The sequence below is a fragment of the Camellia sinensis genome, chromosome 7 (genome assembly GCF_055761805.1).
Source record: "Camellia sinensis isolate YWXY chromosome 7, ASM5576180v1, whole genome shotgun sequence".
Taxonomy (NCBI): domain Eukaryota; kingdom Viridiplantae; phylum Streptophyta; class Magnoliopsida; order Ericales; family Theaceae; genus Camellia; species Camellia sinensis.
In genome coordinates, this window is record NC_138967.1 from 108096150 (window position 1) to 108168238 (window position 72089).

General features: G+C 37.0%; 3 protein-coding genes and 1 long non-coding RNA gene across 5 annotated transcripts; 2 read left to right on the forward strand and 2 right to left on the reverse strand.

Annotated features, from left to right (window-relative positions):
• The first annotated feature begins 25348 nt into the window (after positions 1-25348).
• Positions 25349-39008, forward strand: LOC145795244 (uncharacterized). 2 transcript variants are annotated; one of them, XR_014335840.1, is made up of 4 exons: positions 25349-27638; positions 36986-37190; positions 38312-38488; positions 38580-39008. It is a non-coding gene; the product is annotated as an uncharacterized LOC145795244 (long non-coding RNA). The 2 variants fall into 2 exon arrangements; XR_014335839.1 differs by having other exon boundaries at positions 38312-39008.
• On the reverse strand, positions 34117-37588 carry LOC114260346 (uncharacterized). The gene is made up of 8 exons (XM_028200435.2): positions 37136-37588; positions 36949-37038; positions 36744-36870; positions 35660-36653; positions 35364-35529; positions 34695-34859; positions 34449-34601; positions 34117-34362 (listed from the first exon to the last, which is right to left on the reverse strand). Exons 1-8 carry the CDS (start codon positions 37283-37285, stop codon positions 34159-34161), a joined length of 2049 nt encoding a protein of 682 aa, XP_028056236.2. The 5' UTR covers positions 37286-37588; the 3' UTR covers positions 34117-34158.
• A 1308-nt stretch (positions 39009-40316) lies between the features above and the next one.
• On the reverse strand, positions 40317-41562 carry LOC114260347 (NDR1/HIN1-like protein 6). Its single transcript, XM_028200436.2, has one exon. The coding sequence runs from the start codon at positions 41133-41135 to the stop codon at positions 40401-40403; it is 735 nt and encodes a 244-aa protein (XP_028056237.2). The 5' UTR covers positions 41136-41562; the 3' UTR covers positions 40317-40400.
• A 17499-nt stretch (positions 41563-59061) lies between these two features.
• On the forward strand, positions 59062-60452 carry LOC114309695 (uncharacterized). Its single transcript, XM_082877110.1, has one exon. The coding sequence runs from the start codon at positions 59347-59349 to the stop codon at positions 60238-60240; it is 894 nt and encodes a 297-aa protein (XP_082733236.1). The 5' UTR covers positions 59062-59346; the 3' UTR covers positions 60241-60452.
• Positions 60453-72089: the final 11637 nt, after the last annotated feature.

The following is a 72089-nucleotide window of genomic DNA, read 5'->3' on the forward strand; positions in this document are numbered from 1 at the left end:
ATCACTGTACTGTTTGATTCTCCTTTCACTTCTCGGTGTTAGGTGTGAGAGGTATATTAGGTAGTCTTGCTGAGGTACCCTTTTGACCATTTGGCCTAGTTGCATATCGAAAAGCCATAGAGACTGTTCCAAATTATGACAGGTTGCTCACCCGAATATAGGATTGCGTGAAACCGCTTTGTTTGAATAGTGAACCCTAGTTCTTGACGAAAATAGGATAGGGTAACCCTACCTCCTCATAGTGGTGTTTTGGATCTCACTTAACTGGTATGTGCTTTACAGTGAAACTGTACAGGAACGTGCGTATCAGTTGCAAGTTGGGTATCGGTTTTAGGGGCAGAATTCAGTGTTTGAGAGTAGTCCTACAACTTTGATTACATCTGTGGGTTGTTAACATTTGAGCTGAGGTGCTGTGCATTTTTCTAATTTCTCCTTTCTTTTTTCTTTATTTCTTTTTTCTAGGTAGCTTGTCACAATAGCTCCAGAAATTTCGGATATCGCCCGAGCACTCTGGACTCGTGTCAAGAGGCTTTACAGATCCGGAGATCTTGTTAGAGGATAACTTGTGTTTGCTTCGCTTCCACCGATTACTAGACAGAGAAAAGTTAGGCATAATTCACCAGTCCAACGATCACCTGCATCTAGTCAGGCTCAATCTTCTACATCCAATACAGTACGAGATTATTCACCCATTCCGATGGCACAGTACCCTTTAGTTAGTATGGAGGACTTGATCCGTTATTTCCAGCAAACAGTGGAAACCATGCAGCAAGATGCTGCTCGTCAGGCCGAAGTCATAGCCCCTCAAGCCGAAGTAATAAATAGGCTACAATAAAAACAACCACAGGCGACAGCGGCTTCTTCATCTCATGCACCTGCTACGGGTATTCTAGCACCCAGAGCCACACTCCATACTGCTAATGCCCAAATTGAGAATCATAGCAATCCGGTAGACCCCATCCCACCACAAGCCTCGAAGGCACCAGTGTACCAAACTGAGGCTCCGTTTGAATTTGAAGTTGACCCGACTATACTTGAGGTCAACAAGATGGAGAAGCTTTTCATGCGGGCACAGGGTGTTAACTCAATCCCCAACATCGAACATGGATATACTGACTCCGCAGTAACCTTGCCAAACCGGTTCGAAATGCCACACATTGATCGGTTCGACGGCTCTGGAGACGCCATGGTTCATCTTCGGCTATTTTTAGACATTCTGCGGCCGATGGGCCTTACTAGATTACAGAAGCTCTCACTCTTTGGCCGGACCTTGTTTGGTATAGCAGCTATCTGGTATGCAAAGCTGGAGGATTCTGTGAAGCAGAGTTAGAAGGAAATGGCTGAGGCCTTTATTGCACAGTACTCCTATAGCACCCAAATCGAGGTCACAACCTGTGATCTTGAAGCAATGCGCCAGGAACCAAAAGAGGGTTTCTCAGAATTCGTGACAAGGTAGAGGGCCAAGGCTTCAATGATGACCACACGACCTTTAGAGAAAGATCACATAAGGGTGGTAGTCTGTAATTTGCATGAAAAGTTACTGCAAAAAATGATTATCCTACCTTTGTTCACATTCACTGAGCTCCATGAGATGGATGTTCAGATTGAAGATACCATGAAACAGAGGTTGATAACTGATGAGAAAGAATTGGCCAAGAGGCCTTTTGCGCGCAGTTCCAATGCAACCACTAGTGGAAGTATAGCTGTACGGTCGTCGAATGTGAGTGTTGTCACTACCGCAACCAAGACCTCCAATCCGTTTGCCAATACAACTCCACAAACTTCAAACAACTTGGCCTTATCCCAGAGGACCATCACCCCACTCTACATGTCTTTATCCCAAGCCCTGAGGGTGTTCATCAAAAAAGGACACCTCAAGCTGTTAGAGCCTTGCCCTCTATCTGATCCCCTTCCACCAAAGCATAACCCGACCAAGTACTATGTGTTTCATCAACAGCACGGTCACGACACCGACCAATGCATCAGGCTGCGTCATGAGATTCAAGACCTCATCGACAACAAGGTGATCGCACCACCCCAAAAGCCAAATATGACTACCAACCCTCTCTCGGCCCACAATCAGGTTTCCCCACCTCACAACCTAAACCTAATCCATACACTGGCCCTCCCCTACGACCCCAGTGTATATATTACCCCTTCCCACCTACCCAGACCGACAATGTTTATTCCTAAAAGCACCGATTTGTGCATGATGAACGCGTCCACACTTCAGTCTAAACCTGTGGTGGTTGTAGTGGCAGAAAAAGGGAAGCTGGTCTTAGAGGAGAGTACCAGTCCACTGCCTGAATGCTCTAAGGACTTGCCAAAGGGGGTGTATGACCCATGCTGTTACATTGTGCCAGTTGATCAAGCCAAATCAGAAGTGGTATTGCCAACAGCAATGGAGGTCAATGTGGTTAGAGAGGATGGCCCAATCTAAGGTTTGGATGATCTGGCGAAGCTAGAGGAGGACTTAGACAATCTATAGTTCTATGACGAACAAGATCAAGGAGATGTGCAAATTGACTAGTTCGATTTGAATGGGTCGGCAAACAATTCTAGGTGGTTGAGTGATGAACCCGACAGGGAGGAGGGAACTGAAACAAAACCAGAGGAAAAGGAAGCAAGAATTGCTGCAGTGGCCGAAATGGCCGATGAAAAGGGAAAGTTGCTGGAGAGCACCAGCGTCGAAAATTTAGCTCAAGAATTGGGCACTGTGAGTACCATGGACACTAAACAAGAAGCTGTGTTGAAACAGTTTGCATAAGATAGGGATCAAGACAAACAGGAAGCTAGAATGGCCCAACACCCTGCGGGGGATACTCAAGATGTGAGAATGATTAGAACGGAACTGGACAATTGTTTGTCGGTTGCTGGAGGTGTATGGTGAAAGGATGACGATTTACTTCTGGCCCACACCGCCGAGAACTGGGGCGAGTCCCTTCTAGATAATACCTGGTACTCTGAAGTGGTAGATTACATAACGAGGAGTGAGTAGTATTTCAAGCCCCCACATTTAAACCAAGCTGAGGCCTCTGGGAAAGATAGGGAGGTTGAGAAACAGAAAAAAAAGTAGTTGGAGGAAGAGGCAGTGCTGAAGTAACTAAAAAAGATCCAAGCTGACATTTCGATCTAGGGTCTTCTTATGGCGTCCCGAGTGCATTGGCAGGCTGTGCTGTTAGCAATAGACAAAGCCAAACTGTCCATTGATACCACCCCTGCACAGCTTGTGGGATTAGTTTTCCCAGGTGGTGCCAGTCTAACTCTAACCTTTTCTGAGAAAGAACTCTCGCCGGAAGGCTTGGCACACAACAAGCCTTTGTACATATCCGTTGAGTGTAGAGAAAAATGGGCGCCAGTGGTGTTGGTCGATATTAGGTCGGCTATCAATGTCTGTCCGTCTCGTACAACTTGTGCCATCGGTCTGAAACCAACAGATTTCGTGCCCACAACCCAAGTGATTCGGGCATATGATAACACCAGCAAAGAGGTGATAGGCACAGTACAAATCTGAGTTCAGGTGGGCCTAACGCAACAGGATGTCAAGTTCCAAGTCCTAGATGTGTCGGCCATTTTCAACTTACCTCTAGGGAGGCCTTCGCCGCACCTTGTGAAAGCAGTCTTTTCTACTCTCCATCAAATGCTGAAATACGCTTATGGGAAGGGAGTGGCTATTGTGTTCGGGAATTCATCCATACATCCTCTGCCAAAGGTAACTACACTAGTACCAGAGATCGTTCATGGCGAGGAGGATGTATTCCTTTCAGGGTTTAATTTGGCTAAGGCCTGGGTGGTGCCGAACATCTTGGCAGCTGATGAGGGCATGTATGTCAGCGCCCAATTAGTCTATTTCATGAACAAACTCCAATACGTGCCAGGAATGGGACTGGGAAGAACTGGCCGGAAAGGCATCATAGCATTGGCCGATGTGCCACATAATCCGCATGCCTTTGGTCTTGGCTATATGCCCACCAAAGATGATTGGGCCAGGAAAAGAGAAGAGATGGCAGGCAGAGCCGGAGCCAAGCGGGCTGGAAAATACTATGAGCTTGTTCATAGGTCGATCCGGGGAGCGCTGAATGGTCACTTTGTTCGGGAGGGAGAATACTTCCCATTTTGTGGCTTTCCCGAGCCCTGGTTGAATTCTGCAAAGCAGCATGTTCCCGGCTCCAAAATCTTCTTCGACCTCCAGTTGCAAGAAAGTGATGCCGAGGAGAAGGCTGAACCAAGCGCTGAAGCGGAGCAGAGCATAGAAAGTGACTCGGACAATAGCAAACTTGGAGTAGGAGCAGCACTGGCATGTCTCTTTTCAGATCCTCCGGCCGACTCAGAGAGCTTGGTGAATAACCTAACCATCTCTATGATCGGGGACCAACCAGGTGTGAACCCATCTAGCAGCATTTTGGATGCATCTGAAGCGCCATCTCTTGTCTGGCAACTGGAGGAAGGTTACCTGTCTAGTAGTTCTGAGTCGGGTAGTGAGCCAGAATCTGATTCCACAGAGTCTGTGGAGTCGGAATCAAATTTCGGTTCTTCTAAGCTTGAGTCCAGTATTCCTGGGGTTGATAACTCAGATGCCAAGGTCTTGTCCAGGTCCTCTTTTTCTTTTGCTTTTGAGTCGGTTGTAACCGAAGATCTAGATAAGCTAGACTTTATGAATGAGAATGCCGCTGCTGATTCTGAGTATTTCTCTGTGCCGCTTGTTTATTGCATTGACCAAGATTTTCAAAATTTTAATGAAAACAAAGAGGAAGGAATTCCTTTGGTTTTGAAAAACTTGACTAATTGAGAGGATGAGAGGTTTGCAAAACCCCTTGCTGATGAAATCATTGCTTTTAATGTGGGTACTGAGAAGGATTTGCGTCTGGTCCAGATCGGGTCCACATTGTCTTCGGAGGAACGCGAGCGCTTAGTTGCTTTATTAAAAGATTTCAAAGATGTTTTTGCGTGGTCCTACAAAGACATGCCTGGAATCGATCCTGAGATTGTACAGCATCGAATCCCTCTTGACCCTGAGGCCCGACCCGTCAAGCAGAAGTTATGAAGAATATGTCTGGATTGGGCTTTGAAGATTAAGGAAAAAGTTACCAAACAGATTGAGACAAGGTTCTTACTTGTGTCTGAGTATCCAACGTGGTTGGCCAACATTGTTCTGGTCCCAAAGAAGGATGGCAGAATCAAAGTCTGTGTTGACTTCAGGGATCTGAATAAGGCTAGTTCGACGGACGACTTTCCCCTACTGCATATTGATGAGTTAGTGGACTTTACCGCGGGCCATGCATTGCTCTCCTTCATGGATGGATTTTCTAGGTATAACCAGATTCTGATGGCACCCGAGAACAGAGAGAAAACTACATTTACTACGTTGTGGGGTACCTACTGCCATCGGGTGATGCCGTTTGGGCTGTAGAATGACAAGGCTACTTATCAACGGGTTGAAACCACTATTCCGCATGATATCATCCACAAAGAAGTCGAGGTGTACGTGGATGACGAGATTGTCAAGTCCAAAGAAAGAGAGGGCCACTACACCGCCTTGAAGAAATTCTTTCAACGGATAAGAGAATACAAACTAAGGTTGAATCCGTATATGTGTACTTTCGCTGTAACAACGGGAAAAATGCTGGGTTTCTTGATCACACAGAGGGGCATCGAGGTAGATCTTTCCAAAATCAAGGCCATCCTAGAAATGCCACCAAGGACTGAAAAGGAGGTGCGAGGCTTTCTGGCTAAAGTGTAATTCATAAGACGGTTTATTTCTAAATTAACCTTGACTTGTGAACCACTTTTTGGTCTCCTGAAGAAAGGAAAGAAATTCCGATGGGATGATCGATGTCAATTCGCTTTTGAGCAGATTAAGCAGTACCTTCAAAATCCGCTCGTGTTGTCGTCGCTAGAGTCATAGAAGCCTTTGATTCTGTATCTGTCAGTAACGGACACCACAATGGGATGCATGCATGCTTAGGAATCTAAGGATAAGGCGGAGAAAGCCCTCTACTATTTGAACAAGAAAATGTTGGATTATGAGACCCGCTACACTCCGTTGGAGAAAGCTTGCTTAGCCTTGGTATGGGCTACCAGGAAGTTGAGGTACTACTTGTTAGCTCATTCCGTAATTTTGGTTTCGAGATTAGATCCCATCAAATATCTCTTTAAGAAACCAACGCTTATGGGTAGGCTAGCCCGTTGGTTGCTTCTCCTCTCCGAATTTGATCTCAAGTATGTTACCCCAAGTTGGTCAAGGGAAGAGTTGTAGCGAAGTTCTTGGCAGATCACCTAGTAGAAAGGGATGAAGCGGTAGAATAATTGTTCCCAGATGAAGCCATTCTGCAAGTCGAGTTGGAGACTTGGACAATGTACTTTCACGGAGTGTCCAATCAATATGGTTATGGGATAGGTGTGTTGCTAATAGCACCCGACGACTCCCACATACCTTTAGCCTTCAAACTTCAGTTCAAGGTGTCCAATAATGAAGCAGAGTATGAAGAGTGTATCGCTGGTTTAGAAGCCGCCCTAGAACTAGGGGCAAAAAGGTTGGATGTCATCAGGGACTCGAACCTAGTTGTTTCTCAAGCAAATGAAGACTGGAAATTCAAAGAAGAAAAGATGAAGATTTACCACCAGACCCTAGACGTTCTGATTCCTAGGTTTGAAAAGCTGACTTTCACGCATCTACTGAGAGAGAACAACAGGTTTGCTAACGCCTTATCAACTCTATCTTCTATAATAGACATCACACTTGAAGTCCAGATGCGTCCGATCATCATTGAGCATAGATACACGCCGACCTACAAGACTATCGCTGCAATAGATGAAGTGCAAGACAAGAACCCTTAGTACTACGATATTTGGAACTTATTGGAAAATGAGGTTTATCCACCAGGGGCAAATGCCAAGGACAAACGGGCAATACGGCGGATGGCCGTTCAATTTATCATTTGCGAAGGAAAACTGTACAATAGATGTCATCTGGGAATGCACAAGTTATGTGTCGAAGAGGAGGAATCAGAGCGCCTGATGGAGGCCATCCATGGGGGAGAGTGCGGAGCGCACATAAACGCAGTGATGCTGGCCCGGAAGATTCTCAGGAAAGGTTATTACTAGTCTACCATGGATGAGGATTGTATTGGTTTTGTTCGGTGATGCCACAAATTCCAAATTCACACTAATCGCATGAATATCCCGCTGTTAGAGCTATACAACATGACTTCACCATGGCCTTTCTCAGTTTGGCGAATTGATGTCATTGGGGCAGGCACACCAAAAGGGTCGAATGGGCATGAATACATTCTGGTGGCAATTGATTACTTCACAAAATGAGTGGAAGCTCAGTCCTACGCAATGTTGAAAGCAGCGCATGTGGCTAAGTTCATTCGAAACAACATCATTTGCTGATATGGAGTCCCAAACGAGATCATTTCAAATAATGGCTCCCATTTCAAGAAAGAAGTGATAGACTTGTTGGAGAAATACAATATGGCTTTCCATAAGTCATCTGCATACCAGCCGCAAACCAACGGAGCTGTTGAGGCCACCAACAAGAACATCAAGCATATTCTATAGAAGATGGTTGAGACCTATAGGGGCTGGCCCGATAAATTGCCATTTGCACTCTAGGGCTACAAAACTTCAATCCGAACATCTACAAGGGCAACTCCTTATTCTCTTGTCTATGGGGTGGAAGCTGTTATGCCAATCGAAATAGAAGTCCCGTCATTGTGGGTTATGGCTGAGTGTCAAATAGTAGAGGCGGACTGGCAGCAGAATAGGTTTGAAGAACTGATGCTGTTTGATGAGAGAAGGCTGAAGGCCTTGTACCATGTTCAAGGCTATCAACGCAGAATGGCTAGGGCTTTTAACAAGAAGGTTAAGTCCCAGAATCTCAAAGAGGGAGATTTGGTGCTGAAAGACAACTGAGCTCCCATCCACGACACTAGGGGCAAGTTCAGACCCAATTGGGCTAGCCCTTACATTATCAAAACTATCTGGTCTGGTGGAGCTGTTATTCTCATAGACTTGGATGGCCTAGAATTTTTCCAACCGATCAACATGACAAGTTGAAGAAATACTATCCTTGAGAGGCTTGCTAAGCCGAAAACCCGGAAGGGCGACCTAGACAAAAGTTAGAGCATGAAAAATCAGAAATAAAAAAAAAATTTGAGTTCGCAAGGTTGAAAACCTTAAAGGGCGGTCTTGGTAAAAGTTAGACTACAAAAGGAGAGAGTTAATACTCGAGTGAACCTTAACCGAACTATGTAAGGCCTGATTCCCATCTTCGGGATACATAGGCAACTTCATCTTGAAGTCCGGCCGTAAACACCTCCAACTCAACTGTCCTGTCCATGTGTCTGATCAGGTCATCTTTGTCTGTTCTTTGCCTGAGGGTTCGATTGTGATCTTTACTCTGAGAGAAGAGTTGGTTATAATCTTTAGCAGTGCTGTTCAATCAAGGGGCAATTTTTGACCTTTGAATTCGGGGTTGTACATCTCGAGGATTAATTCCGTGCATGTCAAGTGGTGATCCTTTTTGAAAACGGTTTTGGGAAGTTTTAATGAAAGTTGATTTTGCTCAAAATTTACCTTTTACAACTTAGACCATTTTTGGACCAAAAGGAAATTTTTCAGTGCTCGCAACTTTAATTTCATTGATTTCAACATGAAGTTCTCCAAATCTTTGATACAAATCAAAGTTTCTTTTATTACATTGAAAAACTTGAAAAGAAAGGTCAAAGCAATGAACTAGGGGCATAGATGAGTTAGGTGCTCCTGCGTCCCCCGCTCGTGCTTGTGAACGCTTTTGATGCCAAAGTGGGCCCGGTTTGTGCCTCATCCTTGAGCCAAGCCAGGCATTCGCCAGAAAGGGCACAACTAAAACTAGGGGCAGGGGCTAGAAACTCCTTCATCCTCCAAGTAGTAAGGTACCTAGCCAAATGTGAACCTCAGACTGTTAATGAAACTGGGTACTCTATCCCCTCCTCTGGGCGGATTTGATCATGCCCAAACTAACGTATGAACCGAAAAGGGAAGTAGAATACACAGTGTGTGAGGCCAATCAGTTGTATGCCAGGTTGCCGAGTCATGTTGTAGCACATCTCGATCAGATTAAACCAGGGGCAACGCCAAGCTATGTCAGCAGCAGACCTGTTGTACATCCAGTCGCACCACCATCCCTCATTCAGGAAATCTACTAGTCTGAGTACTCAGGGCAAGAGTCAACTACCTTCAGCTTATCCATAGGCCATATCCCAGAAGGAATGAAAGAAAAGAGAGATTAAAGAATAGAGAGATGTATGTTAAGGGAAAAATGCGAACAGGGCTTTGAGAGAAAAGTAGAGTATGATGCCGAGCGATGTGAGAAGCACATATGAGAAAGGGTGGGAAACATTACCTGCAGAAGTAGTAGACTCCCCGCGAATTTGGTAGTTTCCCATCGATGAAAAGCGTCTAAGTCCATCAACGTCTCAGCCAACACCAAGCCAATGCAACTCTTGCCTTCTTTCAAACCTTGGGCCACTTCAATTAACTGGATGCGGGACTCACCCTAACTCGGGGCAAAAAGAAAATGAGCTAGCATACAAAAGCAGAGGGCATGTTGCCGAAAGCCTCGCCAGAGAAGGTTGCCTCGGTCACCAACGTCAGAAAATTGATGAATTAGGCTGGGAATATCTAGCTCTCCGTTGTGAACCAAAGATCGAGCCTCATGTAGAGTGAGTCCACACATCTGTCCCAAAGCTTGGACGTGGCCGAAACGGGGCTGAGGTATGATTTCCTCATTGCGCTAGGATTCCATTAGTGCCTGAAATTCTTCAATAGTCGGGCATATTTCTTGTCCCCCGAAGCTAAATACATGTGAGATTGGGTTCCAACATCGAACCACGACATGGAGGAATGGAAAGCAAAGAGAAATACAGCTCAAAGGAAAAAGGGGATTTAGGCTGAAGTCGCAGAAATTCACCTTTTCCGAGCCATCCAAAGTGGCTATCCAGTCTCGAAGCCTGCTGACAAATAACATCTCCATCTTGAGAGCAAAATATCAAAGACTTGTGAGTTTGCCAAAAAAACAACAACATGGGAGCACTATTTATAGAGTTTGAGATGAAGCTTTGCATGACAGCTGGACAACACTTACCGACATCACACTGATGGCTGGCCGTGCATCAGTGAAGCTTGGCCGGGTCTTGGTGCTGGTCCAGTACAAATAAGTTGCAGCAAAAGTTGGCCTTTGTTCGGGTGGGCTTCAACTGTACTTTTGAGTCTTGTTTTGTTTGTACAAAGTGTTTTTTAGTATTTTTGAGTTGTTTTGTTTTTGTTTTTCCATTATCAAGTTGTATTTTACATTTGAACCGGTTGTAAGTCATTATCCGATTCATGAATCAATTCAAGAGCAAAGTATTCACAGTTCTAAAGGTTACAAATGCAAAGGTTACGCCATTCATGATATGCAAATGCCATTCATCATATTGTCCAAAGAGATCATTCCACAAAAACTTGTCTTTTATAATTGGTGGGACCAACCCCGATCATTGTTTTACAAAAAATCAAACAAAAGAAAAGTCATCAAAAATAAAAGTTTATCCGAAGCTAGTCTTTAACTACATAAGCAAAATAAAAATGAAAGCAAAAGCAAAATTGCAAATCATCATCATCAGTAGCCCATCCTAGCTCTTTTCCTCCTCGACTGCAGAGGCGGTGCATCGATGTCATCACTAGGGCTGCCCGATTGTACGTCAATCTCCTCTCCCTCGTCCTCAGGGGTCGTGGACTCGTCAAAAGACTCCTCGAAAGGCGAGCGCTACCTCACTCGACCTCTCCCCCGATTGGCTCCTCCTCAGCCTCTCATCGGCCCCATCTCCGTCTACTGGCTGCGAAAGGTCCTACAAGCATTGCTGGTGTCGGCTCAAGCTGAAAAGAGGACAGATATCAGTAGGAGTAAACAAAGTATCCAGTAGGGCAACAAGTGCAGTATGGCAATAACAGTAGACTACAGATATAATGTATCTCGATTCCATGGGTAACTAAGGCAGTCTGCCTCCTTTGTACCATCAGGAGTAGTCGGTCGATCGTCCGAAGGAGCTCATCACCGTACACGCAGGGAATCTGCAAAGGAACAAGATATGAGAAAGGCAGACAGAAGTAATAGAGAACAATGAATAAGAATGACAAAAAACAATCTAAAGTGCAATATGGACTAACATAAAAAAATATATACCTGCTCAATGCCAGGGGCTAACACAAGACTGCGGTCCCTCTCCTCAATGTGCTCCAGTGGGATCAGCACGATCAGTCTGTTCGGATGCATCTATACGATCTCGGTGGGGATCATAAAAAATCCAGGAATGGGAGCAACGGCAGAGGCACCTCTTGTAGACGCATCGCCAGCCCCAGTAATAGTAGCAATCTCTGGCACAGCTCGAGCCACACCTGGAGTAAGAGGTGCCATCACCCGAGTGTGTAAGAAGGTAATGAAATCGCCAGGCTCATGGTGATGATTGTTGTCCTCGCCTATCATCAAGAGGTCGAGCTCAAGACCATCTTGCAGATCATCCACTACCCTCATGCCAGGAGGAGGAGGATATGGAATGTCGGGGTCAGCAACACCCCGCATTTGGCAAATGAACCTCTCTCCCAGGTAGTATGCTCGGCCAAAGGGGCCCTCAAATAGGATCCTCATTGTTAAGGCATGCCAGGCAGTGGTGTAGGTCATCCTCGAGACTGGGGAAATGCTCGCCCAATGGTGCCAGTCAACTTGTGAAATCAGTGTAGTGTCAGATGTCTGTGCAGCATGAGGAAATCAGTACATTGTTAAATGTTAATGCAGTGTCAGATATCAGTGCAGCATGAGGAAATTAGTGCGGTGTCAGAAATCAGTGTAATGTCAGAAGTCAGTACAATATGAGAATGGTAATATGGTACAGATGCAACAACATGAGAATGACCATGTAGTGTGGAACAATGTAATATGTTTATAGTAGGTAACAGCTAAAGACTGGCATTATGCTTACTTGGTCTGCCGTAATCATGTCAAAGAAGCAGCAGAAGTATGAGAAGGTTCGGTGTACAAGGTGACGTCGCTCGAACAACGAGTTGTAGTACCGGCAGTAGGGTACTGACAACTCGATCGACCTCACTGCAACTGGAGCCAGGGAAGTGAAATAAATGTAGACCCAAAGCTGCAAACAAAAGGCAAACAAAAGATATGAGAAAATGGATCAGATGAGCAAGAGATGCAACAGTGAACAAAATGTAAAGCATATCAGAAAAGTTGCTGTAAGGTGTACCTCCCAAGCCCTCCAATAGCCGCCGAGTGAATCCGCCTTGCGACGGGAAACGGAGCTCATGTAGCAGTATAAGGTGGCCATGCCAGCACCACTCCAATCGTACTCCACCACTCGAGGAAGGTGTACCAGTGCCCCTAGAATGTATAATCCTACGGTATTTTCCCTGTTTGCAAACAAGGTAGTACCGAGAAGATATATGAGGAAGCCGCGGGTGTACTGGGCAACCTCATCTGTAGTAGCTGGCTGAGTGTTCCAAGAATAAGCTATAGCACACCATCCCGTGGCTGGTGGTGTCTGGGATTGGCCCAAGAAGCTAGAGCTGTGTAGCTCTCTACTGGGTCATATCCGAATCAAAGAGGACTGGGCCACCGACCCCAACCCGCAAACCGGTCAGCATCAAGAAGTCGTATGGGGTCAGTGTCATCTCCCTGGTCGAAGAAAAGTGGAATGAGTCAGTGGTATCCTACCATCTCTCTACTAGGGCCCTATAAAGCCAAGACTCGATCCTTATCTATATGAGTCCGGAGCAGAAAGGCCCAAAGCCAGTAGCATCTACTAAAGTGTGGACCTCTGCGGGAAGCCGCTCGTACCAACGTCGGGGACCGGATATAGAGCCATGGCCGCCTATCCTCCTGGCGATCACCTATCAATTGGAAGTTTTATCAGTATACGTACAGCAAAGATGAGTGGTTTGTTCATCAATTTCAACTTTCAACATGTATGCAAAGTAAAATAAAAGGAAAATTTGCATACAGTGAAGGCGTCGGCAGATACATACTCCATGGACTCTCTCAGTAGAGTGTCCTCATCTAGCTTTGGAATGAAACCCTCAAATCTCAAGGTGCCACCTAGGGGTGGCACATGTGTACGCGGTTGATATGTAGTCGCATCAAAGGGCCTCTCGGCAAGGGGAAGCAATGAAGCCTCCTCCGCCTCCATGTTTGCACCAAGGGCAGCACCAATACCTACAGCAGGGTCGGGAATAGGTACTTCATTGCCAGCCATAGAAAGGAGTTGAAAAGTGAAGAAAAAAGTGAGTGGATGGGTGTTTTTGGAGTGAAAATCACAAAACCAAAACCCTAGGAGAGAGAAAATAAAGAGGAGACAAATCAAAGGGAAAAGGGGGAAAGGTTGGGAAAATATGTGAGGATCTAAGAAAAACCAAGAGAAAATTTAAAACTTCACCAAACCAAAATCCAATCGATTCAAAAGATGGAGGATCAAGAGGGTTTTAAGGAAAAATTTTGCAAAAGTTGTTGGGTAACTCAAGAGGAATGGAAATCTATACAGAGAGAGGAAGTTTAGAGAGAAGGGGGAGGGGATTTCGACCTAGGGTGTGATTCAAATGAGGCTTGAATTATGTTTCAAACAGCCACGAGCGTGGCTTTTACCGAACTGCCCCTTGCCGCTGTCGAAGGCCGGCCGGCTGTATCAAAGCCTGGCTGTGCGTCGTTGAGGTCCGGCTGGCTTTCGGTGATTTCAATTCTGTTTTTCTTTTGTTGTTTCTTTTTTTTTTTTTTGTGTTGCTTGCTATTATTATTTTATTTTATTTCATTATTATTTTTATTTTGGGATTTAGTTTTGGGTTTTTATTTTGGGTTTTAATTTGGGTGTAATAATGAGTTGTATGATAACAATGAGTGAAAAGAAAAAAAAATTATAAATAAAAAAAAAATGGGAAAACAAAGAGCGAAGGCAAAATAGCAAAGAAATCAAAAGAAATAAAGAGAGTGAGCAAAAAATCGACTTTGTTTTGTTTTGTTGCATGAGTGCATAACTTGATTTATTTTATTCTTGATTTTGTTTGTTTAAACTCATCAGTTTAAATTCGTGATGTAACTGGTTTTAAAACTTTTATCTTGTTTAAACTATTCTGGTCATTGATGACTTGTTTTGTCTAGTTCGTAATTCATTCTGTCATTTCTTACCACATGATATTGTACGTACGGTTCATTCATAGGAGTTCCAAATAAGTCATTTGTGTCTTAGTAGGAGAATCTATATAGCTTTGTAGTTAAGATCTTGAGTGCATCTATCGCACTTGTTTATTTTGTGCATGTATCGCACCTGTTTACTTTGTCCATCTATCGTGCACCTCTCGATTTTATCTCGGGACATGTGAAACAAGGCTCCAAGTGGTTTCTCTTTCTCAGGACGCGTGAAACGCAGCCCCAGACAGGTTTTATCTCGGGACGTGTGAAACACGGCTCTGAACAATTTTTGTTTCTCAGGACGCGTGAAATGCAGCCCTGGGTGGGTTTTATCTCGGGACATGTGAAACACAGCTCCGAGCAGTTTTTGTTTCGTGTCCCTGTGCTAGTTTTATCTCAGGACGTGTGAAACATGGCTCTGAGCGGTTTTGTTTCTCAAGATGCATGAAACGCGGCCCTGGGCGGGTTTTATCTCGGGACGTGTGAAACATGGCTCCGAGTGGTTTTTTGTTTCTCAGGACGCATGAAATGTGGCCCTGGGCGAGTCTTACCTTGGGATGTGTGAAACACAACCCCGACCAATTTTTTTTCTGTCTCAAGATGCGTGAAACGCGGCCTTGGGTGTGCTTGCTCTTAGGATGTGTGAAACGCAATTCCAAGCGGTTTTGTTACTCTCTTAGGACGCTTGATGTGCGACCCTAAGCTATTTTTCTCTCATCTCGGGACGTGTGAAACACGACCCCAAGCAGTTTTTGTTTTCTTATTTCTCAGGATGCGTGAAACGCAGTCCTGAGCAATGTTTTCTTTCCTTATCCTTTGTTTTGGCGTGGGTAGAGTATGTTTTGAATCTTTTCTCTTTAAACTTGAAACTGCTCATTCACGTATTATTACATCTTGTGTAGTCTACTTGTTATTGCTTATTGCATCATCTTGCATGATCATAAGTTTTCAAAATAGTTGGCTTCGCGAAGTGTGTCAATCCGTCTTTCAAAGTTACATCGTGCAGATCATTTGCATTTTGCCCCTGAACTACGCTGGTTTGATTCCTTGTAAAGGGATACGTAGGCAGCTTACGAGCACAACCAATCTAATTTATGTCTTGCTTTCTTGTCAAAGTCTTACGGCCTTGTCAAAATGGGTCGTCCCTGAGCATTGACATTCACTCACGCCATTTCATGATGTCCAGCTCTGTCAAAGAGGGGCAACTACACACCCCATTTCTGACCGCCCGCAAGACTTAGCTGCTTGGTTCAATACACTCGATGATAAAAGTTGAATTGTGTGCTTTGAATTCATAGCGATTCAAATTCGATCGGGCTCTCGAAATAACCTCAAATCTTCAACATTTACCTTATTTGAACCTGTGAGTTTCATTTTTAGACCTTTTTCCACTATGAGTTGAGTTTGAACCAAAAAAATAGGGGAGGGCATCAAAGGTCGGCCGTGCAACAGTGATGGCCGGCCGTGGCTATGAATGGCCGGTTGGCCCTTGGTGGCGAAAAACACTATTCTGGACAGGAGCCTGCCAGCTGTCCATTTTTTAAGATATTTATCACCTTTTGAGCTTGAATTCTATAAAAACGAAGCTGTGTGATTGTTTTGAGAGTTGAACAAAATTTAGAGAGCCTATATACACCTTGAGAGCTCCTCCCTCCTCTTTCTTCCATTGCAAGCAACCTTTGAGCTAACCTAACTTCCTTGTGTCATCTCTATACGCCATAATTCAAGCTTGAGAGTGGGTTGAAACCAAGTTTGGATCACAAACAACAACCTTACCCCTTGAAATGTATAAGCTTGTTTTCTTCTCTCTTGCTTTCATTTCTTTCATTTGCTTCATAATTCATACTGTTTTGTGTTGTTTTGAGTCTATTTGAAGTGTTTAAGGTTGGGTTTGAAGTGCTACCAAAAGGGTAAAGAGAGCTTGCTCTTTATACATCTTTACCTATAGCTCAAACCCTTCATTTTTCACTCTTTTTCTTTGATATCTACACTGATTTTCAGAGTCTTCAAAGGGGCAAAAAGCATGTTTTGAAGTTTTAAAAGTGGAGGGGTTAGCCACCTCTCCTTCTTCTTGCTTACTAACCTTCATTCTTCTTTTTATTGTTTAGCTTTTTAAGCTCTTTTCATGCATGTTTAGCCTCTGTTTTTCACATGTTAAGGGCTGTTTTAGGGCTATCCAAGTCTTTTAAATTGATTCATGCTTTGTTTAGTTCATTTGTTGTCTTATAAGTTGGCATACATAGCTTGTTGCATGTTGTTCCAAGCTTTCCTTTACTCATTTCCATGTTTAAGAGTCTAATTTTAACAATTAATCCATCATCCATCTCTTTCATTCTTGAGAATGATTTCAATCGATTGAGGTTATTCAGGACATGGAAGGGAGACTATTATTTAATGGCTTAATCTTTTCAAAGATTCACTACCAACGGTGTGGTCTCCCTCTAATGCTTTAGAAGAACCTCTCGTTTGACATTACTTCTTGTTTAGAGGACTTCAACATTACCATGGTCAAATGGACTAAAGAATGACAAGGCTTAATAAAATGAGCTTAAAACTTGGATCAACACACATAAACAAAGTGGCTTAAATTGCTTCAATTTGGCCGGACGTTATGCCAAGTTTCTTGTATCAAGAGTCATCACATGCTAATCCATGGTATTTTGATGATTCTTGAAGCGTTGCAACCTCCCTATTTGAGTTCATACTATGACAAGAGGGAGGGGTGGTCTTATTCTTTGCATTTTTTTGACTTTTGTCCAAAATTGCATCTGAGACCATCAAGCAATCATTTTGCTCATTGATGGCTTTGGAATCAATTTCGACATTCTCTCGAGGCTTTCTCATGACAGAGGAGGAAGAAAGGGACAAACAGAGTTTGAGGACACTTTGCCTGCATTGGTTCACCTCAGAACACAAAAACAGAGCTTTGTACCAAATTGATGCACGACTGGCCATCTGTAGGCCTGGTTGGCCATCAGTGATGCACGGCTAGCCCTCAGTGTGTGGCTAGCAATGCATTTTTGCAGAAAACAAAGGCAGTGGCTGAAGGTGAAACAGAGGCGGTTTGGGCAGACAGAGTAGCTCTTAGGCGCTGTGCATGCAACCTTCATTCATTTTCACGTACACATATTGTTGAATGTAATCAATCTTGTTGTAATTAATTAGTTGTAGCTAGTTAATTTTGTAAAGTATTGTAATCAATTAGTTAGTTAATTATTTATTCAAATTTCATTTTGTAATTAGTTAGTTAACTAGAATAGTTAGTTAATTCATATTCATTTGTAATAATTAGTTAAGTAGTTTAGCTAATTTCATTTGTTTTGCAGTAATTAGCTTAATTAGTTTAGCCTTAATTAGTTAGTTAATTAGCTAGTTTATTCATTCAGACTCTCCTTCGTGAGAGCACAATGTAATAATGTGTATGTCTTCCAACCCTACGTCTTTCTCCCTTTTATTTAACTGCTTATGATGGTTAGATTAAGGACATCACGTTTTTTATTAGCATAACTCATGCTTGCATCCATTTGTATTACATGCACTGAGGCTCAGTTCATCATTCTAACTACATTGTCGTTTCAATATTTCTTTGAATACGTGCTTAAACTGCATGCTATTTCATTGTTTCGCATGTCATAAATTAGTAGCCGAGCCTATTAGTTGTGTATCGCATGTGTTGCATTAGTCATAACCACATAAAGTTAGGATCATGCATTTCTTTTCTAACTTTGTTTCTTTTTTGGCTTGGAGTACCATAGCGATTCCGAGTTTTGACCCGACCTTTGTTGTGTTCCAGACTCGAGCCTCATTGTTTGATATTATTATGTATATCTCTTTTCTATTTTTCTCTTTGAGTTTGAGTTTTGGAATGTGTTGGACATGTTTGGAATAGGTTGGTTGCTAGTTAATCTAGAATGTTGTTGCTCAGAATTTAGGCTTTCCGCTTGAGCGGGCCTTCTTGCGCTTGAGCGGGGTTTGCAAACACTCAGTACTTTGCACGTCTGCAAAATACTAGAAGAGTGTTTTCTACACTCGAGCGTCATTTCCTACGCTTGAGCTGGTGTACCCTTGAGCGGATTTTCTTGCGCTCAAGCGGGTTGTCTGCTATCTGCAAATACTGGATTTGCGTATTCCGCACTCAAGTAGGTGTCTTCTTGCGCTCGAGCGGAACAAATCTTTGTGTTTGACGCCCGAGCGTGAAACCTTCCGCTTGAGCGGACTGTGCGTATATCAGATCGCGAAAAGCACTTTTTACACCACTTTTTCAGATCTACTCTTCTAAAAACCCTAAAGTGAGACCCTCTCTCTCTAAAATACTCTCTCTCTAGATTTCCACCTAGTTCTAGTGGTTTTTCAACCCTTGTGCCTTCATTAAAAAGGTGGAACTTCTCAAGATCTTCATTTTCATCCGATTGGAAGTTGATTTCGGCATCTTTGAGGTTTCTCCTTTGCTTGGCTCATCTTTTCTCTTTGAGGTAGGGATTTTCTACACTTTGTTATGATTTTTAACTTAGATATTGTGTGGTTCTGTAACAATGGTGGGTTTGGGGGTAATTTGAACACAAACCTAGGGTTTAGGTGAAATTTAAGAAAGGCGTTTTCGGTGGAAATGAAATAAAAGAACATGGGGTTTGAAAATGAAGTCTTGTGGTGTCAAAATAATTGATTTTGGTACTTGGTTAAAATTTGGGAAAAGGGAGAATTTGCCCTAGAATGAGTATTATATTTATTTTGTATAAATAAATGAAATTGATATTGTAAACATGGAATTGGACAAGTATGGAGATAGATGATGAAATTGAATATATGATATGTCTCATCTTTGGAAAGATTGATTAAATTATCTATCTTGAGACTGTATATCTGTTTAGAGATTTTTGTATTGGGCTATCTGTGGAGGATAGCTTTGATTGTTGTAGAAATTGCATGTGGATTAGGTAAATTGAAACTATCCCATGGTTGATTATCATTGAATATGATCATGTTGTAAATACATTATACATGTATGTCTATTTGGGAGGAGAAAGGGGATGTACTTCACGTGTGATTATGTGTTTAAATACATTACATATGTATGATTGATTGTTTGGGATGAGAAAGGGGATGGACTCCATTATAATTAAGTTGGTCGGAGTGTCCTGGGTGAAAGTCCCGAAATCTATACATGGGTGTCAATCCCGCGGACGAAATATTCGTAAAATGGCAATTGGAAGTGTCGATGCGTTAATTGTGAAATTTTGAATTATTGAGTTGTAATCTCATTTGGGTTATTAAAAATCATGAAATTGGCTCATGTGTTAAAATGAACTAAGAGAGAATGAAATGAGATATGGACTTGGTATTTTGTGATTACAAGGAATGGTGAATGTTTTTGCCCTAACTTTGTCTATGCTTACTGCTCCTATATCTTTGTTAAATCTCATATATTGTGTTAAATTGTTCCTATTGGGCTGTGGCTCACCTTACTTGGGAATTTTCAGGTAATGATGGGATGCCTCCACTAAGGTAATAACATTGGAGGGATATTTGAGAAGCAAGAGCTTCTTATTTTGTTTCTTTTGTATAGCTTAGGGCTTTAATTGTAAGGGTTAGTCCCACTTTTGTTGTAACCAAGTCAAGACTTGGAAAGGTGTAAACCCGAAAGGCATTTATTCATGTTAAACTCTTTGTATTATTAATTTCATGTAATGAAAGAACAATTTACTCTTATATATGTTGTTATTTATGTATGTTTATGGGTTATATCTATAGTTATATTTTGAGGGTGTTACAAGTACTAGGTAAGCTTTTATTCGCTTTAGCATAATCACATGCGTGTGAATGTTACCATGTTTAGTATACTTGCCATGAGGCTAATTGCTTAATTGATAAACTGCTTGAATGCCTGTGGATGAAGGCTTATTGCTTGAATTGGAATAATTTGAGCAATGTTTATATGCGATCACTTTTTCAAGTGGTCCATATTTCGAAACAATTTTGCAAAACAACATGACTCGAGGTGTTCCAATTCTTGCAATTTTAGTCTATGCTTGTGTGTGTGCGCATCACGTAGTAATGCTAGCCTAATAAATCAGAATAAGAGCATATAATGTACACAAGATTCATATCATGATTAGTAGAAGTCGATCTTTGATCTGGCGAGCGGGGGTGCTCAAAAGGTATTCATGACCTTCCCCTCTCGTACCTAAGTTCCCGAGCCAAGACAATCTTGGTGATAACAGACACGTGGCCTTTGGCACGAGTCTCAAAAATATTTAGGTGGCGACTCTGTATCTGGCAAAGTAGTCCAATTTTAGCATTTTTGATTCAAAATCGATTTTCTAAAAGATTTGCCGGATTTGAACTATTTGGTGTTTATCAATTTCACATTGCACTTGTGAGATTAGATTCAGAACCGTGGAGTCCAAACTATAGGGCTTATATCTCGAACTCCTGAAAGGGGGCACTAAAAAGTCGAGCTACAACAAGTTATTGCAAAGATGAAGGAATCAAGAGCCAATTGACCATTTGCCACAAACCTCAGCAAAATGGATTGGCAAAAAGGAATAACCGCACCATTTTCGAGATGGCAAGACGTATACTCAAGGCAAAAGATCTTCCCTACAATTTTTGGGTTGAAGCAATTAGCACTGCTATTTTCATCTTCAACTGGTCTCTAACAAAGGCTCTTGTTAAGAAAACTCCCCATGACGCTTGGCACAATCGCAAGTTGGTGGTAAAATTTTTCAAAGTTTTTGGATGCATTACATATTCCCTTATTCCTTCTCAATATAGGGAAAAATTTGACAAAAAATGAGAAAAATTCATTTTCGTTGGCTATTGTGATGAATCAAAAGGTTATTGACTTTTTGATCCAAAAACCAACAAATTGGTGACTTCAAGGGATGTGCATTTTGATGAAATGAAAGCATGGGATTGAAAAAATTCACATGAGGCTGAAACATTCATACAACTAGATAAAGGCAAGCCAAGTTCTTCCAATTCAGGTTCCCAATTCCACAAAGTTGTTTTGAAGAAAATGACTCGAAATCTAATTCAGAATCGCTTATTAGAAAGGTACAACCTTTAAGAGAAATTTATGATTTATGCAATTTTACATTTTTCTCCTGTGAGCCACATAATTTTGAAGAAGCATGTAAAAGCTAAATTTGGCAAAAAGAAATTGATGAAGAGATGTTCATAATTTTCAAAAATTAAACTTGGGAGCTTGTGGATCATCCTAAACAAAAAAATGTAGTTGGACTAAAATGGATCTACAAAACCAAAATGAATGAAGACACAGTTCAAAAGTACAAAGCTTTTCTTGTTGCAAAAGGCTACTTACAACAACCTGGAGTAGATTTCAGTGAGACATTTGCACCACTTGTCCAAATGGAAACAATTAGAACAGTTTTAGCCCTGGCAGCACAACTGGAATTGCCGGTCCACCAACTAGATGTAAAATGAGCATTTTTGAATGGCGATCTAGAAGAAGAAGTATATGTGGAGCAACCATAAGGCTATGTAGAGGAAGGAAAAGAACATATGGTCTATCGACAAAGAAAAGCACTCTATGGTCTAAAACAGGCCCCGTATGCTTGGAGTAGTAACATAGACAAATACTTCATTCATAGCGGTTTTAGAAGAAGTCCTAGTGAGCCATAACTATATGTGAAAAAGGGAGGTACCAATGATTTTCTCATTGTCTGCCTTTATGCTGATGATTTAATTTTCACTAGCACTAATCCTGTGATGCTAGATGATTTCAAAAAGGCTATGATGCAAGAATATGAAATGACAGATCTTGGCCTAATGAAATATTTTCTTGGCATCCAAGTGCAGAAGACTGAAGGAGAAATTTTTATTTCTCAAGAAAAGTACATTGAAGATTTGCTGAAAAGATTCAACATGTAAACATGCAAGCCAATTTCAACACCCATGATGACAAATGAAAAATTACAACAAGAAGATGGAGCACTAAAAGTCAACCCAACACTATATCGCAGCCTAGTTGGATTAGTCATGTATCTCACCAACACCAGGCTAGATATTGTCTATCCAGTTAGTATGATTTCCAGATTCATAACTGAACCCAACCAAATCCATTTTTCCGCAGCTAAGCGAATACTACGGTATTTGCAAGGCACAAAAAATTTTGGGATCAAGTATGTAAAGGAAGAAGACAACAATCTTACAGGACACACTGATAGTGATTGAGCAGGTTCCATTGATGATCGAAAAAGCACATTAAGATATGTGTTTTGCATGGGTTCAAAAGCAATTTCTTGGTCCTCAAAAAAGCAAAAGACAGTGTCACTCTCATTAGCTAAAGCAAAATACATCGCTCCCACTTATGCCACTTGTGAAGCTGTATGGCTTTGAAAAATTCTTGTAGGTCTACAGCAAAAGCAAATTGACCCCACAATAATTTACTGCGACAACACGTTTGCCTTTGCCATGACAAAAAAATCAAGTTTTTCATGCTCGAACAAAGCACATTGAACTTCATTATCACTTTATCAAATATTTTGTTGGGAAAACAGAATTTAGTTGAAGTTCGTCAATACTAACGAACAACTTGTAGATATTTTTACCAAGGCAGTGTCATCACAAAAGTTGGATCAATTCAAAATCTTCTTCCGTATTACAAATTAAGAGGGGGTGTTAAAATTTAATAATTTGTAATAAAGTTTAAGTTGGTGTGGTTGTTGTAGTAGGTGTAGTTGGTGTGGTTATTGTAGTAGGTGGTTTATTGTCATTGAATTAAGAATTTGGTAGCCTTTCCTATATAATGGTAAGAGCTCCTCAGTTGTATACAATGAAGCAAGAGCAATACAAACCATTTTGAGCTCTCTCTTTCCCTCTCTCTAAAAATCTATATATATATATATATATTTGGGTCTTTAATTTTCTCTTTCTCTAGAATTTGGTTCCATCATAATTTCTACAAATATACCTTGCACCCAACATCTTGGTGGAGGATAACTAGAAGAAGTGGCCAAGATGGCAGTGAAGAAGAGTGTTGTGAAGAAGATTTTTGATCTAACCGATGCCAACGGTCAAGTGCCGTATGATTTCCTTTGCCACAAATTTGGCAAGTTAGGCCTGATGAATAGTTCCTTCCCCTGCCTCGAGAGATCTTTCTTTCACCACCACACAAGTTACCTCGAAAGCTTCTCAATGACCTTGAAAAGATGATCTTCCTCTTGAAAAAAAGAACCACCAACTAAGCCTCGCATAGATACAAAAGAAAATGTGTTCTCTTGAGTTTGCATTTTCCTCTGTTTGGATTCTATATAGAGAGACTCAGAACACAGAAGAGAGATTAATTCCACCATGTGTATGAGAGGGTTCAAGAACACCGTTGGAAAATTCAAAAATCTTCGAAGATCCTTGAAGAAAAATTAGAATTCTCTAGAAGATGATAAGAGGCTTAGATTCTCCAATAGTTTCAACTAAGAACACAAAAGTAAAGAGGCGATGGAGATAAGAGATTGGGTGAAGAAGAAGGCGAAGTAGCTAGAGAGAGAATAATGGCAAGGCTCTCCCATGGATCTCCTACTTTCACTCTCAAGGTTGATAATGGAGAAGTGAAATTAGTTATTTCCCAAGAGTTTTTTCTCCAAAATCCATCCCTTGTAAAGCTATGGGTGGGTGCTATTTATAGGCACCTCATGATGTAGGATGGAGCCCATGTGCAAGGCACATGGGGAATATTCTCTCTAACCACCTTGTCCAAGGAGGTGACCTCTTCGAGGATGAGAAAAATCCCGAAGAGGAGATCAACCTCTCGGCGAACCCTTATTCTTAGCCACACCTAACCAATGATCCCTAATCATCCCAAAGGGTTAGGGGTAGTCTCAGAGGACGTCCTGCCGCAGAAGGGTCAGGGGTGGTTTAAGAGAACATCCTACCGCGAATATTGCTGACTCTCAGGGACACCCCAGATCGTGCGACGTCGACCTAGGTGTAGGCTAGTTTAACCGAAGAGTGAATTTATCTCCACTCACCGTCCTCGGGATCGGATCCTTTGCTCGGACTCCATTACGCCCATGGTTCTGGTACGTAGATCTCGGAAAGCTCCGAGTCCGCAAGTGTTCTAGGACTCATTAATGGAGCGGCTTCTAAATTGCATCTGAATCCGTTTGAAGTCAAGTGGTTTGGATCTCTAGGTTCGTGGATCCGAACCCTTTCGAGTCCGAGCCCGAGTAAGTCTTTAAGTTCATGGATCCAAACCACTTCGACGCTTAGAGCAATTCGGCCCATTTGATGGCGATAAATCCGAACCCACCAATCTTGGACTTGGGATAAATCCGGGCCCACCAACCTTGGACTATTGGGCCTAATTAATTTAGTGGGCTCAAATTAACTCCTCTTACATTTGCCCCTTGCATGTATGAGAAATTGTAGTTTTCTCCGACATGTATAGTTTCACCTTGTCAGCCATGCTTCGCATTACGAGTTCGGAATATTTGGTCTTCATGTGACTTTTGGATAAGATTGATGACTCATGGTGTATGGATAAGATTACCAACTAGTAATGATAAGAAAGAATCTTTTATCCTTATGCCATGTTTGACAAACACACTTATGTGCCTTTAATAATAATAATTATTATTATTATTATTATTATTATTTTGCTCCAACAACTTAGAAGGTTGATAATTAAACTTTCATCTCTCCAAGTATTAGAAAACACAAACTTTTTCACTCCAAGTGATAGAAATAAGAATTAAGAAACCCATTTCTTTTTTTCTTGACAAGATAAGGTCACACTTTTTTTTTTAAGAATACAACAGCCCCACTTTTCACTTTATATATATATATATATATATATATATATATATATATCAAAGACAAAAAGCCCTCCATCTTTAACCATTTTTTTGCCGAGTCATATTCTCAGCATATTCTTTCTCAATTATTTGGCATATTCTCAAGATATTCTTTTTCAAATATTTGAGACCACTAGAACAGATTCTTTATTTTTTTTATATATTCAAGCCAAAATCCATCTAGCAACGCTCGTTTAGAGTTTTTTTTTAAAAAAATTTCTTAGAGTGTGGATTGTGTAATTAAAATTTAATGACAAATTATATTAATTTTTTAATATTAAATCTCAATCACACAATATAACACTTTAAAAAACTTTAAAACAAAACACTCTATAGGATCATGGTGAAATCCATCGTCCTTATCTCCTTTTTAGCAGTGTATGAACCCACTTCTGAAATATAACTAGCAAATTTTTTTTTTTGCTTTTGTTCTGAAAGTCCACATCCAAACCCATTTTCGTTTCTCTCTAGAGTATTGAAGAACCACAACTTTTCAACACCTCCTCCTTTTGTAGGCAACGTAGCAGAACCTGGTTTTGCCTCTTCAACAAGAGAGAGTCACCATTGCTAGGGACGTAGCCATTCAACTGAGTGTTGTCGGCTCATGTGCGCCTTGCTCACACCACGCCCCTACCTTGTTCTTCTGCTCCAAACACTGCCATCACTCAACGCCTTCGGCCTTCAAGAGAACCAGCCGCCGTCGGCCTTCAAAAGAACTAGCCGCGATCTTGCCTTGCGCACGCGACCATCCAACTCGCATGGCCTGTGTGCTTTGTGTCCGGTACTTGTGACCTTACTGTTGCTTCCAGCCGTGACTGACCACGCCACCCACTTCGCGCGACGTTGGCCTGCCCAATATCCTTCTCGCCCACTGCTTGTGCCGCTACCGACTTGTCCTGAAACCCATTTTTGGACCTTCATTTTTGGTGGGCCTTGGTCTTCCTCTCAACTAATTTCATTCCTTTTCAAAACCTTTTTTATCTTGATTTCGAGTTTCAAAACATCTGGGTAAGTTTTGGCCCTTGTACAACTTGATTTAGGTCAAGTTTGGCATGTCTTGAAAAAGATAAAAAGTCAAAAAATCTCTATTCTATTTAATTCACATCATCTTATTTAAGTCACATCACGTCTCTTACACATCACTTCAAATCCAATCCAAACCCAATCTATATTTCATAAAAAGTCAAAAAGTACACTTATTTAGATCATCCCAAACAACCCCTTAATACTCTTAGAATTTGTAATTTTTTGCTTGAGATAGGTAATGCTCTGTTGACCCTGCCCTAATTTATATAACTTCTTTGAAGAAAACAGATTTCAAATCCATGTCTGAGCTATGAAATTCTATAGATGAGCTTGACTTGAATATGGCTTGGTGGCATTTATCATTGAGAAAAGGCACAATGGGACTATGTTGAATATTGAGCTTCATTTTTTTTTTTAGCACTAGTGTTGACCATTCTGATATTAATAGAATACTTGATGCTTGCATGAGTTATTGACGTTGAGAAAGAACATGTAATCCACGTGAGTGTTGTTGCTAGCTTTGCTTGAATGGGACAAATAAAATATATGTTGTTGTTGTCAATGAAACCCGAGGAAATGAGGCCCTTATATTGTATATAAATCTTGTTATCGAATGATTGATTTTTTGTTGATCTTGTGAATGCTTGGGAAATACATAGCTGATGCCAAAATTTTGTGTGACCGTTGTAGCTTTATGTCGGCTTGAGAGGAACCGGCCCGGAGAGACAAAACCTTAATTGTTGCATTTTTATGAACTCGCTCAGAGGAATGAAATTGTTGTAGCTTAAGTAGATCATTACTATTTGTTGATGTCGCCTCTATTTCGGTAATATTTGAATCATAATCTGAACTGGATATTGTTTGTCTAGTTTGTCGGCTTTACTATTTCAGGCAAATAAATTTTTGTGCGAAATCCATGACCCCGGGGCCCTCAGAACCTGCACTAATGAGAGCAAGGGTTGTCCTTCGGAAGTCTGAATGAGAGCAAAACTGTCCCTCAGGAGTCTGAAAGTAGCATACACCCTACTTCGGCAAGAAAGATCCCTCTGGAAGGCAATTGAGTCTACCAAGCTTGCACCAACAGAAATAAAGATTGTCTCTTGGAAGTCCAAGCAGAAGCAAGGATGTCCCTCAGAAGTTCAAGCAAAAAGAAGGCTCTCCCTCAGAAGTCCGAGCGGAAACCAGGCTGTCCCTTAGAAGTCCGAGTGGATGCACACTTCTACTTCGGCAACTAATGAAAGCAAAGGCTATCCCTCGGGAGTTCGAGTAGGAGTCCACTCTACTTTGAAGAAAGATCATCGGAGCTCGTATTGATGAAAACAAGGGCTGTTTTTCGGACCCGCACTAATGAGAGCAAGAGTTGTCCCTCAGAAGTCCAAACTGAAGCAAGGTTGCCCCTCAAGAGTTTGAATAGTAGCACACACCCTACTTTGGCAAGAAGATCCCTTCTGATAGGCCACCGAGTCTCAAGGGCTGTTCTTCGAAAGTTTGAGTGTGAGAAAACACTCTACTTTCGCAAGAAAGATCCTTGACACTCTTTGAAAGTCTGAGTGGAAGAACACACTCTACTACATCAAGAAAGGTCCCTTCAGGTTAGTAATCGTGTCTATTATTCCTCTTTCTTCTTCGAGGGGCAACGAAAATTGAAAACTGTCTCAGGCAACATAACACAATGAAGATACACAATATAAAGAAAATAAACTTCTAATGGAGATATACAATATGGATGAAATAAATTTCTTCATAACATAAGAAAGATAGAACTTCTTGAACAATGCAGTAAATATAAATTGTAAATGTCATAGATAGCCTTCTTTTACGGAATGTTGACATTTGCCCCTAGAGTTGCAAGGTCATTCGGAAAACTTTCACCATCTGCTTGGGTTGTGGCCATCATACGCCATCATAGCCACGTCTTCTAAGATATCCTAAAAACCCTGTTCTTTGAACTCTAGCTCATCTGCTTCGACTTTCTTTCTAAAGATCTTCTTAAGTGTCTGACACTTTTCTATAGGATGTCTTAGTGATCGATGGAAAACACAATAATTAGGGCCCTTGCGGTCCTTCTTCAACAAAAGCTCTTCGACACGAGGCAACTTCAATTCCCTGTTTGCCACCCATTCTTTAACTAAGGCCTTCACCTCCTTAACACTACATGGAAAAGGAGTGTCATTTTCGTAGTTTTTCCTCTTCTGACCTCTGAATTCCTCCCCCTGTGACTTTCGAGTAGTTGTGATAGAAGGTCCTTGGGATTTGAAGCTGGTTTTATAATTAGTCTTGAACCCGATCTCCTGAGATTGAGGTATGTTGATGTTCCGAGATGCTTCAATTAGTGCCAAAAGAGTGGGTAGCTATGATTAACAAGAAGCATCTTGTACCTGTTCAATGCCCCTTCAACACAAATTTGAACCAATTAGATTTCCTCCACAACTTCATGATAGTCCACGGCTTTGTCTTGGAACCTCTTCACATATTCGAGAATGTCTTCACCCTCTTGTTGTTTTTCCTTACACAGGGTAAGTGTGGTCACTTTCTCGGCCACTTGAAAGAATTTGGCGTGGAATTTGTTGACCATCTCCTCCCAACTTCGGATAGAGTTTGGGGCCAAGTTAACATATCAACTATATGCTCGGTCGGTGAGCGACTTTGAGAACTCTCTCAGTCGGAGGACATGGTTTGAACCTTGAATCCCCAGAGTCTCTATGAACCGAACAACATGCTCTCGAGCATTTCCTTGCTTGCCATCAAATTTGATGAACTTCGGCAATGTGTACCCCTCTGGGTATGGATAACTCAACATCTCCATAGAGTATGGTGGCTTGACATCTGGATCAGGCAAAGAGGGTAAAGTCATCTTGCCTCATTCGAGATCGAACATGACTTGCACATCGGCAAGAGTGAGAAATTGTTGAGGGAGAGAACTTCATAGTGGTATTCCTGGAACTTGACTTGTAGACCCGAAGACCGAGCCTGGAGCGACTTGGCCATTTGGGTGTTAAGAATTCATCATCGGTGAAGACACATGACAATATTGGCCATCGGCACCTATGGACACGCCATTTGGTGATGGGACATTGCATTGAGTCCCATAATGTCCATTGCACACCACGACTATACCGGGTTGGGCTTGCAAACTCGGCGTCGGAGCCAAAGGAGACCTACTGGGTACATGGGTAAAATTTACAATCAGTAGAACAAAATTAGGCATGGGTGGAGCACCATTTTATAGAGAAATTTCTGTAGGCCTTCCTTGAACTTCTACAGTAGCTGGAACACCATTCATCATGCCAGGAACTCCAGTCATCGATGGACCATGGCTCGATCCTCTAGGCGCGTGATTTTGCGCTCCATGGGCCACATGTTGGCCATGACTTGTTCCTCCTAGCACTTGATTTTGCACATCATTTTGAGCAACTTTAAGGAGAATTTGGGGTGAGTCTTGATGATTTTGACCATTCTCAAAATCACCATGAAGTTGTTGATGCTTGTCGGCGCTGACTTGACATCCATTTATTACCGGTGGTGCGAAATTTGAACCCATCACCAACATGGTATGGGTGAGATTTTGAAGGGTCGTGAGAATCTCTTGTTGAGTGCGTTGGAGTCTTTGAATGGCCTCAAGGATGAGAGGTGGCTCTTGAACTTGAGTCCTCTCATCACCACCATTGGAAGAGCCTTGTTGACGAAGTTCTTCTCTCGCCATCTTCACCGGAGTTATGTAGATTTCGAATCTTGTTGAGACCATTAACCAATCTGCCTCCCCAGCGGAGTCGCCAAATGTATGAGGGGGTTCAAGAACGCCGTTGAAAAATTCGAAGATCTTCGAAGATCCTTGGAGAAAAATTTGAATTCTCTAGAAGATGATGAGAGGCTTAGATTCTTCAATAGTCTCAACTAAGAACACAAAAGTAAAAAGATGATGGAGATAAGAGATTGGGTGAAAAAGAAGGAAAAGTAGCTAGAGAGAGAATAATGGCAAGACTTTCCCATGGATCTCTCACTTTCACTCTCAAGTTTGATAATTGGGAAGGGAAATTAGTTCTTTCCCAATAGTTTTCTCTCCAAAATCCATCCCTTGTAAAGCTATAGGTGGGTGTTATTTATAGGCACCTCATGATGTAGGATGGAGCCCATGTGCAAGGCACATGGGGAATATTCTCTCTAACCACCTTGTCCGAGGAGGTGACCTCTTCGAGGATGAGAAAAATCCCGAAGAGAAGATCAACCTCTCGGCGAACCCTTATTCTTAGCCACACCTAACCAATGATCCTCAATCATTCCAAAGGGTCAAGGGTAGTCCCAGAGGACGTCCTGCCGCAAAAGGGTCAGGGGTGGTTCAAGAGAACATCCTGCTGTGAATATTGCCGAGTCTCAGGGACCCCATATATCGTGCCATCTCAACCCGGGTATAGGCTAGTTTAACCGAAGAGTGAATTTATCTCCACTCGCCATCCTCGGGATCGGGTCCTTTGTTTGGACTCGATTACGCCCATGGTTCTAGTACGTAGATCCCGGAAAGCTCCAAGTCCGCAAGTGTTCTGGGACTCATTAATGGAGCGACTTCTAGCATGCGTCTAAATCCGTTCGAAGTCAAGTGGTTTGGATCTCTAGGTTCGTGGATCCGAACCCTTTCGAGTCCGAACCTGAGTAAGTCTCTAAGTTCGTGGATCCGAACCCTCTCGAAGCTTTGAGCGATTCGGTCCGTTTGATGGCGATAAATCCGAGCCTACCAACCTTGGACTTGGGATAAATTCGGGCCCACCAACCTTGGACTATTGGGCCTAATTAATTTAGTGGGCTCAAATTAGCTCCTCTTACACCATGGAAATAGGTTTAATCCATGCTCGAATAGTAGTTTTAAGAGCATTGAACTCATCAGGCAAATCATTCAAGGTGAGTAATACCAGATCTTCTTCATCAATAGGTGAAGAAGCTAGAGCTAATTGATCTGTAAGTTCTTTGATCTGATTAAAATATTCTTCAATGGACTTGGATTCTTTGGTCAGATGAGTTAATCTATTCTTCATTTGATGAAATGAGACCGAGACAGTGGTAAAAAGTTACAGAGAGTAGCCTATACCTCAAAGTTGTGTTGCAGATGAAGAACAAAAGAGAAAATGGTAGAAGTAAGTGTAGCAGTGATACAACTAAGTAGATGTGCGTCAATCTTGTTCCAATCGACTTGATCTGGATTTAGAACTTCAAGGCCATTGGAGTCCTTGATCATCAATGGTGGACATGGAACTAATTCATTTACAAAATCCAAGAGTTCAATAGCACGCAAAATATTATGAAATTGACTTAGCCATATGAGAAAATTAGTTAAATCTAGCTTAACTGTGATGAATGAATTCAAATTGGAGATCAAGAGATTGAGATTTGCAGGTAAAGAGGAAGAAGAAGAAGAAGAAGAAGAAGAAGAAGAAGATGTAGCAGAAGAAGCCATGTGTGAATCGAAGATATGCTCGTGAGAGCTTTACAGAGGCTCTAATACCATGAAGAATGATTGAAGCCTTTATTCAACACACCATTATCAACAATACAATTGTATATTCATACAGAATAGTAAAACTAGCTAACAAACACTAACTAACTAACCAATCCTAACAACCTTTATCTATCCTCCATGTGATACAGTTATGCAGTCGATGGATCTAGTTATAACATGTGCTGAGCCATTAGTTTTAGCTTGAGCTGTATGTGGTAAGCCAAGGATTGAGCCATTAGCTTTAGCTTGAACTGGAACTACTTGAATTGCTGATGCTGAAGTATTCTTATCAGTTTTAGTTGGGGCTTGCACATGATTTTGCTTGCTTTTGAGTGCCAACCTAGTTGAGATTCATCTTTCAAGCTATGATGCATCTCTTCCCCCAGCTAGGTTTATGTAACCTTATTTTCTCTCCAATAAAATCTTTCTTTTGCCGATCCAAAACCAAAACCAAAAAAAGAAAAAAAGAAAAAAGAAAAAAAAATGTTATCAATAAAATACTTTCTTAATCAAAAGAGAACATTGTCATCTTTGTTTGTACCCTCTCTCGACTGTTGCTCTGAGACTTCTCCAACAGATGAATGTAATAACTTACGAACGATAGAGTTATGTATAAAAGACAGTTCTTAGTTTGTAATAATCCAAGTAAATTGTTTAGATGTCGTGAATGAAAGCGTAGAATAAAAAAAAATATGGGTGATTCCGGTCTGTGAATCCCCTATTACTCAAGTAGAAGTCTGACAGTTTAGGTGAATCGGCAAACTTCTCTCAGTTTGACTTGTAAGGATGGATCCTAAAGATCCTGCCTTGGAAGTATCCTGGGTATTAAAAAAAGAAAAAAGAGTCGTTTAGGTATGGCTCCATGAAGAAACCTCATCTGACATTATTTCCTAAGTCATGTGAGGTTTGTATTAAGCGATCGCCTGATTATAATGTAATGATGTCATTCTCTCATTTTTCCTTGTGTCTGGAATTTTATCTCATACCTGTGTGGCCTCTTAATGGGGATGAGAAAGGCATTGGATGACAATAATTTGAAAATTTTTATATGAATTTTAATGTAATTATAAATTATGAATTAATAGGAATTTATTTCTTATTTCTTTTTTATTTTTATTTTTTTCTAGTATTCTATGCCTAGATTTCATAATCGTGCCTATATACATGGTTTCATCATTTTCATAGTTTAAAATTAAAGACTAGACTTAATGAATATTGGTTATTAATTGTTGAGAACAGTTTTGGGATCGTGATCCCCAATCTATATTCTTATTTTTTTTGTGCTACATCAATTTTGGTGTCAGCCAAATTAGATTCTTCGTTTCTGTACAAATCTAATTCATTGCTAGTTTTCTCAGGAGAAAAATAGGATTTAGGCCCCTTTTTAGTTGGCATTTTGTTTTTTTTATTATTTTAGCCTGACTATTATGCTTGGGAGGATAGTTGACTCTTTTTTTCTTTTTCTTTTTTATTTGATTTGATGATTGTGAGAGGAAAAATAAAATGATTATGACTTGAATTTTACATTTTATCTTATTAACTATTTTAATCTATTTTGTCTTTATTGACTATCTTAGGCCAAACCACACTTCCCAAACAGGGCCTTAATAGTCATGTGCTAGATTTTTAAAAAGCAACCACGATGTGGTTACTGATGTGATGAACAAAATATGACTTGACCAATATTTTTATTTGAGAAATTTAGTTAAAATCATTTTATTGGACTCTTATTTGGTGAAAATGACAATTTAATTTATGTTTTTTCATAAACCCCTTAAGGAGAAAACACATAATTGAGTAAGGACAAAGTAAATTATTTTTTTTTTTCTTGAACAATATTGCCAAAGTAACATGTTACTGTCAAACAGAGTAATATGTTGCTGTTACTGTTTATATCAATTTCAACAGTAATAAATTTTTTATAAAAAAAATTTCATAGTCAACATGAATCTTATTTGATAGAAATTGATAAGAGAATTTTAAAAATACTAATTTTATTAAAAACCGACATTTACATCAAAATTATATTATTTTAAAGTTTAATATTTTCATAATAGTGATATTTTTAGATTTTTCAAACAAAACTTTTTATGCTTGTCTTTAATGCATTAAAATGAGGGGGTTTTGACCAAATCATCCTCCCTTTTTTTTGTGTGCATATATTACTCTGTTTTAGTTCTCAGTCAATGACCATTCTTCAGAACAATAAACTCAGTATATATGATATTAGACCAATAGAATTAAAGCTAAGATTATATCAGTAATAGCTTGCATTTATGATCATCTACGCCATAAGGAGTCCATTCTTATTATTAGTACCGTACACTTCAAATCTCTATGGCACATAACATTTAATGAGTTGTAACACATGCACAAGTGGTATTTGCAATACAATTCTTCCTACACTTGCAATTCATGAAGCGATAACAACTCTATGCTTACTATATTTACTTTAGAGATAGTATTTCTAGGCCACACACTACATTTTGATGAGTTGTGAACTCATACAAAATTGGTACATGTGGTACAATTGCTTCTCGAACCTAATCCAAAGGTTCTATTCTCGTAAATTTATAGCATCACTTGGAGGTATGGTCTGGTGGTAGCATTTGTTAAGATTACTCTTACTCTGGCACTGGAGCAGTTTCTATTTCTTGAGCCAACTCTCTGGTTAACCGGTCAGCACGATCATCTTGTCCACCTGCAAAGCTATAAACCCGAAATGCAAGCTGAAAAGCCTTCCAAAGCATTTTTATGTGTGCCCGCCTTTTGACTTCAGTTTTTGGACCCAATTCTGTATTAGCTGCTACCTGTGCCTCTCTTCGTTCCTTGAGGAAAAGTCATGATGTTAAACTTGAACTTCACAATTGTTCAAAATGAATGATGAAAGAGGTAAGTAAATAAGCATTGTTACCCTAAGAGCTAACTCCATGCAGCTTGAAGAAACATCCACCATGCATTCCTTAATTCTAACCAAGATATGAAAGTCAAAATGGATATTATGACTCTGAAACCGCTTAGCTTCTTCATCTTTAGTTCGTTCCAGCGCATCTATTTCTCCTTTGATCTGTTTTCAATAGTTCTTTTCAGTCAATAACGAATTTCCATTCATGCTACGAAAATAATAAGATTGATGTTTCTCTAACTTTAAAAGTCTTACCTTGTTGAAATAACACTCAACCTTGTCAAGGAGCTTGCTTAGAGGAGGATCTACCTTCCAGTTCTCCAAGTTAGTAATTATTGTTTCCAATCTTTTGTAAAGAGCTGTTGCGGTCCTCACTGATTCCAACTTTTTTGAAGGAAACCCTTCGAACCTTGCCAACACCTGCATTTAAACGAGTTAAAGGTAGTTGGTTCAAATAGCCAAAAATTGAACTGCAACGTAAGAAGCACGTATACAAACAAGTGATATTACACAGACACACAAATATGAAAATTTTCAAAAAAACGTAGGAAAAGGCACATAGGGACATGCAGAAACTATATAATTTTGTATGACATTTATAAAGATCAGCAATTTTTGTATCATATGTATACATATTTAATTCAAATATAATAACTTTTGAGGTCTAAAAATAGTAGAATAGGTAGGTATAAATTTTATGTTTGTATTTGAAGTTTTCTTTATTTAAACTTGTTATTTGTCTTGTGTGTATCTAAGTAATTTCGAGTGTTTAAAGCATGTGTGAGACTAGAACATTTTAAAAAAGAATTGGATATGTTTCAACATGTGTTAATAGGTGTTGGCAAGTGTCTGAAGAGTTTAGTAGGGTTCGTAATTCTTAGAAAGTAACAGAAACACATTGATGATCTTAAGGAAAAACTTCACCTGGGTTTCATCAGTCAATTTGTCTAGATGTTGTTCCACATATTTGTGAAATTTCAGAAGCTCAGCCATGTCCTTTGTTTGGAAGGAACTAATAGCACCTTTTATCTCCATGATTGATTTTGCGTGCTTTTCAACATCTTCTTCAATTTGTTGGAAATATGCTGATCTAATACACCAAAGAAAGAAAGTATCCAATGATAGGTAACAAACATAATCTCTCTGTTTTCGTCAAGTCACAAAGACATTATTAATGGAACATATAGTGCTATATAGCCAAGGGATGTTTGTGTGTGTACCTTTTTGTCATCTCTGCTAGAGCATCAGCCATTCCTTGCTTTCCACAAGCAGATGCCCCAACCTTAGTCCTCCTCCCTTGAGAGTTTCTACCATTCAAATTAGATCCTTCCACTTTTCCCTTGAGAACTCGATACAAGTTTCCCATTTGGGTTGATCTCTTCAATTTCGTATTTGCTTTCTTTGGGCGTAGAGACTTTGCTCCTCCAAGTGGTGGAGGAGGTGGTGGAGCAGCTCCCTTTGCCAAAGGAATAGGTGGGGGTGGCACGAGGACTGATCCCTTAGAATACAAAATGGGTGGTGGAGGTGGTGGAGCAACTCCTTTTGCCAATGGTATAGGTGGGGTTGGCACTGGCACTGAACCCTTTGACTGCAAAATGGGTGGTGGAGGTGGGGGTCCTATTGCATTCAAGGCCAAGTGGCATGATGGTGATGGTGCAGCTACTGCAGTAGGTGGTGGAGGCAGTGGCGGCAATGGTGGTAGTGGTGGTGCTTCTGCTACAATTGGCTTTGTTGTTTCTAGTAATTGATTTGAATTAGAATTTGCAATCCTTGGCATATCTTTTGTAGGTTCATAGTCCTTTAGTCCTTCACTGGTTACTGTAGCTGGTGATTCTTTAATACTCTTTTCTTTATGAATTTCTATATTTTGTTCATCAACTTCCCTTCTCTTCCTATTTGTGGGATTGGGTCCTTGAGGGAACTTGTGGAATGTGAGGCACTTTTCCATTGCCTGAAGTCTGAGAGGCAAAAGAAGTGGTTGGGAATAGTAAACATTGGCATATTCACTGAGCTTTATCAGCTCAAGAGGAGGTGCTGAAGTTAAAGATATTGGAGAAGGACATGTGTTTTTGATATCTGAATAAGACTCTGTTAAGATATCCCCAAAAGTTGAGTCATGTATCCTTCCCTCGTTCTTCTCATCTTCATCCATTACATCAAACATTTCTCTTGCCAGTTTAATCATGTAAATGAGCTTTGTCAGCAGTATTCCACCTTAAATGCCACAAATTTTTTTGTTTCCAAATTTCAGTTTTAATACAACATTTTCTTTGTAAGAGAGAGAGAGAGAGAGAGAGAGCTCACTGAGTTGCTCCAAACTGATATTCTCCATGCTTACATCTGCATTGTGCCCGAAATTAGCTACCCATTTGTGGCTCTTGGCCCACGAATCTCTAACAGATTTTAAAGCATCATAAAGGTGGGCCAGTCCCTAATTGAGCATGTCATTTGGTCAATTTACCAACTCATATGCATTTAGAACCAGAATAATAATTGATCTCGAACAAACCTCATATATTTCAGTCTTTTCCCTAATTGGTATGCAGGGTACAACATTGGGGTACAACTTGTGGAGATCCACTGTAGTTCCCACCACCAACTGCCACAAGATGCAAAAGCAGAATACATGAAGTGGAATGCAATTTTAGACAAACGGGACTTTGTTGTACTACTACAAAAAATAATAAATGAATTACCTCATGGATGGGGTCGGAATCGTTACAAGGGGGAAGATCAATGATATCTCTAAAGGTTACTATCTTTTTTCTAAGCTCCATCATGATCATATATTTTTCCAACCATCCATTTGAACCGCCTTTGATAATGTTGTCCGCTTGCACTCCCATCCTGAATACATTTGAACTTTTTTTTGCCTGTGGAAGTACTAGTTTTCATATCATGGATATCAATTTTGCTACAAAACTAATAAGAAATGGATAATTGTATCATGTATAAGCTATTTTCTATGTTTCTTATTTATTACAATGTGTCATTTTTTTTTTCTTTTTTGAAATCAAGGATTCTGAGAACTACAGTGCCTGTCAGTGCCTTCCTTTGATTGTAAAATTTATAAGAATGATTTATTTTTATGTGAATTTAATGGTATGTTTAAAAGATCATAAGTAGTTGTCGTTAGCTTTTTTAACTAAAAGAGGACTTAACCTTTTATGGCTATAAACGTGGCTTTATGAAAGTTAATTTGGAGGTTTTCTGTTGTGGGAATGCATATTTAATATTGCCGATCATATCCAAATAACATAGATACGATCAATTAGATTAATTCAATGGTGCTGAGACAATGATAGGATGGAACTGAATAGAAACAAAATTTTATGTTTAATTGGTTTAGACTAAATCTTGAAAAAACTAGACTTGAAAATTATTCTCATCACTGTTCTTCATTACACTAGAAAACAATTTACTGTTCACATAGTTTTTCTCTTCCATTTAATTTATCAAGAAAGGAAGCCTTCCAACCACATAAACTTGTTTTGATTCAAACTTTCTAAAATAGAAAATTCCAGGTATTCTTTTATTTATTTAGGTGCAATATGACAAGCTAGAAATCTATCGACTATTTGTCTTACCTGAAATTTGATCAAATTCGGTTGGGACGATGATAGTTTTGCACGCCGCAATCCAGATGGCATGGCTAATTTCTGATGCTTCCTTTTGTTGAACTTTCTTTCAGTTGAAGCTGATATTCAAATTTTCTAACCAGATATCATGCCTGGGAAATCCTTTCTTTTTTCTTTTTTCTTTTTTCTTTTTTTGGTATTGATACTTAATATTGAACCTAAAAGAATAAATAACCCAACTTTTGGAATAAATTATCAAGGTCTCTAATTTTTTTTTTGCTTCTTGCTTTTTAGATTTTGTAAGACAGGAAGTAATGAATGGGAATGTGAGGGTAAGGAATTGAAGAGACAAAACCAGAATGAATTGAAGAGACAAAACCAAAATTTGCTGGAAGTTACAAGTTTGCAGGCAAAGATGCAAGACAACAGAAATTCCTCCTCCAAATGGCCAACAAAGGCAAGCTTGTTTCGGTGAGTGGATCAGCCTATAACTGTCAATCTTTCCCTCTCCTTCAATGTAGGAATTAATTGACTGACAGGTTGTCGCTTCGATCTAAATTAGGAATAAACATTGAGTATAATGGTATGTGGAGGAATCTGAGGGGTGGGTTGGATCTCGACTTCCATCGAATGGATCATGTGGCAATGCTCTTTTATTTTTCTCTTGCTCTGCAATGTCACTTATGCTGTGTTTGGTTGGGGGATTTAGGGAGTGATTTGGAAAGGGAAATGAAAAAGGTAGGTGAAATGTGAATAAATCATGCCTATATTTTACATAGTTTCACACGCCTTTTCCATTTCCCTTTCCAAATCCCTCGCCAAATCCCCCAACAAACACAGCATTAGTGTCACGGTTGCACCAATATATGTACCTAAATTAGGCACATTTATTTTGCTCTGCTTGCTCATTGAATCGATCCCCCTCCTTCAATGTAGGAATTGATGGGCATGCCTTGTTAATCCAAATCTCATCTGAGCACTTTGTTTACAATTTTCTTCATGTCATTGATGGCAGGGTCTTTGATTGGGTAACATTTTTGCTTTTCGTTTTCAGATATTTCCAAAAACCTAGAAACAAAAATGGATTTGCTTTTGTTTCCAACAAAAACAACTTCAAAATTTGAGGAAACAAAAAGTAGTCGTTTCACTTTTTATTTTTTTATTTTTTTTATCTTTTATTTTTAAAGAGAGTAATGATATGCACAACAATATATATATACAGATAGATTAACATGGTCACCTTTAATTTCAAATTAAAACATTCACTTTTTTTAGTCATAATTTAAAAAACACCACTGTTATATCATTCTCGATGAGTTCTTATATGAAAATTTTGTTTGTAAATTAATTTTTTTTTTTTCAAAATAAGTTTTCATTCCCTCCCACTACCTCTGCCACCTTGCCCCTTCTGATCACCCTTTCTAACTCACCAAATGATTTTGGCGAAATCTAAAATCATGTTTGACAATGATAAAATAATCTCAATTTTATAGGGTTAAGTCCTATTTTATGCGGGGTGCACGTCTTTCTTGTGCACCCAAAAGATTCTGATATACAGTGCAAATATCTTGGGATTGTTAAATACTGTTCCTCAATATTTTTTTCTCCTTTTTTAAATATACCATTCCTCAATATTTTAAATATATATATGTACCAAAATATTATATTAGCTGGAACAGTGTGGTAGTTCGTAAATTCATGGTTCTATAAGCTGTTTCATTCGGTAGAGATGAAACTACAAATTTTTACTGCAGTTTTTTAATCTTGGACAAATAGTTCTAAAAACAACATTGTTGGCAACCAGTTCTTGATTTAATTATCAATCAAATTGGGCTAACCTAAATAGAATCACAACATGTCCTTTTGTTATATGTTTTCTTCTTTAGACAAACTGATGTAGAATAACCATTTCTGGATTGTGCAAATCAACCATGAATCCCCATAATATTGTTTACCAAATTCAATCACAAAATTAAATAAAACTCTTTCATATGAGGTGGGCGAAAGGATTGTATCAAATTCTGTAATAGAATTTGGTGCACTTAGATTTTTTCTTTAATTTATCAAAACAGAACATAGGTCTAACATTGATCATTATGAATGTTTGCATGCAATTACATTCCTTCCACTCAATTGCCAAATCCAAAATCAACCTATATACTATACACAAGCTAAACCTCCATATTTATATGCATCTTTCTTTATAACATATATTAATCCTTGGTAAACAAAAGCAACTGAAATATTACACGAACAAGAGGTCTTAGAGAAACTCCGATGATTTGTTATCTCAGAATATACAAAAGAAGAAGAAGAAGAAGAAGAGAAGATGATAACGATCATCATCATAATCAAGCATGAGATTGAGAAATTGTTGGGGAAGTCAGATTGAAAATGCCACGTTATATTTACTCGATAAGATCCTAATTTTCTTGTTTGGGGACAAGTTATCCACAACCAGGGAACAATTAACGAAAACCACGAAATGCCTCATGGGAATCTCGGCCAGGATGAGGCTCACCGGCACTTTCACCAGCACCAGCAGCGGAATCTTCCCGCTATTCCTGTTCTGCATCAGAGCCTCCTGAAGTCCTGACCCGAACTCACTCTTCCCTTTCAACAAAACATTCATCATGGTTGCGTTATTATGACCCTGGTGAAAGGAAGGCAGTTTCCCAGAAGAAAGCGTCGAGTCCTCGTACGCCACGACCACTGAATTATCCTTACCATAGATGAAACCAATGTGATCGTTAGGGTTATCGGCTTTAACATTGATAAGGAACTCGGAGACAAGGCTGAAATCGGGCTGGAGACTGAAAGCTTGGACGGTGAGGCCCTGGACTTGGTAAGAAGGCATTTGGGGCTTGTAAAAGGTGTAGAAATAGAAGACGAGGCTGACTAATATTAAGAGGAAGAGGATTATGAAGCAGCAGCAGCAGCAAATGCATTTTAGGCAGCAGTTGGTTCTTTTCTTGGGGTGGTGAGCGGAGTGGTAGCGGGGGACGTTACGGCGATAGGGAGGAGGACGGAGGTTGCTTCCATGGTGGTCGCTGTTGTTGTTGTCCTCTGACAGCATGACATATGCAGGTGGAGGTGCAACAGAAGAAGGAGAAGTCATTCTTTGGAGAAATGGTGGTGATTGGAATCTGGAAAGAGTGCAGGGTTTAGTGGATGTTCCATCAAAGAAGGAGAACCAGAAGAAAGAGGAGGAAGAAGAAAGAGAGGCTCTCTTTCTTTCTTCTTTCCTCGATCTTCCGCCGAAATCTGAACCAGATGATGTCTATGGAGAGAGAGAGAGAGAGAGAGAGAGAGAGAGATTAATTTGGAGATTGGATCCATTGGTTAAGGACATTGTTACATATGTGTGGTTAAACAACACTTGTTTAGGTGGCTTGCTTGGGGCTATATAGCCGGGTTTATGAATTCATTTAATTTTTCTCAAGCACCTCCTCTCCTATTTGTTTTGCAGACATGGCAAGTGCTCTCCCTCTCAAAAATAAAAAAAATAAAAAATCAGTATTCTTCAACCACCATGTTGGAGGGAAATTATTTTGTGGTCATGAGGCAAATCTATGTGGTGCTCCAACTTAATATTTATAACTTAATATTTATTAGTTAAAACAGTAAAACTCATTAATTTTTGTTAGATTTTTAGGAGACAACTTGACAAGTGTTAAGTGATAAGTAATATGAAACATTGCTTCAAGACCACCGAATAACCCCTCATGTTGGATTACATATGTAGTGCTTCAAATCAATAGCTAATTGAGAAATAAAAAATGACTTAATTAGTGTGAGTTGTGATTTCTCATTTACTTGAATAATCACATAGATTTTTTTTTTTTTTTTTTTGATCGGCAAAAAGAAACTTTATTGAATAAGAATCAAGGATACATCAATAAAGAACAAAACCAAGTAGGTGTTATAAGCATTAAAGTGAAGGCCATTCATCCCAACTAGGTTGGCACAAAAGGACTCAATCATATGCAGCACCTATAAAACAAGGCTGAGGAGGAATTGACCAAACAGAAAACAAAACAATAGCTACCAGAAAAACAAACAGCTAACAACCCCTAATAGCTTTGATCCTAAACACCAAGTCAGAAACAGAGTAACTCACCCCTTTGACATGATATTTAACCCATGAGGCTATATGAATTAATATAGATTCACACAAAACTTCCCAATTAACAGTAAGACCAGCAAACTTGCATCCATTTCTAGCCTTCCATAAGTTCCATATCACAGCAGTTGGAATTGCCCCCCAAATGCTCTTTTCCAATTTTTTGAATTTGAATCCATCCCACCACTCCAACAAATGACTCACAGATTGTGGAACCACCCAAATAATGCCCCACCATGACAAAATCTCTGACCAGATTTTCCAAGCAAAACTGCAGTGAAGAAGCACATGGTTCACATCTTCATCACAAGCACTACAAAAAATACATAAAGGGGCTACAGAAGGATCAAGCACACCAATGCTATGAAGAAACACTGATGTTTTTAATCTACCCTTCCAAGCAAGCCAACAGGTGAATTGCATCTTAAAAGAAGCGATATTAATCCATATTGATCTAGGCACAGCAGTCAAAGTACCAAGGTTCAAACTATCATAAACTGATTTTACAGAGAACAAACTAGATCCATCAACTTTCCAAACCAATCTATCATCCTCTGATTCATTCAGTATAGGGCTACATTGAAGCAAGTGAATGAGCTGAGAGCAATCTTTCATTTCCCAAACAAACAGTTGTCTATGAAAGGAGAAGTCCCACACACCTAAAGAAGATTTTCTTCCATAGAACTCAAACACCGTACCCTCCTTGTCTAAAGACAAATAAAACAACCTCGGAAATAGCTCTTTCAAGCTACCTACCCCAAGCCACCTATCAATCCAGAATCTACATCTACTCTCATTCCCAAGATGAATACTTACATTCGACTGGTATAAAGCAAGAACACTAGGGTTAGAAAATGCTGCAGATACAATGTCCTTCCAAACTCTTGAAACTTTGATTTGTGGATCAAAAGATGGCAACCAACTATTAGTAGCATAGTTATATTTGCTGCATAAAATATCCTTCCATAAAACCCTATTAGCACACCCAAATATCCACCACCATTTGACAAGAAGGCACAAATTCATATCACTCAATCTTCTAATACCCAGGCCCCCTACATCCCTTTCTCTAGAAACATCACTTCACTTTACCATGTGAGTTTTCCTCTTCAAATCAGATCCTCCCCACAAAAAATTAGCTTGAATTCTTTCAAGTTCTTTAACCACACATGTAGGCATCTTAAATAAGGATAAGTAATACACTGGCAAGCTAGACAACACAGATTTTATGAGTGTGAGTCTACCCCCGAATGATAAGTGTCTTCTCTTCCAAGTTGCAAGCCTCAACTTGAATTCCTTGACAATAGGGCTCTAGGTAGACTTTAATCTAGGATTTGCACCAAGAGGCATGCCTAAAAACATGAAAGGGAGATCTTGTTTGCTGCAATTAAGTGCATCAGCAAAATCATTAAGAAAATCATCCTCCACCCCCACACCGATCACCATACTTTTGCAATAATTAATTTTAAATCCAGAGATAACCTCAAAACACCTCAATAATTGCTTGATGCATTAAACTTCCTCCCAATCAGCCTCACAAAAGAGTATAGTATCATCCGCAAATTGTAAATGAGATACATTAACCATATTAGCTCCAATATCAGTCCCCCAATCCGCCTCACAAAAGAGTATAGTATCATCCGCAAATTGTAAATGAGATACATTAACCATATTAGTTCCAATATTAGTCCCCTTAAGCAGTCCACCCTCCTTAGCTCTCATGATTAGGATGTTGAGACCTTCCACAATCAAATTGAACAAGAATGGAGAAAGTGGATCACCTTGTCTCAGACCCCTCTCAGTACTGAACTCAGAGGTAGGGCTTCCATTCACTAAGACTGACACCCTTGCTGAAGAGATACAACTCTTAATTCAATTCCTCCACTTTTGACCAAAACCAAAGCTTTCCAACAAATTAAACAAGAAAGACCAATTGACACAATCATACGCCTTTTCAAAATCTAGTTTGAAGATCGCCCATTTCTTCTTTTTAACTTTCCACTAGTCCATCACCTCGTTGGCCACTAACACTCCATCAAGGATGTACCTCCCTTCCATGAATACTGATTGAGTAGCATTGATAACAGATGGAAGTACCTTCTTCAATCTAAAAGACAACACCTTGGCCAGGATTTTATAGATTGACCCAATTAAACTAATAGGTCTGTAATCAGAAAGACTACAAGGATTATCAGTCTTAGGAATTAACACTATAAAGGATGAGTTCAAACCAGTAGCTAATTTGCCATGGACAAAAAATTCCTGAAAAAACTGCATCACTTCTACCTTCATAAACTTCCAACATTTTTTAATACCAAAAAGATTAAAGCCATCTGGCCCGGGGGCTTTGTTCCCATCACAAGACTTCAGAGCACTCCACACCTCAGCTAAAGAGAATTCTTTTTCTAAGTCTGCTGCAGCTTGAGAACTGGAAATAGTTTGGAACCTGCTTACTAGCTTTGGTCTCTTCTTCCAACTTTCAAAGAACACCCCCTTGAAATGGTTCCACACAACATTTTTTATAGATGCTGGATCCTCAAAAGTCACACCATCCACACACCATTCACATAGATAATGTCACTTGATACTCTGAAAGTATTAATAAATTTTTGTTTTAAGTCATAGAAACCGTTCTCTTCCTTGAAATTTATGAATTTTGTTAACATGTCTCTTTAAAACACATATGTTAAGAAGCTAAATATTGCACATTCTTTATGCAAGTGTGTACATCAAAAAATGTTCAATCCTTTTATGCCCTCTTAACATGCCTTAAGAACACTCAATAACAAAATTCAAAAATTGTTGAATCAGTCTCAATTATGGCTTACGGGCCATCATTATTGTGTGGTATTTTTAATTTTACATAACCTATTAACATTAACATTTAATACCATGCAAATTATGTATATTTTCAATTAAATTGACACAAATAATTTAAACTAATCAAATTAAAAGTAAAAACAAAATATTAAGCGATTAACACTTTAATAAAATAAACAAATATATAAATTTTACAGTTGTATATGATGAGTTTTTATTTTTGAAATTGCTGCACATCTTTCTTGATAACCTGAATAATCGAGCAAACAAAGGATTGCAATGCAAACCAAAATTAATTGATCGTGAATGAAATAACCTCTAAATCATATTGACTGAACTTGAGTAGTTTATGGATGCAATGAGAGATAAATTGATTATATAATTTGGGTAATTCAGTGGTGTGAACTGACACTATAGAATTAAAGTAGCTCTGCCCATGGTTAAGACTTATTTAATTATATATTTTGATTCCATATATTAGCAATTGATGCTTAATTTTAATACCTGTCCAATGTTTGTATTATCAACCTACCACGTAATCTATTTTTTTCCAAACCAATTAAAATGCCCTAGCCCTTCTATTAAAAAAATATTATACAAACACAGATTTTATACATGATGATTTAACAATTTGAGGCGCAGTCATTTGCAAAATATTGTTAGGAATTAATCTTTCTTAACTAAGATAAGAAAAAATGAATTAAACAAATCACACATACAAGAACACAAGGATTTATGTGGTTCACTCCAGAATAGGGCTACATCCACGGCTGCTGCAGTTTTTACTATAATCAGAAAAATGCAATTCTCTTAACCTAAAAGAGCATCCCCTCATCTATTTATAACTATAAAATTAGGGTTACACGGAAGTAACATGAGAATTGTAAAAGTATCTAAAAAATTTCGGCTCCCCTCCCCTTTGGGGGAGCCCCTCAAATTCTCCATTGAAACCAGTGTTTAAGTAAACAGTACTTATCAGAATCACCGACCCAACAAATATTATTGACAATATCTTCATGAATGACAGAAAAATATATACATCTCAGTCTTTCACAATTTATGTATTCCACGATCCACTTTTGGACAGGGAAAGCAAAATTTTGAGCATTTAACTTTATTGAAATTTCATTTAAATTTCTCACCTTATATTTAGCTAGCAGCACATTCGGTCGATGGGGAGAATACATTGAAACACATGTCTGAGGACTCAATGGACACAATTAGAAGGTAAGAAATTAAAATAAAATTCGGGCAAAAGTTGGAGGTGAAAAATTGTTAAAATCACTTCCGAACTCTGGTTGGCGAAGAAGCACAGATTGCTGATCGACAGTTGCAAGATGCGAACGAATTAAATCGCACGAACGACACTGCTGCAGACACTACAACTGATTTTACTTTAACAGCGACCTTCTTCAACTCCCGACGACACGTTGATTTTCCTCTTGGAGAGTTGATAGATCCCAACTTGTAGGTTCTGAGAAAAATCTGCCTTTTCATGGCCCTTTCCCTTTTAAAACTAAAAGTGGTCATCGTGTTACGCTGCTGCGGTTCAATCTTCAATGTCCTCCAGCTGCCACTTCGATTGTCATCTCCGGTGGCTTCTCCCCTTCGATCCAATGGCTCGTAGCCGTCCAATCTTCGGCTTAAACCCAAGGTGGCGTTCTTTACTAGGGTGTTCATGGCTCTCTCTCTATAGACTTTAGAGAGATTTTGGGGTGTTGAAGATTATGAATTTCTTGTACTCTTGTAGTCTTGTACAGAGATTACAGATACAATACATATATAAACATATAATACAATACAAAGATACAGATTTAAATGTGAAGAGTAGGCTATGTATTTTGTACATTTGAATTATATTTAAAGAACGTTTGACTGTTGATACAGATTTTCCTTCCATGGCGGGCGGAAGTTTAGATTGTAGTGTGTTTAAAGACCCAAAAAAAAGTCAATAACTCAGCAACCGAGAGCTAGAATCCAGTGTGAGAAGGGGCAGATTATAACACACTATAACAAATGTATAGTGTAAAAATGGCCTGCCAATCCGAAACTCGCCTCAGCTCAGCCCGAATTTTAATAAACAATGAAAAGAAATTGTCGAGTCCGGCCTGCGCGATGCCCAATTACCCCTTGGGCATGAGCTAGGGCCAGGCCCAATAAAAAATGAAAAGAAATTGTCGAGTCCGGACTGCGCGATACCCAATTTCCCCTTGGGCATGAGCTTGGGCTAGGCCCAATCTTTTGCCAAGTGCCTGGCCTAGCTGGATATTTGTCGAGTCGGGCTGGCCTAGCCTGATTTTTATTGGGTCGGCCGGACAAAATTACACCCCTGCACATATGAGACAAATGGTCATGTCTATGTTGTTCTATAAAAAAATAAAAAATAAAAAAAATAAAGAGGCTAATTATATATTTTTCATTCTTACACTCCATTTGGATAGAGAGATTTGGTGGGAGAAGAAAAAAAATATTGAGAATATAAAACTTTTTTCACTTATTTGGATAGTTAAGCATGTGAGAAATGATTAGAGATTGTGAGAAAATAACTCTCACCAAAATTGTGTTTTGTTCCTACCAAAAGTGATGAAATTTTGTGAGAAAATAAATAGATTTAATGACACTTTTCTAAAATACGAAAATTATCCTATAGTGGAAGAAGCCACAAAATATGAAAAATTATTTTAGTAAAATGAAAAGATACTTTCTTTTCTTTTCTTTTCTTTTTTCCTATTTACTCTATGCAAATAAGATAGGTGAAAAATCACATTTTTTTCTCTTTTATTCATCTAAACACCATGGTAAAAAACCATAATCATTTTAGAATAATGCTTGGGACCCCCTTTTTGGGGTCACCCCCTCACCCCCCCTTTGCCACGTGGCGGGTGGTGATTGGAGGAGCAGGAAAAAAAAGAAAAAGAAAAAGAAAATGTAACCAATGAGAGAGAGAGGGGGTCAAAGGGGGTGGGAGGAAAAGGGGGATGAATCATTGTTAATCATTTTATTTCTTTTCTCACCTACGTGATAAAGTACAATAATTTTTTTTCTTTTTTCACCTCAAGATCCAAATGGATAGTTTGACTCAAATTTGATTTTAATTTTTATTATTTCAATTTAAATAATTTGGTCTCTATATTTTAAGTCCAATTTCAATTTGCTCGTTCGTCTTTCTGTTAATTTTGTTTGTATTCCAAAATTGTTAATCTTAGCCACTAATTTGGACGGAAGAACTAATTGAAATTACACGTAAAATGTAGAGATTAAATTATTTAATTTAAAACTATAGAAATTTAAATAAAATTTAAATAAAATTATATGAACAAAAAACATAACTAACTCAAAAAATATATATGTACATGTGCACATAGATTTATTTGGTTACTATCATCGATTATATTTTATCGTCTTTTACATACTTGTAGAATTAAACAAATCTAACCAATGATTTTATTTGTTTTTTAAATTTGATCAATACTATATACGCATAATGTTTATCATATAAATCTAGATAGGACAAAAACTAATAAAATTCATATCCTAGCTAGCATATATCATTTATTTTATTTTATTTTATTATTTTTTATCATAGTGGTAGATCCATAAATGGGGCACCCAAATAGAAAAGTTGAATGCAATTGACGGTTGGGATTATCTTGTCAAGTATTTGTCTTTCATAGTAGATGCCGCCTTTGGTGGGCCTTTGTGGTGGTTGACAAGTAGTATAATATCGCCAATCAGGCTAAGCAAATCATACTTGAGCATTAAGGAACAAAAATAACATTGGTTGGCAAGCTCCCATTATTGACCAAATGATAAACATATTTTCCAAGAAACACTCTTTCAAAAAATGCTGTTTGTCTTTCTCTGCATCTAGAACAGGTAGCAGGCTGTTTGTCATTTCATACTCCTTAGTATAGACAATAAATTGTTGAGCCAATGTGATAAATGTGGACAAAGGTGTCTTACCAATTAAGTTACTTGTCATTTAAGACTTATTAAGAAATTTTTTTTTAAAAATTTATTGCTAAAGTTTAAAATTTTTATCAAAACCTAGCGAGATAAAGCCACATTTTGATATTTGGAGTCAGTTCTTTATAAATCTTAAACCCCTACTAAATGTCAGGTAAATTTTGAATACATCTTTCTTTTTTATTTAAATAAACTGTCTAAATTAAATGAGTGCTTTTTTGGGTTGAAATCAAACTGTCTTGGACATCTTGATTGGACAAAGAACTTGTCCAAATATCAAATTGGATTGCAATAGAGCATATCCAAATCTGCTCAAAACCCAAATATAAAACCTCAACTACCCAACTGAAGCCTAACCTTGATTCAATTCTCCAACTTCGGGTTAAGGTCAATTTGTTTGAATTAATGCCTAAAAATAATGTAGTTTAGCCCAGCAACAATCAGAGTCTTAGATGGACTTCACAATAAATAAACTTCTCCAATTCAGAAGGTTCAATTGTTAAGTGTTCAAAGAGAAGCAAAAGAACATTATAAAAGATTTTCGCAACATATAAACATTGTGATTGAGAAAATTTCATATCTTATGAGATAAATTAAAAATAAAAACAATAAAAACAAAAAGAGATGGAGAGAGATGTGCTAGTTACTCTTTCTGAAGGGAGAAGGCTAGATTTGGACACCAAGATTACTAATGGTGTCTCTACAACTCTCTATCCATCCATAATAGATACTGGTGGTTGGCATGAGTGAAACCTATGCAATTCAAATAAATGATAAAAAAAAAAACAATGAAACAATATCACATGATTATTTCTAAAAGTTAAGATGTAAACTGTATATGGGCCAAACTAGAGGTGAGTAAAGTGAAGTTTGTCCAAAAATTAAATAATATCACAATATGTGTATTTCTTAAATAGTAAGAGTTTTCTCTTTTAAATTCAAAATTAAAGTTTCGAGTCTTGTGTTCGCTTTTTTATTTGAAATAAAAAACTGAAAATTCATGCCATAAAAAAAATTAAAAAAAAATAAAAAGATGAAAAAAAAGAACACGTATCATAATGAGAAGTATCGGGTTGTCTTAATTGTGCAAACACACACAACCATGTTTGTGGAAGAGAAAAAACGTACGAAGAATTAGTACTTTACAACTTTGTTCTTACAACTAAAGCTGTTGGCCCACTATGGTTGAAAAGTACCCCCAAAGCCAGTTCAATTTAGGCCTGATACTTAGGCTTGGTTTGAGAATAGATTTTTTTAATAATTTTTAGTTTTTTAATAAAAATATGATATAAAAAAATTAGTATATTTAGAATAATTTTTTAAATTTTTTATAAAAAGATGTGTAAAAAGTAGAGAAAAAATAAAATCTTTAACTTTTTAGTATAAGTTGTTGGTTTTTTGATTTTTTTAGTAAATTTTTGAATTTTTGACTAAAAAAGTCACTTGTCAAACGAGGGCTAAGGTTTCATTTGGGATGTGGATTAGTTTTTTGATTTTTTTAATTTAGTGTAAAGAAATTTCATCTAGGATGAGTTTTTTTGGGTTTTTTTAAACTTTTGTAGTAGAAAAAATGAAATAATTATGGTTTAAATGTGACATTTTTTAGCCTGTGATTAAAAAGTCTATTTTATCTTTTTGTGACTATTTTGGTCTCAACCTACTCCAATACAAAAACCAATGCTAAATAGGCAAAACCTAAATCCAAAACGGGCAAATTACTCACAAGTCCTTAGTGTGTATTGTATTTAATTCTAAAACTTTTTAGATAGACTCAAAAGTCCTACGCCCATTATCTTTTCCTATTTCTCTGCTCCTTTTCTTTATCTCTCTTTGTTTGATATCTGGCGACAACGATACATTTTCTTTCTTTTTTTTCTCTTTCTAATCTACAGTCACCGGCAACCACCATTAATTTAGCTGCACTGTCAACCACCGAGCATCAACTCCATGCTTTGCGCTCATAAATAGCGAATGAGATAAGTTTCCAACGAAGATGAGTAGATCTACTCAAGTCTGATGTAAATCTACTCAGATTTATATCATAGCTCAGTAGATCTGCATTAATTAGATCCGATTAAATTTAAATAAAAAAAATAGTTACTGTAATACAAGCTTTTCTTTATATCTGTCTCTTTCTTTCTATCTCTTTTTTTTTTTTTTAAACCTTTTCTATACTACACTTCTATTTACCTATTATAATGGAGAAAATTTTCAAGATCTGAACTAGTTGTTTTCGAGTTTTAATTACAGACAGTGAAATCTGTAAAATTTTAAAGTTTTAGTTTTTTTTTTTTGAAATAAATCATTCTTTAGAACTGTAATATTGTTCAGTTTCATATAACATGTTTTTCAAATTGATTAATAAGGATATAAATGTTTAATAGAATCATACTTTGAAACTGTAACATTTTACACTTTCAAAGCTTACTTTTTAGTTTGATCATTGGAGATTATTTCCTTAAACCCTACAAAGATTGAAAATAACATATTTTTTTTCCCTATTGTTGTTGTTTGTTGTTCTTACGGTTTTTTTCTTCTTTCAGTTTATTAATATTTAAACACATTTTGCTATATTTTTTCGCTCTAATTTCTCAATTAATTATTATTTTGGGACAATATTATGGACGTTCTAATGAGTTTTCGATAATATCCTCACCGTCCAACGAACATTCTAGACATTTTTGCGACTTTTGGTGGCATTCAGAACACTCCAGTGAATTTTCGGTGAAACTCCGGCGACTTTCCAGTGATGTTGAACATTCCGGCAAGTTTTCGGTGACCGTCTAATGGAAGTCCGGTGATAATGGGATGCAACAGCGTTTTTAAATTAATTTTTTTTTTAACAATTAAAAATATATAATATTAGTTGGTACAACTGTTTTGTTTTGGAATTAAACAGGTTTCAAATTTTGTATATAAGACCTATCCCCATTTAAAATTGGAAGCCCATATAGTAAGGTTATGGTACATAGGCCTAGCCCATCTATCGAATGCGAAATCCTATGTTGAAATTTTAGTAATACTACAAATTTAGAAATTTTATAAAAAAAATTACGTAAAAATTTTATCCAAATTTATTCTACCCACAACACACTTTCAATCTCCACCCCACTATATTCTTGACACAAATATGTGACCCAAAATCTGGGTCATCCGGGTCTCTAGACTTTCTGTTTGTACTCCAAGATGTGCACGAATTTTTCATATTAATATTTTTACATCCTAGCAAATACGTGCTATGCACGGTTAAAAATGTATATACTTATTCAAAATAAATTTATTTTATACCTTTTTATTTATTTTACACCTAGAGTGACTTACAATAAATTATAATAAATTTATAATTATTGTTTGGCAAAAGGTTAATTATTGTATTTTGTTAGAATTTTAGGCCTCCTTTGGGAATCGGCTAATTTAGTAACTTTTTGACTATTTGACTAAAATATGAGTTAAAAAAAACTAGTATGTTTGAGATGACTTTTTGGCCTATTACGAAAAGATGTGCAAAATTTAGAGAGAAGAAAATCTTTGACTTTTTGGTATGGGTTGTTGACTTTTTGGCTAATTTAGTAACTTTTTGACTTTTTGACTAAAAAGTTCGATTGCCAAACGAGACCTAGTGAAATATTTAAAATTTTAGTGTTATATTCAGTTAGTTAATACAAATATTAAATAACACATGATTATTATGAATATAATCTAATATTTCACAAATGTAAATATTCATGACATACATGGATCATTAATATTCACCAAGGATCCTCTAGAGTGTTTTTTTCCTAAAGTTTTCTAAAGTGGTGTATTGTGTGGTTGAGATTTAATGTCCCATAATTAGTAAAAAGTAAAAATGTGAGTTGTATGTAAGAATTTCAAGAATGTAAAGAAATCAAAAAAAGAAAAGAAAAGAAAAAGTACTTTAATGGGTGATACAAAACTTTTCATATAATGTGGTGAGACAAAAAGGGTGGTTGTGCACAATTTTTTCATGAAAACAAACAAATAAGTAGCAAAGAAGTTCAATTAAATACTTCAAGGCCCTTCATGAGGTGCACATTAATGGCAGTCACATTAGGCACTCAGCATATTATTTATTACCTTGTACATTAGCTTTATATGAATCTCTTGGACTTAGAATATGTACAATTATTACTATACACATTAACATTTATGACTATATACATATATGCTTTGTCATTGAAGTCAGAAACTCACGTAAAAGAAGCATTCTAAATTCTAAATCAGTAAATTCTTAACCTTCATCATCACCCTTCCATGGCTGATTCCATGAGGCTCACAGGTCACAGGTGGGTTGGAGGCTAAGGACCTGTGACCCATCTTCTTCACTACCCTCTCTTTTGTGTGACCTTTTTCTACTACGCACTGTTGCCTGTGACTTGATTAATATTCATTACCGCCTTTTGTTGCCCTCCCAACCCTTTAAATATTTATGTCCTCCACTCTCATTTTTTTCACCAAAGTTTCTTTCTCATTTTCTCTAACATAGTATAAACTCATCTCAGAAGGAAAAAAAAAAGAAAACAGAAAAGAAAAGGTGCCATGAAGGGTGGTTTTGTCTGCATTGTTGTTCTTCTCACTCTTCTTTTTGTTCCGGCAGTCATGCCTGCAAGGCACATTGCTCGGCAACACTTCCGTATGTCTCTCTCTCTCTCTCTCTCTCTCTCACACACACATGTGTGTATTACTATTGTAAGAAAGAGAATTATGTGCACCAAATTGGCACACAAAATGTCGTCAATTTTTCTGTGCCAATTCAGTAGAAAAGTTGGTGTATTAATTGACAAGAATAACAAATGACAAGAAAAATAATGTACATCCGGCAAATTTCTCGATCAATTAGTGAATTAACTTAATTATTTCTACCTATTGAAAATTTGCAATTTTAATGAATAATACATAAAATATATGTGGAAGATTTTTTATTTTTTTTTTACACGACCTTTGGTTAAGGTTTTGAATGTCGGGTTGCAGATGGTAGCCATCGTCATCCAACGCTACCGAGCACAGTAGAAGGGGCGAAGGTGAAACCGAATAATATGAAGGCGGAGAGAAGGCCATTCCCAGTAATGAAGCATAGGAGAGCCGACCCGCTCCAAATTGCAGGTTCAAGGTTGCCTGATTGCTCACATGCTTGTGGATCATGCTCACCATGTCGACTGGTCATGGTGAGCTTTGTTTGTGCTTCACTTGCAGAGGCTGAGACATGTCCTATTGCTTATAAATGCATGTGTAAAAACAAGTCTTATCCTGTTCCATGATCATTTTCTTTCTTTTCGTTATTATTATTATTTTTTTTTCTAGTTTTAATCCTTTTTCTTTGTAAAATAGTAATCCTAGTCCTTCGTGTTTCTAGTTTCCCATTAAATTTTTGTTTGTACTGTGTAGTAAAGGCTTCCTTTGTGTAATCAAAGAGTTTCTAGTTTCTTCGATTCTTTTTCTCCAAATTTATATGGTTCTTCTGTTATTATTATTACTACTAATATATTTTGAAAACCAGAAGACATATCTTTCAGCTAATTGAGGCCAAGTTTGGCATACCCAAAATAATCATCTTTTTATCTTTTTTCCATCATATTTCTCTCTACTTTTCTGCACATCTTTTCGTAAAAAGACAAAAAGTGCACTTATTTAGGTCATCTCAAACAACCCATGAATGTTTAAGGCCACTTGATTAAGGAAATAAATCAAATTCTTGGATACAAAATTGCACCATCTTACCTGATATTACTGTCGAATAGAATTGATTTTGCCTCTTACTTAATTCATCAAGTGATCTCTATACAACATCATTTAAAGCTATTGATTTATCTTATATATAATGCCATGTTATTACACTCAATATCTATTATCTATTTGCAAATACAAACGAGTGTCTCTGGGCATTATTTAATATTGAGAAGTATGTAAAAATATTAAAAAATGTACTAATTTCAATAAAAGTTTATTGAAATTAGTGAAAAATGTATTGTGTTTTACAAATATTTTATCTTTTGCTTGTATCCTAGGGACACTTGTTAATAATATCCTTATTTATTTGATTGGAATAAGTTTCATAAGTTTATATATATATATATATATATATTCAAAACACACCTGTAAGGGATAAGGTAGTGAGATTGGGAGAGTCAAATGGCAAGTAAATAACCAAGTTAGACCATGAGAAGATGGTCATATTGAAGATAGAAAAAAGCTTAGTTTTGTATTACCAAATTTTGGGGGATTGAAATATTTTGGTAGTTTTGAACAATTTCAATACATGTTGGTCATAAAAAAATTGAATATCACTCATAATACCATTAAAAGAAAATAAACAAAAAATTTGCTTTCACCATATCGAGCTCATTTGTGAATAAAATATGTACAAAATTTATGACAAGGATTAATTATGGACCAAAAATGGTGGGATTTGAGCCCTAAAAAAATTTAAAAGGGAAAAATACACAACAAGGTACGTTATGCGCAATGGGGCTCAAACCTTGGGGAAAAGAAAAATAGAGAGAAATAGAAACAAAGGGTAGCTAAAAGAAAAAGATGACCATATTGTTTCCTAAGTATGAGAGAAAATTTTCTATTGATCTAGATTTGTAGACACTAAATAGATTAGGGAAGGTTTTTTTTTTTTTTTTATCAATTTACAAATAAAATAAAATAAAATAAAAAATTTGTTCCAACAAAAGTCCAAACTGCAATATGGCTACCAATCAAATAACACACCCGTATGATTTTGTAAATATTTTCGGCAATTAAATGAACCTACAAATCGGAACCCTAAATTTATATGTGGTAAAAAAAATAGGTCCTACACAATTGAATATGTGATAAATCAAAAATTAACATGTATCAAGTCACAGTGGATCAGATTGTGAAAAGTTTTTGTAGATTTTAAACATTTTTCCAATTAAATTGATCCGTAGTTTTCGTAAGTTTATTTGAAGGTCATTGCAGGCCCAAACGTGAGAAGGGGTTTATATTTTCAGGGCCGAGTGGTTGACCCATCAAGATGATTTTGAATGAAATGAGAGATCAGCCCAATTAAACGAGATAAGCCATAGCCTTGTGCTTTTGGCGCTGTTTGATAGAACTGTTGGAAAGTGATTATAACTTATAGTCTAACAACTTATACTTTATAACTGTGAACATAAACTGATTTTTGACTTATAAATTAAGTTTTTCCTTCCCCACTCAAAGAATAAGTTGATTTTTGACTTACAAAAAGTTATAAGTTGTATTGTTAAGTTGAACCAAATACCTCAAAATAGCTTAAATTAAGCTAAAAATTGAAATAAATTAGAAATAAACCCTACCAAACAGGGCGTTTGTCACGAATCAGTGTTGAATTATTTCAAGTCGATCTATTTACATGGGTATTGCTACTAGGTTCTTTGACTCAAATTTATAAGTTGTTTATTTTTCTGCATATTTTTGTTTTTAGTATTTTTTTTTTAAACTTTGAATCAATTTTTTTAGATCCTTAAAACTAGATGATTATAAAAATAAACAAATAAATAAAATTTATTAAAAGCCAACAAATAGCCTAACTCTTTATAATTAATAACATTCACAATGGAAGAGTTATTGTGTGTATGAGCGTCAAACTGTAAAATTTTAGCCATGATGGACTAAAATGAAGCTACAATGGAGCTGCTAAACCCATTGTTAAGTTTGTTAGAGCATTCAGATCAAGCTCAACAAGTTTTGAACCAAATTTCAATTTGAAAATCACTTTTTTTATTTTATTTTATATAGCTCTCCTTTTAAATACTCTATCCATTAGACTCTCTATTCTAACTTTATTTTATTAAAAGAATATTTTATTAGCCATTCTTCTTTTAATGATCAATACTCAAGAAAGTCAAGATAGTGAGGTCTAATCTATCAAAAAATAATAAATTATTGAATAACTATTGAATAATACCTTAACAAATTTTTTAAGTTATTGTAACAAATACAAATAATAGCTAATTATAGAATTAATTTGTTGAAACTAATACAACAATGATTTCATAATTTACTAATTATATTTAATGAAAAAGTTAATTTGTTGAGACTAATATGAATGTCCTTAGAGTCGAAATTGTTGGCCACAGTTACAAGTTGTTTAGCTAGCCCATGAAGAGAGAGAGAGAGAGAAGGCAGAGGGTTGGAATCACGATCCTCTCCTTCCCTTTTCTTTTTGACTTTTTACTTGTTGGGCTATTGGGCCTATTTTTTGGCCCATTTCTAAGCCAATTTTTGATGATTCGAATCGTTTCATATTTTAAGATTTATTGAGTATATCATATCTGTAAAAAATCAAGTTGATCGGATATCAGAAACTACGTGTTCGGATCATTGAACTAAAAACCATTTTTTAAAAAAATTTAATAAACAATTTTTTGAACACATGCTTTTTAATATTCGATCAACTTGATTTTTTACAAGTATGATATATTCAACGAATATTAAAATGTGAACGATTCGGATTATCGAAATTGCTCCTAAAAACAAGCCCAATATCCCAATAAATAAGAAGTCAATGAGAGAAGTTAAAGGAGAGGATCTTGATCCGAGGGGTTTGCCGTCTCACAGCAGAGTTGGTGCAGTAAAAGAAGAGAGGGACTGGAGAAGGAAATAAAATGCGAGACAAAAAAGATTGTATTGTTATTATAGTTGTTTATAATAAATTTATACATCATTTTTTTTGGATTCATATAATACACCATATTTTTAGCCACAATGCCCTACAATTAGCTTTACAGTCAACTCAATTTTGCTAATCTATAACTAGTGAATCAAAAAAATTAAATTAAATTAAATTAAATTAAATAATAAATGGTTGAGCCATAGATTTTAGGTTGTTTTAATATTATTTTGGAAATTAATTTTATTATTATTTTTTAAATTTTTTATGAAAAGATATACAGAAAAGTAGAGAGAATAATTATATATATTTTTTTTGTAGTGATTTTTTTATTTTTTCACTAAAATTTCAACTATCCAAAATAGACTTTACCATCTAATTAAGAAGAAAATCAATATTTCTTTTTGATTGGTGGAGGCGAATGAGATTTATGGGATCAATACAGTTCTTAATAAGAATGACCCACAATCTACACCAATCATAAATTGTGTTTTGTTCACAAACATCAAAAGTATGTAAACAAATTTATTTTTCATATTTTTTGATTGGTGGAGGGGAATGAGATTTATGGGATCAAACAAATTTCTTTTCCATTTATTTTTCATATTTGTAATACGTCTATTAAAAAAAAAAAAGTCCACAACTATTTGGTGGATTATGTTTAAAAAGAGGTAATTGAATGGTGACTTTGGTGAAAGCACATACTAGTGATACTGCTCATGAGCTTTAATGATTTGATTAACAATTGGGAAGGAGTTTGTGGAAGATGACTCATGTTTAATTTGAGCAATCTGTGGGTCAGTTTTGGGATATAATTGTAGTGCTGCCTCTGTTTCTATCCTCTGAGTTTTGTTCCTTCATTTTGTTATTGTTGTGTTCCATCTACTGGTATCTTGCCAACATTCCCTTTTATTTATTTTTTTTGTTTTCTTCTTTACTTGTGTTGTGAAGTTAATGGGGTTGAAAGGCAAGGGGGGAGTATTTGTGTATGATTAAGGGGAGTACTTTTGTGTTGTTTTCTTTCATATGGAGTGATAGAGTTATTTTTGCCAATAAAAAAATATATATAAAAAAATGAAGGATTAGTTTGAAATTTAGATAACACAAGGCATCCTTAAAATAGCTTTACTTTCCCAATTGTTAAAAATTATTCAGGTTTTTTTTTTTTTTTTTTACTTCATTGGTAAAATATTACGATGAATAAATTCTTTGCAAAAACGAGAAAACCTACCAAAAAATGAGACTTAAATGAGACTTGACGTGCGTGTTCCAATGTCTAAATTAGTTGGTTAATGGAGACAATGAAAACTCTCAAAGAATCCGGATCCTCCGTCGCCCTTTCCTACGGGGCGTTCTGTCGCCCTCCAAAACGACGTCGTTTTGGAGGGGTTTTTTTTTTTTTTTTCCTTGTTCTTCTCACTGATAACTCTCTCTCTCTCTCTCTCTCTCTCCATACCACTACTTAGCTCTCTCAGTAGCTGGTTTTCGTCCCACAGATTCATCTGTTCTCACTCCTAAAGCAATAACAAGTTTACCCAGATTCATTTTGCTTTCAAATTTTCCTTCCTGCTGATCCACCACATAGAAGGTCCATCCATGTTGCCTTTCGTTTTCTGAAAGTGTTTTTTATATTTTCTTTTTGTTAGATTGTGCGTTTCTTAAAAAAAAAAAAAAAGTTGATGATGATAATTATTCTGGACATTGATTTCAACTAGGTATTGAAATTATTCTGGGTTTGATGATGATGATTATTCTGGGTTTAATGATGATGATGATCGCAGGATGATGAAATTAGTTCTTGGGTTTGTGGGTAAAAAAAAGATGAAGATTCACCAATCGTGTTCAATTGATTTTCCTTCTAAGCTCTTTGAATCGATACTCAACTCTTACAGAGTCTATGATTCTTCGCCTCGTGTTTTCGACTCTCTATTCAAAACCTGTGCGCATATGAAGAAGTTCAGGAATGCCACCGATGCTTATTGTCGTATGAAGGATTATGGGTTTGTCCCAAATGTTGAATCTTGCAATGCGTATTTGAGTTCTTTGATGAATTTGAATCCGGCAGATATCGCATTAGCATTTTATAAAGAAATGCAGAGATCAAGAATTTCGCCGAATGTTTATACTTTGAACATTTTTATTAGTGCTCTGTGTAAATTGGGGAAACTGGAAAAGGCTGTTGAGGTGTTTGGAGAGATGGAAAACATGGGTTGTGTTCCTACAGTTGTTTCTTATAATACATTAATTGTTGGACACTGTAACCATGGCCTTCTGAGCACTACTTTGAAGCTCAAGAATTTGATGGAGAAGAATGGGTTATGCCCAAATGATGTTACTTTCAACACACTTATTCATGGGTTCTGCAAGGAAGGGAAATTATACGAAGCGAACAAACTTTTTAGTGAGATGAAAGGGATTGATGTGTCTCCTAATACTGTAACTTACAATACATTGATAAATGGGTATAGCCAAGCAGGTAATGTTGAGATGGGTAGAAGGCTTTACGAGGAGATGTCGAGGAATGGGATTAAGAAGGATATCTTGACTTACAATGCACTGATTTTGGGACTATGCAAGGAAGGGAAGACGAAGAAAGCTGCTTATATGGTTAAAGAACTCGATAGCAAGAAGTTAATCCCCAAGTCATTTTTGGGTTTGTTCGATGATGGTGGCTGAGAAGGAGAGGGAGGGCGGTGTTGGGTTTGTTCCGGCGTCGGAGGTGGTGGAGGAAGAAGAGATGAGGAAGTTGAAGGAGATGCAGGCTTTGAAGAGAATGGAGGCCAAGAAAAGGATGGTGGAGAAGTTGATTAAGCAGAGGGGAGCTGGGGGTTCTGATGAACAGAAGAAAACAGGGGCAAAAGGAAAAGAAAGAAGACGAAGAAAGCAAAAGAAAGGGCAAAAAAAAAAAAAAAAAAAAGCCCTCCAAAACGACGTCGTTTTGGAGGGCTACAGGAAGCGCGACAGGAAAGGGGCACCGAGGATCCGGATTCACTGTGAAAATGATATGTGTGAACATTATTACTCGTCTTCATAATCCTTATATAACGAGGTGAAAGCATTATTCTTAGTTTTAATAATAATCTAATGATTTTATTCACTAAAATAATGCTTGAGATGGCTTTATTATGAGAGAAGTTAAATTCTAATCAAAACCGTAAGTCAAAAGATTTGAACATTTTTCCACAAATAATGGCTCATGTATTTTGTTTATTTATTAATTATTTTTATCTTAGGTGATAGATGAGCACACGACTGGCATGGCATATATGAGACACAAAAATGATTGTGATGCATTTATGCAAGGAGTAATGTTATATGCATCAATTAGTGTACTAATTAGTATACGAATTAATGATATGATATAATTTAAGATATTTTTTATGTTTGTAATTTGCATAATGACTGGTGTTAATAATAAAGTCATAACTAGTGTTGATACACTAGTTAGTATATTAATTGGTGCATGTAACACCACTTTTATGTAATAGCAATCTACATAGAGGGTTTTTTTTTTTGGAAAATGTCTCGTAGCTCAAATTTTGTGGCTCAAAAGTGGCTCAAATGGCCAAAACGACGTCGTTTTGGCCATTTTTATGTTGTTCTGTACTCAAAACGACGTCGTTTTAGCCATTTGAGCCACTTTTGAGCCACAAAATTTGAGCTACGTAGCATTGTCGTTTTTTTTTTTTTTAAATGTGTGAGTTTGGATAGCAAATGGTGCTAACGGTTGTTTGTAGTAATACATTTTAATTAAAAAATTAAAAAGTTATTATAAAAAAAATCCAAAAATAAAAAAGTTTGAAAGTTATATAAAGAAGTCACAAATTCTTTTTCATTTTATTTATTTTTTGCACCTTTTTTTTTTAAAAAAAAAAAAGCAAAAACCGTTTCCCAATTTTTTTTATTTCCTATTTTAATTTAAAAAAATTAAAAAATTACTAAAATAATTATTTCCAAATCAATCCATACATTATTGTTTGAATAGAGAGTTTTTTTGGGAAGCATTTACACACAAGTTGTAATTTATGAACTTATACTCCAATAAATCCTAATTAAGATTTTTTGGACCTCCAAGTCCCATTAAATTTTTAATAGTCAGAATTCCCTTCAAACAATGATTGTTCATCATTTATGATTATTTACAAAGGAACATGACGATTTGACATTTATTTTGATTTTTAAAACTTTAAAATATCAACTTTCAAATTTAAAAAAAAAAAATTAAATGAAAAAATTATGTGCAAAAAGAGAAAAAAAAAACTATATTTTTTTGTGCAAAACTAAAAATTTTGTGTCTATAAAGAACTATGATGATGGAACACTGATGTGCAAAATTTAAAAAAAAAAAAACTTTAAAAATGAAAAAATTGATAATGTTTTGGAGTCAGGCTTCATTGTGTCGTGTTGTTGATCATATCTTGCTTCCCTTGCACTTCTTTGAATTTGGCTATTGGGTTGTTGTGATTGTGATTGGGACAGGTTGGTTGTTTAGTTATCAAACTTTTATTGCCTAGATTTTTGCTCCTCCGCTCGAGCGGGCTTTGCAAACTCTCAGTATTTTTGTAGGTTTGCAAAACTATTGGGAGAATGTATTCTACGCTCGAGTGGTTCTTTCTGCGCTCAAGCATGCTCAGCTCGAGCAGCATTTCTTGCTCTCTAGCATTAGTCTATTGTCTGTAAAACTACTGGGAGTGTGCATTTTGCGCTCGAGTAACATTTCTTGTGCTCGAGCGGGACAACTTGTTGTGTCTGACGCTCGAGCGTCACTTTTTGTGCTCGAGTGGACTGTGTATATTTCAGTCTGTAAAAGTGATATTTTATATCACTTTTTCACATCTCTCTCTCGCTCTCCCTACTTTCCAAAAAAAAAAAAACCTAAATCTAGAGCCTCTCTCTCTAAAACCTATATTCTCTCTACATTTTCACCTAGATTCGTTGGTTTCTGTACCCTTGTGCTTTTGTTAAAAAGGTAGAGCGTCTTAAGAGCTCTATTTTGATCCAAACAAGATTTGGTTTCGGCATCTTTGAAGTTCCTCCATTGTTGCTTTGGTCTTCTAAACTTGAAGTTAGGACTTTCTACACTCTCTTATGATTTTTAACTTAGTTATTTGTTGATTATGTAAGTAATGTTGGGTTTCTGAGGATTTTAGACAAATCTAGGGTTTTGGTTTAAAATTAAAAGAGGGGTTTGCAAATGAAGTTATTAAAAATGGTTATGGGTATAAATATGAGGATGTGTTATGTTAAATTTGTTAATTTTGACACATGAGTTAGATTTTGGAGAGAATGGAGTTTTGCCCTAAAATGCTGAAAATAATTATTTTGTATAAATAATGAAATTGGTATTAGAAATATGAAATTGGATGAATGTTTATATAAATGGTGGAGTTGGATATGTTTTGCCTCTCACCTATGGAAATTTGGATAATTTATCTGTCTTGGAGATTGTATATCTGTTTAGAAATATCTGTTTTGGGTTATCGGTGGAGGATAACTATGATTGTTATAGAAATTGCATGATGATTAGGTGACTTGAAACTAATCTCTTAACTGTTGTCATTGAATATGACTATGTTTGAATACGTTGCATATATATGATATTTGGGAGAAGAAAGTGGATGGACTTCTTTGAATTAAGTTGTCCTGTGTGTCTAGGGTGAAAGTTCCAAAAATCGAGCATATACATGGGTGCCAATTCTCGCGGATGAAATTTTTGTAAAATAACAAATTGAAGTGTTTGTGTAATGGTTGTATTGATTGGAGAACCATTGAGTTGTAGTCTGAGTTGGGTTGCTTGGATGACAATGAATTTGACTCATGAGTTGAGGTGAAATGAATTGAGATAAAATGGATTGAGATATAAAATTTGGCATATTATAATCTTGTCAAATATGAATGAATTTATTACAGGCATTGTGTATGCACATTATACTTGTATCTTTGTTACGATTCATATATTGTGTTAGATTGTTTCTACTAGGCTTTGGCTTACCCTACTAGGTACTATTGATATGCCTCCGCCAAGGACTTAGCTTGGAAGGATTATGGAGCTGAAGGCTCACTTTTGTTTATTTTGTATTTACTTTTCACAAGCCTAGGGTTTTATTTGTATTGAGCCTATGACTTATTTTGTTGTAACTAAGCACTTTCTTGGAAAAATGTAGGTCATTAGGGCATATGAACACATGTTTAGCTTTCATTTCCTACTACCTCTTCTAACACATGCTATAGATTCAGGATGAACGATTTATGTATGTATATCGCATGTGTGACCTTTTGTATATTAATTCTGATTAATGAAATAGAAGTTTCTTATTCTGTTTATATCACATTGTACTAGTGTTTAGAGTTGGTTTATTGTAATTATTTTAGGGGCGTTACAACTTGGTATCAAAGTGTACCAGGTTTGAATACTTTGGGTATATGGGAAGTGGTTAGTACCAAAATGGGTTTATCTCGTTTGACAGAGTTGTTTATATATTTGCAATGCTATATGATAACATGTTTATGTGATTATATGTGTATGTGATTTAATTTCTACAATGTTGACCGAGTCTACAGGCTTCTAGGAGTCCTATTAGAAAAGCATTTGATCACTGTTATTTCTAATTGGAACTCTAGCAATGTCGCGGGACGATCATTATCCGGGAATGAAATTCGTATGTGTTTACGTGACTACGTACTTGTGTGGAGTGAATTACTATTGTCCACTACATTAAGATGTGAGTGTGTTAGCTTTCCACATTTGTAAATATACTAATCTCTTTTGTTACCTTCATTAGGATATTAAGACGTGGACATGATAGGCGTGGTAGGCCTAAGAGGCATGAGGTGCATGAGGTGCTTTTACCATATGAAATAAAATAAAATAAAAAATTTGTTCCAACAAAAGTCCAAACTGCAATATGGCTACCAATCAAATAACACACCCGTATGGTTTTGTAAATATTTTCGGCAATTAAATGAACCTACAAATTGGAACCCTAAATTTATATGTGGTAAGAAAAATAGGTCCTACACAATTGAATATGTGATAAATTAAAAATTAACATGTATCAAGTCACAGTGGATCAAATTGTGAAAAGTTTTTGTAGATTTTAAACATTTTTCCAATTAAATTGATCCGTAGTTTTTCTAAGTTTATTTGAAGATCATTGCAGGCCCAAACGTGAGAAGGAGTTTATATTTTCAGGGCCGAGTGGTTGACCCATCAAGATGGTTTTGAATGAAATGAGAGATCAGCCCAATTAAACGAGATAAGCGTTGAATTAGTGTTGAATTATTTCTAGTCGATCTATTTACATAGGTATTGCTACTAGGTTTCTTTGACTCAAATTTATAAGTTGTTTATTTTTTTGCATATTTTTGTTTTTAGTATTTTTTTTTTAAACTTTGAATCAATTTTTTAGATCCTTAAAACTAGATGATTATAAAAATAAATAAATAAATAAAATTTATTAAAAGCCAACAAATAGCCTAACTCTTTATAATTAATAACATTCACAATGGAAGAGTTATTGTGTGAGTGTCAAACTGTAAAATTTTAGCCATGATGGACTAAAATGAAGCTACAATGGAGCTGCTAAACCCATTGTTAAGTTTGTTAGAGCATTCAGATCAAGCTCAACAAGTTTTGAACCAAATTTCAATTTGAAAATCACTTATTTTATTTTATTTTATATAGCTCTCCTTTTAAATACTCTATCCATTAGACTCTCTATTCTAACTTTATTTTATTAAAAGAATATTTTATTAGCCATTCTTCTTTTAATGATCAATACTCAAGAAAGTCAAGATAGTGAGGTCTAATCTATCAAAAAATAATAAATTACTGAATAACTAATGAATAATACCTTAACAAAATTTTTAAGTTATTGTAACAAATACAAATAATAGCTAATTATAGAATTAATTTGTTGAAACTAATACAACAATGAGGCAGGGGTTGGAATCAGGATCCTCTCCTTCCCTTTTCTTTTTGACTCTTTACTTGTTGGGTTATTGGGCCTATTTTTTGGCCCATTTTTAAGCCCATTTTTGATGATTTGAATCGTTCATATTTTAAGATTTATTGAGTATATCATATCTGTAAAAAATCAAGTTGATCGGATATCAGAAACTACGTGTTCGGATCATTGAACTAAAAATCATTTTTTTTAAGAATTTAATAAATAATTTTTTGAGCACATGCTTTTTAATATCCGATCAACTTGATTTTTTACAAGTATGATATATTCAACGAATATTAAAATGTGAACGATTCGGATTATCGAAATTGCTCCTAAAAATAAGCCCAATATCCTAATAAATAAGAAGTCAATGAGAGAAGTTAAGGAGAGGATCTTGATCCGGAAGGGTTTGCCGTCTCTATCACAGCAAAGTTGGTGCAATAAAAGAAGAGAGGGACTGGAGAAGGAAAAAAAATGCGAGACAAAAAAAATTGTATTGTTATTATAGTTGTTTATAATAAATTTATACATCATTTTTTTTGGATTCATATAATACACCATATTTTTAGCCACAATGCCCTACAATTAGCTTTACAGTCAACTCAATTTTGCTAATCTATAACTAGTGAATCAAAAAAATTAAATTACATTAAATTAAATTAAAGTAAATTAAATAATAAATGGTTGAGCCATAGATTTTAGCTTGTTTTAATATTATTTTGGAAATTAACTTTATTATTATTTTTTTAATTTTTTATGAAAAGATATACAGAAAAGTAGAGACAATAATTATATATATATATTTTTTTTGTAGTGATTTTTTTATTTTTTAACTAAAATTTCAACTATCCAAAATAGACTTTACCATCTAATTAAGAAGAAAATCAATATTTCTTTTTGATTGGTGGAGGCGAATGAGATTTATGGGATCAATACAGTTCTTAATAAGAATGACCCACAATCTACACCAATCATAAATTGTATTTTGTTCACAAACATCAAAAGTATGTAAACAAATTTGTTTTTCATATTTTTTGATTGGTGGAGGGGAATGAGATTTATGGGATCAAACAAATTTCTTTTCCATTTATTTTTCATATTTGTAATACGTCTATTAAAAAAAAAAAAGTCCACAACTATTTGGTGGATTATGTTTAAAAATAGGTAATTGAATGGTGACTTTGGTGAAAGCACATACTAGTGATACTGCTAATGAGCTTTAATGATTTGATTAACAATTGGGAAGGAGTTTGTGGAAAGATGACTCATGTTTAATTTGAGCAATCTGTGGGTCAGTTTTGGGATATAACTGTAGTGCTGCCTCTGTTTCTATCCTCTGAGTTTTGTTCCTTCATTTTGTTATTGTTGTGTTCCATCTACTGGTACCTTGCCAACATTCCCTTTTATTTTATTTTTTTGTTTTCTTCTTTACTTGTGTTGTGAAGTTAATGGGGTTGAAAGGCAAGGGGGGAGTATTTGTGTATGATTAAGGGGAGTACTTTTATATTGTTTTCTTTCATATGGAGTGATAGAGTTATTTTTTCCAATAAAAAAATATATATAAAAAAATGAAGGATTAGTTTGAAATTTAGATAACACAAGGCATCCTCAAAATAGCTTTACTTTCCCAATTGTTAAAAATTATTCAGGTTTTTTTTTTTTTTTTACTTCATTGGTAAAATATTACGATGAATAAATTCTTTGCAAAAACGAGAAAACCTGCCAAAAAATGAGACTTGACGTGCGTGTTCCAATGTCTAAATTAGTTGGTTAATGAAGACGATGAAAATTGTCAAAATGGTATGTGTGAACATTATTACTCATCTTTATAATCCTTATATAACGTGGTGAAAGCATTATTCTTAGTTTTAATAATAATCAAATGATTTTATTCACTAAAATAAAGCTTGAGATGGCTTTATTATGAGAGAAGTTAAATTCTAATCAAAACCGTAAGTCAGAAGATTTGAACATTTTTCCACAAATAATTGCTCATGTATTTTGTTTATTTATTAATTATTTTTATCTTAGGTGATAGATGAGCACACGACTGGCATGGCATATATATATGAGACACAAAAATGATTGTGATGCATTTATGCAAGGAGTAATGTTATATGCATCAATTAGTGTACTAATTAGTATACGAATTAATGATGTGATATAATTTAAGATATTTTTGATATTTGTAATTTGTATAATGACTGGTGCTAATAATAAAGTCATAACTAGTGTTGATACATTAGTTAGTATATTAATTGGTGCATGTAACACCACTTTTATGTAATAGCTATCTACATAGAGGGTTTTTTTTTTTTTTTTTTTTTTAATGTGTGAGTTTGGATAGCAAATGGTACTAACGGTTGTTTGTAATAATACATTTTAATTAAAAAATTAAAAAGTTATTATAAAAAAATCCAAAAATAAAAAATTTTGAAAGTTATATAAAAAAGTCACAAATTCTTTTTCATTTTATTTATTTTTTGCACCTTTTTTTTTTTAAAAAAAAAGCAAAAACCGTTTCCCAATTTTTTTTATTTCCTATTTTAATTAAAAAAAATTAAAAAGTTACTAAAATAATTATTTCCAAATCAATCCATACATTATTGCTTGAATAGAGAGTTTTTTTGGGAAGCATTTACACATAAGTTCTAATTTATGAACTTATACTCCAATAAATCCTAATTAAAATTTTTTGGACCTTCAAGTCCCATTAAATTTTTAATAGTCAGAATTCTCTTCAAACAATGATTGTTCATCATTTATGATTATTTATAAAGGAACATGACGATTTGACATTTATTTTGATTTTTAAAACTTTAAAATATCAACTTTCAAATTTTTTAAAAAAATTAAATGAAAAAATTATGTGCAAAAAAAGAAAAAAAAACTATATTTTTTTGTGCAAAACTAAAAATTTTGTGTCTATAAAGAACTATGATGATGGAACACTGATGTGCAAAATTTAAAAAAAAAAAAAAACTTTAAAAATGAAAAAACTGATAATGTTCTATAGCGATTTCGGTTTTGACCCAACTCTTGTTGTATTTTGGAGTCAGGCTTCATTGTGTCGTGTTGTTGATCATATCTTGCTTCTCTTGCACTTCTTTGAATTTGGCTATTGGGTTGTTGTGATTGTGATTGGGACAAGTTGGTCGTTTAGTTTTCAAACTTTTGTTGCTTAGATTTTTGCTCCTCCACTCGAGCGGGCTTTGCAAACTCTCAGTATTTTTGTAGGTTTGCAAAACTACTGGGAGAATGTATTCTACGCTCGAGTGGTTCTTTCTGCGCTCAAGCATGCTCAGCTCGAGTGGCATTTCTTGCTCTCTAGCATTAGTCTATTGTCTGTAAAACTACTGGGAGTGTGCATTTTGCGCTCGAGTAACATTTCTTGTGCTCGAGCGGAACAACTTGTTATGTCTGACGCTCAAGCGTCACTTTTTGTGCTCGAGTAGACTGTGTATATTTCAGTCTGTAAAAGTGACATTTTATATCACTTTTTCACATCTCTCTCTCGCTCTCCCTACTTTCCAAAAAAAAAAAAACCTATATCTTGAGCCTCTCTCTCTAAAACCTATATTCTCTCTACATTTTCGCCTAGATCCGTTGGTTTCTCTACCCTTGTACTTTTGTTAAAAAGGTAGAGCGTCTTAAAAGCTCTATTTTGGTCCAAACAAGATTTGGTTTCGGCATCTTTGAAGTTCCTCCATTGTTGCTTTGGTCTTCTAAACTTGAAATTAGGACTTTCTGCACTCTCTTATGATTTTTAACTTAGTTATTTGTTGATTGTGTAAGTAATGTTGGGTTTCGGAGGATTTTAGACAAATCTAGGGTTTTGGTGTAAAATCAAAAGAGGGGTTTGCAAATGAAGTTATTGAAAATGGTTATGGGTATAGATATGAGGATGTGTTATGTTAAATTTGTTAATTTTGACACATGAGTTGGATTTTGGAGAGAATGGAGTTTTGCCCTAAAATGCTGAAAATAATTATTTTGTATAAATAATGAAATTGGTATTAGAAATATGAAATTGGATGAATATTTATATAAATGGTGGAGTTAGATATGTATTGCCTCTCACCTATAGAAATTTGGATAATTTATCTATCTTGGAGATTGTATATCTGTTTAGAAATATCTGTTTTGGGTTATCGGTGGAGGATAACTATGATTGTTATAGAAATTGCATGATGATTAGGTGACTTGAAACTAATCTCTTAACTGTTGTCATTGAATATGACTATGTTTGAATACGTTGCATATATATGATATTTGGGAGGAGAAAGTTGATGGACTTCTTTGAATTAAGTTGTCCTGTGTGTCTAGGGTGAAAGTTCCAAAAATCGCGCATATACATGGGTGCCAATTCTGGCGGATGAAATTTTTGTAAAATGGCAAATTGAAGTGTTTGTGTAATGGTTGTATTGATTGGAGAACCATTGAGTTGTAGTCTGAGTTGGGTTGCTTGGATAACAATGAATTTGACTCATGAGTTGAGGTGAAATGAATTGAGATAAAATGGATTGAGATATAAAAGTTGGCATATTATAATCTTGTCAAATATGAATGAATTTGTTACAGGGATTGTGTATGCACATTATACTTGTATCTTTGTTACGATTCATATATTGTGTTAGATTGTTTCTACTAGGCTTTGGCTTACCCTACTAGGTACTATTGATATGCCTCCGCCAAGGACTTAGCTTGGAAGGATTGTGGAGCTGAAGGCTCACTTTTGTTTATTTTGTATTTACTTTTCACAAGCCTAGGGCTTTATTTGTATTGAGCCTATGACTTATTTTGTTGTAACTAAGCACTTTCTTGGAAAAATGTAGGTCATTAGGGCATATGAACACTTGTTTAGCTTTCATTTCCTACTACCTCTTCTAACACATGCTATAGATTCAGGATGAACGATTTATGTATGTATATCACATGTGTGACCTTTTGTATATTAATTCTGATTAATGAAATAGAAGTTTCTTATTCTGTTTATATCACATTGTACTAGTATTTGGAGTTGGTTTATTGTAATTATTTTAGGGGCGTTACAACTTGGTATCAGAGTGTACCAGGTTTGAATACTTTGGGTACATGGGAAGTGGTTAGTACCAAAATGGGTTTATCTCGTTTGACAGAGTTGTTTATATATTTGCAATGCTATATGATAACATGTTTATGTGATTATATGTGTATATGATTTAATTTCTACGATGTTGACCAAGTCTACAGGCTTCTAGGAGTCCTATTAGAAAAGCACTTGATCACTGTTATTTCTAATTGGAACTCTGGCAATGTCGCGGGACGGTCATTATCCGGGAATGAAATTCGTATGTGTTTACGTGACTACGTACTTATGTAGAGTGAATTACTATTGTCCACTACATTAAGATGTGAGTGTGTTAGCTTTCCACATTTGTAAATGTACTAATCTCTTTTGTTACCCTCATTAGGATATTAGGACATAGACATGATAGGTGTGGTAGGCCTAAGAGGCATGAGGTGCTTTTACCATATGAAATTCCAGCACAGAAAGATGGGGTTGGTCAGGCCAATGTGGCCGAACTAGTTGGTCAACAGGCCATAGGCGCCTTAGCCCGCGAAATGGCCAGAGCATTGCGGGAGTCTATGGACATTCTCGGGGTTGAGAATCAAGTCCAGGCCCAAGTAGCTAAGGCAGGGCCGTCTTTCTTGAAGTGGGAGTTTTTTTCGGTCAAATCCGGATGAGTTTTTGGGTGATCCCAAGAAGCCACTGACGGCAGATGAGTGGTTGGAGCAAATAGTGAAAATGTTCGAGATGCTTGACATTGAGGACAAGCAGTTGCGAGTGACCTTGGCATCCTTCCAACTGAAGAGAGATGCGGGTTAGTGGTGGAAGTATGCCGGTGGCCGTATTGGGGTGACTTGGGAGGCTTTTGTCAGCCTCTTCTAGGACAAGTTTCTACCTCCCACAGTTAAGGAGCAATTGAGAGACCAGTTCTCCAAGCTGGTGCAGTTGAACACTTTTGTGGCCGAGTTTGAGGCCACATTTACTAGCCTCTCTAGGTTTGCACCAAAGTTAGTGGTGACAGAGGAGTGCCGTTGTTTGGAGTTTGAGAAAAGGTTGAGGATCGGGCTCATGTTCAAGGTGGCCGTGTCGATGATTAGAGATTATGGACGCCTTGTGGAGGCAACAACTCATCTAGAGACCGTGATACAGATGGAGGAGGAGTGGATGAGGGGCTCCAAGAGGAGTTAGGATATTTAGGAGGATAGTAAGAGGCAGAGAAGTTTTAACCCACTGCCATCCCAAGATGCTCAGTCAAGGTCCACCTTTCCAGTGCCGAGTTCAGGTTCTGAAAGGGGTGGTCAGGGGGCTGTTACTTGTTACAAGTGTGGCTAGTTAGGCCACAAGTCTCCATCTTACCCGCAGAGATGAGGAGGGTAACGATCTGCATAGTCTTCGGCTTGTTCTCAGAGCCAGAGTCTAGGGAGAGGCCAACTGCTCACTCGTTATCAATGTGGGCAGGCGGGGCACATGAAGTGGTTTTGCGCTCAGTTGGATGGCACATCTGGTGCATCTGGTTTGAGGCAGAC

Bases quoted from the DNA above. Each gene is read 5' to 3' on its own strand.
- LOC114260346 (XM_028200435.2), bottom strand. From the start codon at position 37,285: ATGGGAGTGCAAGCGGACAACATTATCAAAGGCGGTTCAAATGGATGG. The intron at 37,039-37,135 runs GTAATTCATTTA...ATCTTGTGGCAG, and splicing joins ATTCCGACCCCATCCATGAG to TTGGTGGTGGGAACTACAGT. The intron at 36,654-36,743 runs GTGAGCTCTCTC...GTGGCATTTAAG, and splicing joins TATCAGTTTGGAGCAACTCA to GTGGAATACTGCTGACAAAG.
- LOC114260347 (XM_028200436.2), bottom strand. From the start codon at position 41,135: ATGACTTCTCCTTCTTCTGTTGCACCTCCACCTGCATATGTCATGCTG.
- LOC114309695 (XM_082877110.1), top strand. From the start codon at position 59,347: ATGATGAAATTAGTTCTTGGGTTTGTGGGTAAAAAAAAGATGAAGATT.